The 72089-nt window shown below is 34.9% G+C and overlaps 4 protein-coding genes and 2 non-coding genes across 7 annotated transcripts; 3 read left to right on the top strand and 3 right to left on the bottom strand.

Moving 5' to 3' along the window:
* The first annotated feature begins 16723 nt into the window (after positions 1–16723).
* Positions 16724–16830, top strand: LOC128283092 (small nucleolar RNA R71). The gene has a single exon (XR_008273434.1). It is a non-coding gene; the product is annotated as a small nucleolar RNA R71 (small nucleolar RNA).
* A 4599-nt stretch (positions 16831–21429) lies between these two features.
* On the bottom strand, positions 21430–21536 carry LOC128283391 (small nucleolar RNA R71). Its single transcript, XR_008273732.1, has one exon. It is a non-coding gene; the product is annotated as a small nucleolar RNA R71 (small nucleolar RNA).
* Positions 21537–37246: 15710 nt separating this feature from the next.
* On the top strand, positions 37247–42331 carry LOC108489275 (U1 small nuclear ribonucleoprotein 70 kDa). The gene is made up of 10 exons (XM_017793691.2): positions 37247–37457; positions 37730–37844; positions 37921–38000; positions 38894–38969; positions 39083–39147; positions 39236–39298; positions 40549–40630; positions 40715–40865; positions 41097–41165; positions 41376–42331. The coding sequence occupies exons 1-10, from the start codon at positions 37350–37352 to the stop codon at positions 41992–41994; spliced, it is 1428 nt and encodes a 475-aa protein (XP_017649180.1). The 5' UTR covers positions 37247–37349; the 3' UTR covers positions 41995–42331.
* Positions 42332–46888: 4557 nt separating this feature from the next.
* Positions 46889–49096, bottom strand: LOC108488000 (protein LIKE COV 3). Its single transcript, XM_053019727.1, is given in 7 exon segments — positions 46889–47274; positions 47475–47642; positions 47731–47775; positions 47778–47839; positions 48423–48475; positions 48622–48693; positions 48892–49096. Coding segments are annotated over 7 exon segments (828 nt in total). The 5' UTR covers positions 49012–49096; the 3' UTR covers positions 46889–46966.
* A 15981-nt stretch (positions 49097–65077) lies between these two features.
* On the top strand, positions 65078–65976 carry LOC108488503 (uncharacterized). The gene is made up of 3 exons (XM_017792779.2): positions 65078–65301; positions 65397–65530; positions 65623–65976. Exons 1-3 carry the CDS (start codon positions 65126–65128, stop codon positions 65694–65696), a joined length of 384 nt encoding a protein of 127 aa, XP_017648268.1. The 5' UTR covers positions 65078–65125; the 3' UTR covers positions 65697–65976.
* Positions 65977–66989: 1013 nt separating this feature from the next.
* LOC108487181 (uncharacterized) lies at positions 66990–69990 on the bottom strand. Of its 2 annotated transcripts, XM_017791449.2 has the most exons (9): positions 69644–69990; positions 69513–69561; positions 69301–69389; positions 69155–69211; positions 68996–69058; positions 68834–68899; positions 68121–68207; positions 67861–67954; positions 66990–67755 (listed from the first exon to the last, which is right to left on the bottom strand). In XM_017791449.2, the coding sequence occupies exons 1-9, from the start codon at positions 69746–69748 to the stop codon at positions 67265–67267; spliced, it is 1101 nt and encodes a 366-aa protein (XP_017646938.1). In that variant the 5' UTR covers positions 69749–69990; the 3' UTR covers positions 66990–67264. The 2 variants fall into 2 exon arrangements, with proteins under 2 accessions (XP_017646938.1, XP_052876674.1); XM_053020714.1 differs by having other exon boundaries at positions 66990–67954; positions 69644–69939.
* Between the last annotated feature and the right edge of the window lie 2099 nt (positions 69991–72089).

The following is a 72089-nucleotide window of genomic DNA, read 5'->3' as shown; positions in this document are numbered from 1 at the left end:
TTCTCCTCTGGTGGTCAAGGAAATCAAAAGCCACAAAAGCCTCAGGGTTTTCAACAGCCACCTTATCAACAAGAGAAGAAACTGAACCTTGAGGAGATGCTCTCTAAATTCATATCAGTGTTAGAAACCCGTTTCCAAAATACTGAGACAGCACTTAAAAATCAACAAGCATCGATCTAAGGACTCGAGACTCAGATAGGCCAGCTATCCAAACTAATCTCCGAATGATAACAAGGTAGCTTAACAAGTAATACTGAACCTAATTCAAGGGAACACCTCAACACAATTTGTACTCAAGATAAGTAAGGATTCATTGCGCCTGAACCATAACCGAGGCAAGAAACTGTGGTAAGCAAAGGTCAAGGTGAGGTAGATCAAAATACAAACAAATCGATAAATGTCGAATATAAACCACGTGTGCCATACCCCAACGCGACAAGGAAAGACTGCTCAGATGAACAATTTGGTAAATTCCTTAAACTCTTAAAAAAATTACATATTAACTTACCATTTATTGAAGCCCTTTCGCAGATGCCAAATGCAATGAAATTTTTAAAAGAGCTTTTAGTAAATAAGCGGAAGTTGGATGAAGCGTCACATGTCGAGCTAAATACAGTCTGCTCAGCTATTCTACAGAATAAGCTACCCCACAAATTGAAAGATCCAGGGAGTTTTACAATTCCTTGTTCAATTGGTAGTTTAGATATAAGTCATGCATTAGCTGATTTAGGGGCTAGTATTAACATCATGCCTTACAAAATGCTTAGGCAACTAGGTCTTGGGAAACCTAAACAAACTAGGATGAGCATTCAGTTGGCAAATAAAACTATAAGATTCCCTAGGGGTATTATTGAAGATGTGATCGTGAAAATAGATAAGTTCATATTCCCTATTGATTTCGTTGTTCTAGACATAGAGGAGGATAATAACACCCCTTTGATTTTAGGAATGCCCTTTTTAGCAACTGCTAAAACAATTATTGATGTTGGCACAGGTGAGCTTACACTTCGTGTAGGAGACGAAACAATTACCCTTCAAGCTCGTAATTCTGGCATCACATCGAACATTGAAGGCAATAGTCCACACCAATCTACTAAAACTAACAATATGACTTTGCAAAAATTAAGCTTCAAAGAAGTTCACAAGCCATGTTCCAAAAATGATAGAAGACATATTCATGAAGAACAAAGACTACGGATAGAGGAGCTAGACGAATGGCGAGCACACAAACCGAGAACACATGATAAACTGAAACTATTCCAAAACAAGCCCGATACCTCTCCTAATCAACTTAAGGTTGGAGATAACGTCTTACTAGATGCCGCAGATCCCCACATTGTCACTACCACACCGAATAAGGAAATCCCTCTTAAGGTACTCAGTATTTTTCCATTCGGTACGGTGGTGGTGAGATTACCCCAAGTTCGGCACTTTTAAGGTAAACAACACCCGATTAAAACCCTATTTTGATGAGATTAATAGCAGGAATAAGGAGTATAAACTCTTCGAACCATCCTGACCATTCACTAGAGAGGTAAGTCGAGCTTAAACTATAAATAAGCACTTCTCGAGAAGCAACTCGAGCACTAACATATTTTGATTTCTTTATTTTTAATTTCTAACACTATAAATCATTAACTTTATTTTTGAGTTGCAAAGTTTTTCAGCACACACGGCCAGGCACACGGGCGTGCCTAAAGCCGTGGCCAAATAGGGGAAGAGACACGACTGTGCGATATGGTTGTGTGGAAACAGGACATGATTTCCTCAAAACACAGGATGCGATAAATCTCTATGGCCGTGCGACATGGCCGTGGGTGAACTTGATAGGTGAACACGGGCGTGGGAATGGAGAAACACGGGTGTGCCAGGGGCAAGGCTTGATTCTGTTTCTTCGACACGGGCGTGAGACACGCCCATGCCGTTAAGCCGTGGACAACAATACACGAGTGTGGTACCCTAACATACGAGCGTGGGAGAAGCGAACAAAGCTAGGCACGACCGTGCGACATGGCCGTGTTCCACACACGCCCAAGACACACGGGCGTGGAATAGTAGCCAGGCACGACCTAAATCGTAAAATTCAAAAAACACGGGCTCACCTTCAGAGTACACGGGCATGGCCCTAGGCCGTGTGGCCCTCCCCTATATAAGCAAACCACTGTTTATCTTCTTCACTGTCCCTAATGAACCTCTACAACCACCGGAGTATCCTCCTTCATTCTCGAACCGATCACTCTCCAAAACTCTAAGTTCAAAGAATTCATCATACAAAAAGTTTCACTTCTCTCCCTATCTTATTTTTATACTCTAATATCTATCTTTGTACATTGAGGGCAATGTACATCTTAAGTGTTGGGAGTATTTATTTCATTATTGGAAAAATCCCTGAATAATCATCTTATTCTCTTGAAAAACTCTCATATCATATTTAGGATAAATTTTGATTGGTTTATGATTTTGATTGATATATCTTGAATTAAAACATAGGGATTTATGCATTAACTATTTAAACTTTAAGACATTAGAGAATCAAGCATGATAAGTTGATTTTTAAGAATTTAAAATTATAGGTTGTTTTCGCAAGTCTAGGTATTACTTTGAACTGGAATTCACGAGTCTAAACATCAAAAAGCCATAATTTTTGTGAGATTTTTCAACCTTTTTAGCATCTATTCATCCTTTCATGCTCACTTTTATTATTTCTTTGAGTGCGTCAGTATTGAACTATTGTTCTAGAACTTGCTTGATTATGCATGTCGAGACCACACCATTTGATTTGATATGTCAAAATGATTAAGGCACTTAGGATTAATCCACTCATGCCATGAAAAGCCTACCTCCACGATTAACCCCTAGTAAACCCCCTTGAGCCTAACAAACCATTCCTTGTATTACCCTTAATATTAACCATTAGCCCATTATTGTTGAAATCCCCCAAATTAATTTGATCCCGATTTTTGTCGAGATCTGAGTTGGAAAAGTTGCTTAGCTATGTTTTTCTTCTTTATTTAACTTGTTCTAAAAAAAATAAAAATAAAAATAAACAAGAAAAAAATAAAAAAACTATGTATACATATTAGTAATTCCATATTTTGAGAAGAAGCTCTGTTATACGCAAGTGAAGATTAACTCTTTTTCTAGTTAGGCAATCTTTCAATTCAATCTCGATTCTAACCCTTTCTTTCAGCTTACACCCCCTAACCAAGCCGCACTACAACCATCTAAAAACCTTTTGATTGATGTATCATTTTAAATTATAGTGGTAGAGATTTGATTTTCATGCAAGCCTATGGTAATGACTTTTCATTATTGACTATTGAGTGCTTCATTTATTGTCCTTAAACACCTCGGGTGATTTGAGTGAATCTTTAGTGAGGATGTGAAACTTTATGATATTCTGAATCAAAGGTAATTACTTAGATGCGGAGAGACACCTATGTTTGCATGATTAAATACTCAACTTGGAATGTTTGAAACTTTTATGTTCTTTTAGTTGAATTCTCAATCTATGATTACCTATGGATTATTTTGAGATATTATCGATAAGAATTATAAGTTGAGAAGAATTTATTTTGATTATGAGTTGAGAATTTTTCTTGAGGACAAGCAAATGCTTAAGTGTGGAGGTATTTGATAAACCGTAATTGATACATATTTTTACCCCATATTTAATGCATTTTTATGGATGATTTCCTATTAGAATTGGTGAATTTGATGCTCTTAATGCTTTAATTTCATGTTTTATACTTAAGAGAGCATAGGAGAGTGAAAGGAACGAGAATTGGGCCAAAAACGGAGAAAATGGGCCAAAGTACGAAATCAACACAGCCTGGACCTCCTCACACTGGCATACCACACGGCCGTGTCAATTTGGCAAGCTCGAACACGGCCTGAAGCAATCGAACACGGGCGTGTGCCACGGGCGTGTCCCTGCCGAGCCCAAGTTAAGTCCAATTCGGAAAAGGCTAATTTTGAGGGCTTTTAGGCATTCCAAAGCCTATAAGTACACCCTAGAGGAGGAAGAAAAGGGAGACAGAGAAGAGGGTAAAGAATTACCCCAAGAAAGCCGATTGATCCATCTCAGAAGCCAGATTCATTATCAAGACTGAAGATCTCTCCTTAATTTCCCTTCAGGAGTTTTGGGTTTTCTTTATGTTTTGTATTCTTTATTCTTCGGAGATGTTTTCTTATTTAGTTATGAACTAAATCCCCTAAATACCTAAGGGGAATAAAACCTAAGATGAATCTTGTTATTATTTTCTGAATCGTATGATAAATATTTAACTTGTTCTTAATTCTTGTTTTGATATCCCAGGATACTGATTTAAGACATGCTCTTATTCAGAGGAGAAATAGACTCTGTCTAAGAGTACTTTTGTCATAATTAAGCAGAGTTGATTGCGCGCCTAGAAATAAGGTGACAAGATTTTGCCGGATTAGGGTGAAACCTAATAAGGGGATCCATAGATCGAGTTAATGCAACCTTAGAGTGTTAATTAGAGAAAAGTCTCGGTTATTCAATTTAGGGATTAGGCGTTATTAATCTTGAATAGGGATAAAACATAACTTAGGGATCTCTACGGAACAAGTTGAATGAATAAATCGTCCGGTTCGGAGCCAGAATAACTAGTAAAGTCTAGGTGGATTTTTCCTTAGTTATTGTCTTAAGTCAATCGATTTTCCAAAAAGCAATTCCCCAATTCTTTTCTCTGTGCGTTCTTAGTTTAGATAATTAGTTAATTAAAATAAAAACCCCTTTTATTCCTAGGCTAGATAATAAAAAGACAGTCATTACTAGTACTTTTAGTTCCTTCGGGTTCGGCAATCCGGTCTTGCTAAAACTATACTACTATTCGATAGGTACACTTGCCTACATTGTGATAATAGTTAGTTCAAGAACGAGTAATTGTAAATATGTAAAATCTATCACGAAACCTCATGATTATATTATAAAATAAAAATAAACTTTATTTTCGGATCAGATTTGTGGTCCCGAAACCACTGTTCTGATTTCACTAAAAAATGGACTGTTGTAGATGCTGTGGAGATAAGAGTGCGGTGGTGATAGAGTTGCTCTAGCAAAAAAGCTTGCGGCGATAAGACTAAGGTTTTAAGACAAGGAAAAGATTTTATGGAAAAAATTTAGGATTTAGGCCAATGGCTAAAAGGAGAAAAGAATAAGTGGTTAGGGTTTAAGCTAATTGCTTGAAGGTTGTGAAAATTGTGGTGGTAAAGAGGGGTTTCATTGTGGTGAATTATGGAAAATTTGTAGAAAAATTTTAGCTACTTTAAGTTACTTCGGTGACAATGATAGATGGAGGGAAAAAATTGGTAGCAAAATTAGGGTTTTAGGGAACCCTTATGTACAACAACAATGGGTAAATTTCTCCTCTTTGCTATTTAGACCTTAAGCGCAAATGGTATTTAAAAACTAGATTTCTTGAAAATAAATAAATTGATTAGTACTTGGGCCAATATGACCCCCTTTATTAAACATAAACAAATTACATTAAAATTAAAATTAAAACGAAAGGCAAAGATAAAAATGAAAAGTAAAAATGAAACTTAAAATAAAAATAAAAATTTTAAAGTTACTTAGAAATTTTCTTCTCAAAAATTACATTAAATTAATTCCCAGTACAGGTTGGAGGGGTCACAATGATCCCGCTTAAATTCCAATATCCTTAGACAGAATTAATTAAGTGTACTAAATTATTTCTAACTTTTTTATTAAAAAGTAGGTTTATAAAAAATTAAGGGTCTACTAATTTGAACAAGGTTTTAATTCACTCAACTTCACCATCCCAATAGTGCTTGAGATGTTGACCATTAACTTTAAACGTACTTTCTTAGTTGTCGTACAATTATACAGATCTATATGGATAAACTTTGTGGATGGTAGAAGGTCATTTCTATTGGAACTTGAGTTTTCTCAAAAATAACCTTAGCCTCAAATTAAATAACAACACTTTCTGACCTACTCTAAATTCACGAGGTTGTATGCGAAAATCATGCCATCTCTTATATTTTTCTTTACACATCTTGGCATTCTCTTATGAAAATAATCTCAACTCTTCTAACTCATCAAGATGTAACATCCTTCTCTCATCAGCTTGTTTAAGATCCAAATTAAATTTCTTTAAAGCCTAATAAGCTTTATTCTCTAATTTAAGCGACAAATGACATGCCTTTCCAAAAACTAGCCAACAGGGAGTCATTCCTAACGGCGTCTTAAAAGTAATTCGACAGGCCCAGAGAGCATCATCGAGCCTTTAAGACCAATATTTTATGTTAGGGCACACCACCCTCTCAAGAATAGTTTTGATTTCTCAATTCACCATTTCAACTTGTCAATTTGACTGTGGGTGATAGGCAGTAGCAATTCTATGCTTCACATGGTACTTGTTAAGCAACCACTTAAGCCACTAATTTACAAAGTGAGATCCTTCATCACTAATTATAGCTCCAAGTGTCCCAAACCACGTAAACACATGCTTATGTAGGAATCGTATGACTACCTTGGCATTATTGATTGGGTAGGCCTCAGCTTTAACCCACTTGGATACATAGTCCACAGCTACCAAAATAAACTTGTTCCTATAGGAAGAAGGAAATAGGCCTAGGAAATCAATGCCCCATACGTCAAATAACTCAACCTCTAGAATGTTTGTTAAAAGCATCTCATTCATCTTTGATATATTTCTGGTTCTTTCGCATTGCTCGCAGTTTTATACATATGCATAAGCATCCTTTAACACTGTAGGCCAAAAGAATCCAACTTGTAAAATCTTTGCTGCTGTTTGGGAACCACTAAAGTGTCCACCACTAGGAGATGAATGGTAGTGGTACAGAATCTCATCAACCTTACTTCCAACTACACACTTCCTAATTATGTTATCTGCACAGTTTTTAAACAAAAATGGATCCTCCCAGAAATAGTACCGACTATCATAAAAGAATTTCTTCCTTTGTTTGTATGTCATTTTTCGAGGAATTGTTCCACATGCTAAATAATTGGAAAAATTAGCAAACCAAAATATTTCATAGATTCGACTTACCTCGAAGATACACTCATCAAGAAAATTCGCATTAATTGGAACAAGTGAAGAAGTTACCTCATTTTGTTCCAACCTCGACAGATGATTGGCTACTTGATTTTCAACACATTTTCTATCTTGGATCTCAAGGTCAAATTCTTGGAGTAAAAGTATCTATCGAATTAGCCTCAGTTTATCATCTTTCTTTGTGAGTAAGTATATAATGGCAACATGATCAGAAAACACTATAACTTTAGTACCTATAAGATATGAACAGAACTTCTCAAAAGCAAAAACTATAGCAAAGAGCTCTTTTTCAGTTACTGTATAATTGATTTGGGCTTCTGTCAAATTTTTGCTTGCATAGTAGATAGGATGAAAGACTTTGTTCCTTCTTTGACCAATCACAGCTTGTAACGCTGGGGTTTGTACAAGTGTACACAGTCATTATCAAGTAATAAGTAAGTATCGAGTTATCATCTCCATAGGGATTGTATTTGTGCTAAGTCACTTAATTTGTAAAATTATATTAACAATTTGGTTAATAAAAACACAATTTATTTAAGAAGTGATGATTAAAATATATTAGACTAAATGCAATGATCCCTAATGCAAATTAACCTAAGTATGAAAACTATATGAATGAAATAAACTTTAGCAAAATTAAACACTATTTGCAACAAATATAACATAAATAAACTAGGACAATTACTTTAACTAAACTCAATTTATTATCAACATGATTAATAATATTCGAAAAAACATTCTATGGCAACTCGATCTTTCATGAGTTTGGAAATCACGTTAGGTCCTTTCAGAATCCTTTACTTAGTAAATACACATTTTACTGATCCTTATTTACTAAGGGTTTCTTAGTATTCGTGAGAGGTAACAGGGACATGTTAGGTTTGAAATAGTTTAATCACACAAATCTAAAAACTATACAGATAACAGAGCTTGGTTAGGGTTGTTATGCAACCAGCAATTTAATCGGGTTAGGATCTAAATTGAGCATGCACATTTCAATTATGCATCCACTAGTTGTTGTCTGGTTAGGATCACTCAACTAATTCAGGTGCATTTCAATCACATATGAATGAAATACAGACTTGATTTTAATTGAAAACATGATCGATTGAGGCACAAACATTATAAGTATGAATCTAATAAATATTATTTAATCAAAGAAATCATCCTAGCTTAAATAAAATTAAGCTAACATTGTTGTAAACAAGAAAAAGAACACATAGCAAACATTTTTAAATTAAAATAAAGAAAAGAAAGATTAAACCCAATTCAAAGTGGCTGTCACCTAAGACTCTGACTGACAAGGCTCCTTCATTCCTTTGCTTCACTCCTTTGCTGATTGCTGTCCAAGGTGGCCGACCAAGGGTTCTTTAAAAGGCTCAAATGATAAAATCTTTATGAAAAGATGATGATAGGCGTGGGGAGAAAAGAAGAATGTTAAGAGAATTTAGAGAGGAAAAAATGATAAATGATGAGGGATGAGTAGAAATGTGAGAATGAGGTCTTATTTATAGGTGAGGAGAGGGGGATAGTTTACTAAAAATAGGAGTTTTCATCTTTTGAAGCATCTTCCATGGGTGGTCGGCCATAAATGAAGGAAGATGAGCTGATTTTTACTTGATTTTTGGTCAATTTGAGTGCCACAACAACTCAGGGCTGAGATTCGGTCAAGTGCAAATCTTCAGGTAAATATCTAATTTCTTCAACTCTTCAAGGACCTTGTGCAATAAAACCAAAGAGTGGTTTATGGACAGCCATGTGCAGCCAAATTTTGGGTTGACTTGGTCCCCAATTTGGACAGTTTTGTAATCCAGCAAAGCTATCAGACCTATCCAGAATAAATCAACAAGTTAGAGGACTAAAGAATAAAATTTATCCAATGTAATTAATTAATTTAAAACCCAAATAATTAATGAAATATTTTAAAATGAATTATTAAATATAATTTTATATTTTATTATTTAACTTAATCATGTATGGCCCACTTTATGTCTTAAAAATATAATTTATTCAAATTAATATAAAATAACCCATTTATTGCATGAAACCTATATAATAAAGTATAAAATCACATTTTAATAATTTCTATGTCATAATTTCATAATTTCACATATTTCATTAATTTATTAAATAATTACTTAGTTTTAACAATAATTTTAAGTAAAAGGTGATAAATGACATAGGAAAAATCCTATATATTTTTCCATTTATACACCCCCAAACTTAAATCATTGCTGGTCCCGAGTAATGTTCATGCACAGCAAAATGTCTTGCTAAGGCAAAATTGCTAATTGTGTAAGTAGCATCAATCTTTGCCTCATAATCATGCATTAATAACTTCATGCTCATCAATCTTCTTTATTAACAAGTAATTCATATGCAAACATTCTTTAAGATTATACTAAGCTTCAAAATATGCCAAAATGAATTATAGTTTGCGTGTATGTCACAGTCTTAGTTAACATTCTTCATTCAACATAATTTCCTATTAATCAAGCAAACAATCACAAGGCTTATTTATGATCTTCATATGTTGAACTTAGGACTTCCTCTCCACTAATGTAGGTGACATAATCATCAAATCAATAGGTCTTTTATAAGGTTGTAATGGGGCTCGATTAAAGGTAGGGATTTTAAGAGATGGGACATTTCAATTTTAAAAATCTCAACCTTTAACTTTGTCTTGGTTTTCTCGTAATACAACCTTTTTCTTTAAGTGAACCTTTGGAACACCCCCAAACTTATTTTGAACTCAAGCTCATACATTTTTCCTTTTTGGAAACTGAGCAAACTTTTCTTTGCTTTTTTTTTTCTAAAGCATGAGCATATACATCTTTATGAAAACTTCCTCAAATGTTGCTTACCAAGACAACTTTAGTTAAGATAGGTGCACAAAATTAGGATAACTTTAAAAGATGGTAATGTGGCTTATAATGTAGGTTCATTGCAATAAACAGGCTTTTAAGCTCAAAATTTTAGTTTCAAGGGTCAAATATCATAGGGTTGGCTTGAAAAGGCTCAAACGACCTAAAGAAATAGTGCCTATATCATTTTAGTTTTTTATGTCCCCTAGGATTTCACCTCAAGAAAGTTACTAAGTCAATTCTAAAGATATAAACCTTCATGCATGTCTAATCTCAAAAGGAACTAAGTTTTCATGACAAACATTACTAAGGCTAAGATCATACAAGTATTCCATTCTTCATGATAACATACTTCCACTCAGATAAAATCATCATTCGTACTTGCATACAAACTATCTTATTAACAAAAAAAAATATCTCTAAACATTCATTTATTAAAACATACTTATGAAAAAAAATGATTGAAACATACTTGAAAAAAAATTTAAAATTTAAAAGTTTGAGCAATTTATTTGCCTTACCCTCCTTTAAAAAGAAGCAATGTCCTCATTGCAAGAACAAAGTAATGAACGAAAACTGAACACCAGGTAGGGTTGTAAAGAAAGAGAAGTGAGTCATTAAAACTGCTTAAATACCAAGTCTTTCCTAATAACCCAATCCTAGACATGTTCATTCCCATTACCACATCACTTAGTCTTTTTCTTTCTAAAGAAGTGTTAAGTTTATTCATGCTTGCTATGTTTTATTCTACAGAAATTAAATCCTAATTACGAAAGAAAGAAATTCCTAAGGACCTAAAAATAAATAAATAATAAGACAAGAGTCCCCCCTTTTATTTTCATGACTCATTCCCCTTGTCTTTTTCAGCTCCATCTCCGCTTCCATCGTCAGTATCTTCGGTCCATGTCTTAAAGATAGCATCTGGGACCTCAGGAACAAAAGTATTAGAGATATTCTTTAAGGATTTTGAATTGAGTCACCTCTAATTTTTACATATTTCTAGTAAGTTTGTTGTTGATTGTGCATAAACTTGCACATATCCATCAAAATTGACAACTCCGATTTCTTTAAAACACTGGCAGAAGTTGACTAGAAGTTGCAGATCCAGGTCCAACACTTAGCTTGAGTGGTTCTTCTTCTGGCTCAACCCTTGGTTCAGGGTTTTCTGATCTTTCAACTAGTTTAGGACTGTTCAGTTCCTTATCACATTCTTCCTCTTCAGTGTCTGTAACTGAATTAGTTTTAGTCTCAGTTCCATTTATTGGCTCCTCGGTATCTGGCTCAGTTGGCTCTTCTTGCTCGCCTTGATTCAGCTCATGCACCCTCTCTACTAACCTTTCAAGATCATAAGTTGAAATGTATCCTTGAACATATCTCCTCTTTAGATTTTCTTGTGTTTTAACATGGCCCTTAAGCAAAGTGAAGTGATTAATGATGGGAAATAAGCACTTCCTGCCTTCTTTTTAGCACAATCGTGAATCTCCTTAAGGATAATTTTCCCAACATTAATGGACTTTTTTGTCAAGATTATAACAAGAGCATCCGTTCCATCGAGATGGTGGAACTATGTGAGATAGGTATAAAACTGTAGCGAACAAAAAAAAACCACATATTTGCTACTGGTTTTAGGTATTCCCTTCTGCAAGAATGGCTCCCATACTTTCTTATAATCCACTGGGATCCTAGATTTGTCACAACATCAAGCACTTGTTGAAGAAAATCCCAATTGATATTGTTCATCATAGGGTAGAACTCATTTTCTTCAACATCGGGTAAGTTAAACAAATCATTGATGGACTTAAATGTAAGAGGTACCTTTTTCTTTCGAACTATGACCTCAGTAGCATCTTGTGTTGTCAAACTTGCATAGAATTCTCGAACTAGTTCATCATCAGGAAGTGAACGAGCATCACGAAATCGTTCCCAATTGAGAGCATTGATTATCTTTCTAATTGGCACAGGAATAACCATCAAATCATTACTCTTCAAGTTAAAGCATTTTTTTGGCATTATAGGCTGATGCTTGAAAATTGAATCAAATCTCTTTTTCACTTCTTCATCGATCAAAATCGGGTTTTCAGGAGTAGTCTTTGATGATCTAGTTCTTTTGCAAGACATGGTATCTTTTCCCAAAGATTCGGCAAAGTTTTTGCTTACTTGAAAAAAGAGAAATCGGCAAGTAGGTAAAACTTGCTACGGTAAAAATCGAGTGACGGTAAGGATGGTGCGGTGACAACGACAGTATACAATAGCAATGGTGGTGTACAGCGGTGACAACAGCGATGTACGGTAGCAAATTTGGTGCTTCGGTAATTTTCTTATGACGATAATAGGTGATTTCAGTAAAAAGGGAAAAAAACTAGAGTTTCTTTCAAGATTTGAGGTTGATGGTACAAAAGGAAGATTTAGGGATTTTTAGGGTGTAAACAAATTGCTTTTAGGGATATGAAAATTAGTGGAATGGAAAGGGGTTTATATATGGAAAAATTAGGGCAACATTTAGCAAAAAATTAGCTACATTAGGGTTTCTTAGGCAGCAAGTAATGGGAGAGGCAGCAATAGGTATGGATTTTTCCCTCTTTTATGTTGTCTTGGGCCTCAAACTCAAATTATCTTGTCTTAAGAAAAAAAATTTAAATCTCAATTAGAAAATTTCTTCTCAATAAATTACATTAAATTAATTCTCAGGAAAGGTTAAAGGGGTCACAGTGGTCCCGCTTAAGTTCCAATCTCCTTAGACAAAATTAATTAAATGTAATAAGCTAAGAAAATAAGTTCTAATTATTTATTTATTTACAAAACGAGTTCATGAAAAATCAAGGGTCTGTTAATTTGAACGAGGATTCAACTCGCTCAACTTCACCATCCCAATAATGTTTGAGACGTTGACCATTAACTTTAAATATACCTCCATAATTTTCGTATAATTCAACAGCTCCATAAGGATAAACTCGGTATATGGTACAGGGTCCTTTCCATCAAGATTTAAGCTTCCCAAGAAATAACTTCATCCTTAGATTAAGCAACAAAACCTTCTGACCTTCTTTAAACTCGCGAGGTTGTATATGACTATCATGCAATCTCTTTGATCTTTCTTTACACATTTTGGCATTTTCATAAGAAAACAACCTCAGCTCTTCCAACTCATCAAGTTGTAACATCCTTCTCTCATCGGCTTGCTTAAGATCAAAGTTCAACTGCTTCAAAGCCCAGTAAGCTCTATTTTCCAACTCTAATGGCAAAGGACATGCTTTCCCAAAAACTAACCGATAAGGAGTCATTCCTAGCAGTGTCTTAAATGTTGTTCGATAGGCCCATAACGCATCATCAAGCCTTTGAGACCAATCTTTTCTGCTAGGGCATACTACCTTTTCAAGGATACCTTTGATTTCACGGTTCACTCTCTCAGCTTGCCCATTGGACTGGGGTTGATAGGCAGTAGCAATCTTGTACTTCACATCATATTTGTCAAGCAACCACTTAAGCCATTTGTCCATAAAGTGAGAACCTTCATCACTAATAATAGCTCTTAGTGTCCCAAATCGTGTAAACACATGATTATGTAGGAATTGCATGACTACCTTAACATCATTTGTAGGGTATGCTTCAGCTTCAACCCATTTGGATACATAGTCCACAGTAACTAAGATGTATTTGTTCCCATACGAAAAAGGAAACGGGCATAAGAAGTCAATGCCCCATTCGTCAAATAATTCAATCTCCAAAATGTTTGTCAACGGCATCTCATTCCTCCTTGATATATTCCCGGTCCTTTGGCATTTATCACAGTTTTTCACATAAGCATAAGCATCTTTAAATAGCGTAGGCCAAAAGAAACTTGCTTGCAAAATCTTTGCTACAGTACGTGAACTACCAAAGTGTCCCCCACTTGGAGATGAATGGGAATGATACAAGATCTCAGCAATCTCACTTTTAGCTACACACTTTCAGATTATATTATCTACACATTATTTAAACAAAAACATATCCTCCCAAAAATAATATTGACTATCATGAAGGAATTTTTTCCTTTGTTGGTATGTCATTTCTTAAGGAATTATTCCACATGCAAGATAATTGGCAAAATCAGCAAACCAAGGTGTTTCATGAATTCAACTTACTTCTAATAAGTGCTCATCTGGGAAATTCTCATTAATAGGCACACATGATCGAGCTACCTCATTTTGTTTCAACCTCGATAGATGATCAGCTATTTGATTTTTGACACCTTTTTTGTCTTGGATCTCAAGGTCAAATTCTTGAAGTAATAGTATCCAATGAATTAGCCTCGATTTCACATCTTTTTTCATGAGCAAGCATTTAATGGTTGCATGGTCAGTAAATACTATAACTTTGGTACCTGCCAGTCGATCTAACATCTGATCCATAAAAGGCAATAGAAAATGGTCCTTCCGAGTGGCTTTGTTCAATTTTTTGTAATCAATACAGATTCTCCAACCAGTAACAGTTCTCGTTAGAATTAACTCGTTACACTCATTTTCGACAATCATAGTCCCACCTTTCTTCGGCACACACTGTATCGGACTTACCCACGAACTATCTGAAATAGGATAGATGATTCCTGCATCTAACCATTTGATCACTTCCTTTCTCACAACTTCTTTCATAATCAGATTGAGCCTCCTTTGCCCATCAATTCGAGCTCTTTCACCTTCTTCTAAAATAATTTTATACATGCAAAAAGAATGGCTTATACCTCAAATATCAGCTATGGTCCAGCCAATTGCTTTTTTAAATTACTTTAGAACAGCAATTAGTTGCTCCTCTTTATCTTTCTTTAGTTCTGCTGAAATAATCACAGGCAAAGTAGAACAGTCACATAAATAAATGTATTTCAAATGGAAAGAAAGTACCTTTAGTTCGAGTTTAGGTGGTTCTTCGATTGACAACTTTTGTTGCACAAATTCTCTAACTTTCAACTCCAACAGTTCAAACCGTATGGATTGAATAAAATTTCTCGGATTGGCTTCCATCAAAGCCATGTTTTCGTCACCTTCTTCATCCTCCAAAGGGTCAAGATCTAAGGCTTTCTCTAATGGATCTTCTTCAAAATTGCTTGCCATAGAAACTAAGGATTCTATTTCTTCCATAACTGAACACTCTTCTACTGGATCGAGAAATTTTATCGCTTTAAGAATGTTAAAGGTTACCTGATCGTCTTGAACTCGTATGGTGAGTTCACCTTTCTGCAGATCAATTAACGTTCTTCCCGTGGCTAAGAAAGGTCTCCCAAGGATGATCAACACTTCCTTATCTCCTTTAAAATCTAAGACAATGAAATCAACAGGAAAAATAAATTTATCGACTCTTACCAAAACAACCTCGATCTTTCCCTCGGGATATACTAAAGATCGATCTGCTAGCTAAAGTGTCACAGTTGTAGGTCATACTTTATCTATCCCTAACATCTTGAAAATAGACTTAGGCATCAAGTTGATACTTGCTCCTAAATCATACAAAGCTTTACCACAGTAAGATTCACCAATGTTACAGGGTATAGTAAAGTTTCCTGGGTCTTTCAATTTCTGTGGCAGTTTATTCTGCAGGAACGCACTGCACTCCTTTGTCAAGGCAACAGTCTCATACTCACTCAGTCATTTCTTCTTGAATAGTATATCCTTCATAAACTTCACATAATTTGGCATTTGTTCTAAAGCCTCCACAAACAGAATAGTGATGTGTAACTGCTTCAGAACATCCAAAAACTTCTTGAATTGCATCTCATGTTTCTGCTTGTGTTGCTGCAATCTTTGTGGATATGGAGGTGATGAAAATTTTGATTGAACCGGACAACTTTTCTGAGTAGGTAAATCTATATCCAAAGAAGATGTTAAAGTATCTGAATTCACTAAATTAGAATTTACCTTGTCAGTCTTTGTAGATTCTGATTCCTTCGGTGTAGGAATTTCAACAGCTGGTTAATTCTTCTCAACAGGCTTATCTTCGACATCAATCAATCGGGGTTCCAGAATTTTATCACTTCACAATGCCACTGCCTTGATATGTTCTTAACCCAAATTTCTTGGATTCTCAATATCGCTCAGCAAGGTTCCTTGCGGTCTATTACGAAGCTCTGTAGGTTATTGACCCATTTGGTTTTCCAAATTTTTCAATGTTGCTGCTTGGCTTCGGATCAAAGAGTTATTCTTTGCCATGTATGCTTTCAACAAGTTCTCCGAACTATTTTATGCCTCAGCTTGAGGTGGTTTTGGAGCTTGCTGATTAAACTTTTGAGATTGGTTGGGTCTATGCTGCAGAAAGTTGTTGTTTGGTCCATTTCCTTAGTTGCTCCAAGAAAAGTTAGGATGATTATACCATGAAGGATTATAAAAGTTGGACTGGGGTCCTTGCCCTCTTCTATTTTAATGTTGGTTCCCCACATAGTACACCGACTCGGAATTTGATGGACAATTCTCAAAAGCATGACCTTTCCCAGAATACACACAGGAAACTACTTCGTATGGGCTTAGTGGCTGAGCTGCAAAATTATTTATACTATTAGCTGTAAACTGTTTTAACATAAAGGAAATAGATGATACCTGAGCTGATAACGAAGTGAGGGTGTCAACTTCATGAACTCCGGCTATACATCTTCCTAAAACTATTCGATTTGTTGGCCATTGATAGTTATTACTCGCGATCCTCTTAATGATCTCATAAGCCTCATTATAAGACTTAGATAAAATTGCACCATTCGCAAAAGCATCTACCATCAATCTTGTATGTTCATTGAGATCATTATAGAATGTCTCCAATTGGATACAATAAGGAATCTCATGACGAGGACACTTACATAGTAACTCCTTGAATCACTCCCAAGCCTCATATAAAGACTTGTCATCTAATTTTTGGAAGGTTGTGATCTCGTTCCTCAACTTTGCATTTCTGCTACGTGGGAAATACTTAACCAAAAATCTCTCAGCTAATTCTTGCCATGTAGATATGGAACTTGGTGGCAATGAATTGAGCCATGCTCGTGCTCGATCTCGCAATGAGTACGGAAACAACTTCAACCTCAGTGCGTCTTCAGTCACACACGCTATCTTGAATGAATCACTTACCTCCATAAACAATCGAAAGCGAAGATGTGGATCTTCTGTGGGCATGCCACTAAATTGGCCCACTGTTTGGAGCATTTGAAACATCACTGGTTTCAATTCAAATTGGGTTGCCTCAATATCTAGCCTTCTAATTCTTGGATTTAACTCACTGAAAAGTGGCACATCATATTGTTTGATGCATCAATCCCTATAATCGGCAATGAGGATAGGATTTCGTACATGATCAGCTTCATTACCTTGGTCTTCATTCTGATTTCCAAGGTCCATCTCGACTTGTCTTTGAGCTGTTCGTTCACGTCTTCTTTGTTTGAAAGTTCACTCAATTTCAGGGTCTACATAGAGTAAATCGATAATCCGATCTATGCACATAAACACTTGAAAAGAAAATCACAAAATTAAAAAGAATAAGTTAGTAATGTTAGAAATAAATCAAATTGAAAATAAATAATTTCACGAAAGAATCCCTAGCAACAGTGCCAAAAACTTGTAACGTAGGGGTTTGTGCAAGTGTACACAGTCGTTATCAAGTAATAAGTAAGTATCAGGTTATCGTCTCCAAAGGGATTGTATTTGTGCTAAGTCACTTAATTAGTAAAATTATATTAACAATTTGGTAAAACAATTTAGTTGAGAAGTGATTATTAAAATATATTAGACTAAATGCAATGATCCCTAATGCAAATTAACCTAAGGTGCAAACTATATGAATGAAATAGATTTTAGCAAAATTAAACACAAATTGCAACAAGTATAACATAAATAAACTAGAACAATTACTTTCATTAAACTCGATTTATTATCAACATGCTTAATAATATTCGGAAAAACATTCCATGGCAACTCGATCTTTCATGAGTTTGGAAACCACATTAGGTCCTTTCAAAATCCTTTACCTAGTAAATACGCATTTTACTGATCCTTATTTACTAAGTGTTTCTTAGTATTCATGCGAGGTCAGAGGGACGTGTTAGGTTTGAAATAGTTTCATCACACAAATCTAAAAACTATGCAGATAACAGAGCCTGATTAGGGTTGTTATGCAACCAGCAATTTAATCAAGTTAGGATCTAAATTGAGCATACACATTTCAATTATGCGTCCATTAGCCATCGTCTTGTTAGGATCGCTCAGCTAATTCAAGTGCATTTCAATCACGTATGAATGAAATAGAGACTTGATTTTAATTGAAAACATGATTGATTCATGCACATATATTATAAGCATGAATCTAATAAATATTATTTAATCAAAGCAATCATCCTAGCTTAAATAAAATTAAGCTAACATTGTTGTAAACAAGAACAAAGAACACATAGTAAACATCTTTAAATTAAATTAAAGAAAAGAAAGATTAGACCCAATTCAGAGTGGCTATCACCCAAGACTCTGACTGACGAGGCTCCTTTGTTCCTTTACTTCGCTCCTTTGCTAATGGCTCTCTAAGGTGGCCGACCAAAGGTTCTTTAAGAGGCTCAAATGCTAAAATTTTTACTAAAAGATGATGATAGGCGTGGGGAGAAAAGAAGAATGCTAAGAGAACTTAGAGAGGAGAAAATGATGAATGATGAGGGATGAGTAGAAATGTGAGAATGAGGTCTTATTTATAGGTGAGGAGAAGGGGATAGTTTACTAAAAATAGGAAGGGGATAGTTTACTAAAAATAGGAGTTTTCATCTTTTGAAGCATCTTACAGGGGTGGTCGGCCATAAATGGAGAAAGTTGAGCTGATTTTTGCATGATTTTTGGTCAATTTAAGTGCCACAACAACTCAGGACTGAGACTCGGTCAAGTGCAAATCTTCAGGTAAATCTCTAATTTCTTCAACTCTTCAAGGACCTTGTGCAACTAAACCAAAAAGTGGTTTATGGATAGCCATGTATAGCCGAATTTTGGGTTGACTTGGTCCCCAATTTGGACGGTTTTGTAATCCAGCAAAGCTATCAAACCTGTCCAGAATAAATCAACAAGCTAGAGGACCAAAGAATAAAATGTATCCAATGTAATTAATTAATTTAAAACCCAAATTATTAATGAAATATTTTAAAATGAATTATTAAATATAATTTTATATTTTATTATTTAATTTAATCATGCATGGCCCACTTTATGTCTTAAAAATATAATTTATTCAAATTAATATAAAATAAGCCATTTATTGCATGAAAACTATATAATAAAGCATAAAATCACATTTTAATAATTTTATGTCCTAATTCCATAGTTTCACATATTTCATTAATTTATTAAGCAATTACTTAGTTTTAACAACAATTTTAAGCAAAAAAGGTGATAAATGACATAGGAAAAATCTTATATATTTTTCTGATAAACCGTAATTTATACATATTTTTATCCCATGCTCAGCACATTTATGGATGGTTTCTCCTTAGATTTGTGGAATTCGATGCTCCTAATCCTTTAATTTCATGTTTTATACGTAGGTGAGCACAGGAGAGTAAAAAGAGCGAGAAACGAGCTGAAAACGGAGAAAATAGACCCACATGGAAAATCAACACGGCCTGGACGTCCTTACACGGGCGTGTCACATTGTCGTGTCTCTTTGGCAGGATTGAAGCACGACTCACACGGGTAAACTACATGCCCGTGCCTATTCAATGGCCTTGACCATGGGCTGGAGTAATCACACACGAGCGTGTCCTATGGGCGTGTCCCTACCGAGCCTAAGTATAACCCTATTCGAAAAAGGCCAATTTTGAGGGCTCTTAGGCATTCTAAAGCCTATTTAAACTCCTACTGAGGCATTTAGGAAGAGGGACGCGGAGTAGGAGGTAAGGAATTACTCAAGGGAAGCCAATTGGTCCATCTCAGAAGCCAAATTCATCATCAAGACTGAAGATCTCCCTTCAATTTCCATTCAGGGGTTTTGGGTTTTCTTTATGTTTTGTATTCATTATTCTTCTGAGATGTTTTCTTCTATAATTATGAACTAAACCCCCTAAATACCTAAGGGGAATGAAACCTAAGAAAGATCTTGTTATTATTATCTGAATTATATGATAAATATTTGACTTGTTCTTAATTATGTGTTCTTAATTCTTGTTTTAATATTCCAGGATATTGATTCAAGTTAATGCTCTTATTCAGAGGAGGAGTAGACCCTGTCTAAGAGTAAATTTGTCATAACTAAGCAGAGTTGATTGCACACCTAGAGATAGGGTGATAAGATTTTGTTGGATTAGGGTGAAACCTAATAAGGGGATCCATAGATCGAGTTAATGCAACACTAGGTGTTAATTAGAAAGAGATTTCAATTAATCAACCTAGGGTTAGACGTTATTAGTCTCGAGAGAGATAATAATATAACTTAGGGATTTCTACGGATCAAGTCAAATGAACAAATTGTCTAATTCAGAGTCAAATAACAAGTGAAGTCTAGGTAGATTTTTCCTTGGGTATTGTCTTAATCAATCGAATTTTCCCAAAAGCTTTTCGCCAATTTCTCTCTGTGCACTCTTAGTTTAGTTAATTAATTTAGATAAACAAATCGCTTAATTTTTAGGCTAGATAATAAAAAGAAAGTAATTACTAGTACTCTTGGTTCCTTTGGGTTTGACAATCCAGTCTTGCTAAAGCTATACTACTATTCGATAGGTACACTTGCCTTCATCGTGATAATAGTTAGTTTCAAGAACCATTAATTATAAATTTTTAAAACCTGTCGCGAATATTACGTATCAAGTTTTTGGCGCTGTTGCCGGCGAACTAGGGTATTAGAAACACTTGATTTTTATTACTTTAGCCATTTTACTTCTATTGCAATTTAAATTTTTATTTTCTTTTCTAATTCTTCATTTATTCTCTTCTGACAGGTTTTTCTAGTTTATGACCAGAAGAAACCCGTCAGGACCATTACTGTTTGATAGTGAGATCGATCACACAGTTTACATAAACCGAAGAGAAATAAGGCGAAGCTTAAGATACACAGAAGAAGAGCAAAAGGACGATACTTCAACTACAACCGAGGAGATGGCTGAAAACCAAGAAAATCTGCTACTTCCTATGATTGCTGCTAATCAGAATCCTGCTCCACGTACTATGTATGATTATGCTAAACCTTCTTTGACAGGAACTGAATCAAGCATAGTTAGGCCTGCTGTTGCTGCAAATACTTTTGAACTGAAACCTAACACAATTCAAATGATACAGCAATTTGTTCAATTTGATGGTTTGCAGGACGAAGATCCCAACACTCACTTGGAAAACTTTTTGGAACTATGTGATACATTTAAAATTAATGTCATTTCTGATGACGCCATTCGCCTTCGGTTATTCCCTTTTTCGTTGAGGAATAAGGCTAAAAAACGGTTGAACTCGTTACCACGAGGGTCAATCACTACATGGGAACAAATGACTGAAAAGTTTTTATTAAAATATTTTCCATCAGCTAAAACAGCCAAATTACGAAATGATATCTCCTCTTTTGTGCAAATGGATTTAGAAACACTCTAAGATACATGGGAGAGATACAAGGACCTTTTGAGAAGGTGCCCTCACCATGGGTTACCACTTTGGCTACAGGTTCAAACGTTTTATAATGGCCTAAATCCTTTGACTCGACAAATTATCGACACAGCCGCTGGCGGAACCATCAATAATAAGACACCTGAAGATGCTTATGAATTTATAGAAGAGATGTCACTGAATAATTATCAGTGGCAAGTCATGAGGACAAAGCCAACGAAAAAAGCTGACGTTTTTAACGTTGATTCGGTCACCATGCTCTCTAATCAGGTAGAACTTTTAAATAGAAAAATTGACGGTTTTTTTGGTTCTTCACAGGTTCACCGAGTAATGCAATGTAAAGCAAGTGGAGGTGGATCAAGCAATTCAGATTACCCACCCTATTGCTACAACATGGAGAACTAGCAGTTAAATTACATGGGTAATAATCCTTGATCTCAAAATAATCCTTATAGTAATACTTACAATGCAGGTTGGAGGAACCACCCAAATTTCTCATAGGGAGACCAAGGGAACCAGCGACCACCACCACCTCCAGGCTCCCAACAACCACCCTACCAACAAGAGAAAAAGCTGAACCTTGAGGAGATGCTAACAAGATTCATCTTTGTGTCAGAAACTCATTTTCAAAATACCGAGACAACACTTAAAAACCAACAACCATCGATCCAAGGGCTCGAAACTCAAATAGGTCAACTTGCTAAATTAATATCTGAACGACCACAAGGTAGCCTAACGAGTAATACTGAATTTAACCCAAGGGAGAAAATTAATGCAATTACCATTCAAGATGAGGAAAGGTTAGTTGCACCTGAACCAGAACCGGTACAAGAAACAGTGGTAAGTAAAAGTAAGGGTAAGGTGGACCACAATGACCAGAAATAGGTAAGTAAAGAATACAAACCTCGTGTGCCATACCCAAATGCGACAAGGAAAGACCGTACAGAAGAACAATTCAGTAAATTCCTTAAATTATTAAAGAAGTTACAGATTAACTTACCATTTATTGAAGCTCTTTCACAGATGTCAAATGCAGTCAAATTATTAAAGGAGCTTTTAACAAATAAGTGAAAGTTGGATGAGGCGTCGCATGTGGAACTAAATGCGGTTTACTCAACCATACTACAGAATAATCTAGCTAACAAATTAAAAGATCCAGGGAGTTTTACGATTTCCTGTTTAATTGGTAGCCTAGATGTTAATAATGCTTTGGCTGATTTAGGGGCTAGTATCAATGTTATGCCTTACCAAATGTTTAAACAACTAGGTCTTGGGAAACCCAAACAAACTAGGATGAGTATTCAATTAGCCGATAAAACAATCAGATTTCCTAGGGGGATTATTGAGATGTACTCGTTAAATTTGACAAATTTATATTCCCAGTTGATTTCATTGTTCTAGACATAGAGGAGGATAGTAACGTTCTGTTAATTCTAGGGAGGCCCTTTTTAGCAACCGCAAGAACGATAATTGATGTGGGTATAGGTGAACTCACACTTCGAGTGGGTGATGAAACAATCACTCTTCAAGCTCGTAATTCAAGTAACACATTGAAAATTGAAGGTGGTTGTATTAACCATTCTACTAAAACTAACCATGTGGTGCAACCTATTTTACAGGAAATAAGTTCGAAGAACCTACATAAGCCATGTTCAAGCAATAACAAAGGACCTATCTATGAAGAATGATGGCTACAAATCGAGGAACTAGATGAGTGGCGGATACAGAAACCGAGAACACTCGATAAGCCAAAACCAAGCCAAGACAAGTTCAATACATCACCAAATCAACTTAAGGTTGGAGACAAAGTACTACTAGATGCAACAGATCCTCGCATTACCACTTCTGAACCTAATGAATAAATTTCTCTCATGGTACTCAGTATTTTCCTATATGGTACAGTCGAGGTAATTCACCCCAAATTCAAAACTTTTAAGGTAAACAATACTCGTCTTAAACCTTATATTGATAAAGTTGATAGCAGGGATGAGGAGTGTAAACTCCTCGAGCCACCATGATCACACATCAGAGAGGTAAGTCAAGCTTAGACTATAATAAGCGCTTCTCGGGAGGCAACCCGAGCACTAACAGTAATGATTTATTTAAATTCTAGTTTTTCACATATAACCTACTAACAGAGTCTTGAAAAATAGGGTTTTCCCATCCATACAGCCAGGTACACGGGCATGCCTTAGGCCGTGCTCACACCATAAGAGGAGACACGACCGTGTGATACGGCCATGTGAAAACAGGGTAAAAAGTTTTCCCCAACAAGGGATGAGCGAAACTGCCAAACCAGCACGTGCGTGCGGTACACCCGTGTTTTGAAATCGTGGGTGAACCTGTCAATTTAGCATGGACGTTTGACACGCTAGTACCCAGCCCCCGTGGTCGACACTATCAAACTAACACGGGCATGGGCTATCATACACAGGCGTGAGAGAAGTGAACGAAGCAAGACACGGCCGTGCGACACGGCCGTGTGCACCTACACACCCAAGGAACACGGGCATGGGGCGAATGTCAAACGCGCCTAAACTTAAAAATCGTGAAACTCACGGGCAAAAATTAGGGCACACAGGCGTGCCCCATGGCCGTGTGCCCCAAAATCTATATAAACCCCTCACTATTCATCATCTCCCTCCCCAAAAATCCCTAACCCTAGCTGCTGCAACTCCACACACCCTACTTGCCACTCCCTTACGCCGCCTACAACACTGTTTCCAACGACCCAAGCTTCTCCCTTTTGCATTTGTTTACTTTTTTCACTCTATTTTCTTTAAATATTTCGCCTATTTCATGATTTCTCTGATCCATTTGACTTTCTTAAGTGAATATTCATACTAGAATAATAATATTCATGCTTGTCATTAAAGAATATTGCCATTTTTCATACTACATTCATCCATTTTTCTCATTTCCATGGATTTTATACTTACCCACATGCACTCATGCATTAGATATTCCTGTAGCATTATTCTCATAGTCCTATTTTAATAACTTAATATATTTGCTTTAGTTGTTTTAGTTTTATTTACTTCACCTAGTACATAAGTCTCATGAAATATTCCTATTTAGTTTTGTTTTTTCATGCTATTCTTGGGACATATTGGTTGAACTTTGACTTTTCAATACAGATATACAATGTTATCCTCACATGGTAAGAAGACCGCTGTCCCCACCTCGAAGAAGATGAAAGGAGCAGTGTCATCCTTGGGTCCTACTGCTGAGATCCGTGACCTTTTCCTCAAGTTCCCCTTGAGACCCCAAAAGGAGCTATTTCAGATATTACGGGCCTAACCCCTAGGTGTGGGCCGCTGCATCGACTGGGCTGCACTTGAACAAATTCAAATGGCTGACACGGTCTGAGCCCTCCTGACGATGGAACCATGGGGGCCTTTCTTTGAGATAATCAAGTCGACATACCTCAAGCTCACCATGGAACTATGCTTGACCTTCTATCTCTAAGTCGTCATGACAAACTTCGACGATCATAGAAAGGTCCAGTTTTGCATTGGTGGTCTAATGCACCAGTTGATCGTACCGAAGTTTGGAATTGCACTAGGGCTGTATACGGAGGAGTTCATGGACGACAATGAACTCGACACCCTCCACCGGCACATCCACTACTCCCCTTCAAAGTGTTGGCAGGACCTCGTCCTTACCTCAGCCTCCTATGATCCTAGCCGCTCTAAGGCATCGGCCCTCGCCCCATCCCTGCGATACCTACACGCCATCTTGGCCCGCACTCTGACGGGACGACGAGAGAGCATCAGCGTCGTCAACACTCAGGATGCCTATTTCCTTTGGAGCATGGCGAACAGGCATGTCTTCGACCTTGCCTACTTCATTTCCCTCGCCATCCGCCATCAGACGGAGCGACATAGGAGATGGGTCACTCTATCGGGCCCTATGTGACTCGATTGGCATGACACTTCGGGCTCCTCAACATAGAGGCATAATTATCCTCCCCACTCTCATCGGCAAGATGTCCCCATAGGGCATCTCGAGCATGCTAAACATGAGGATTATCTAGAAACAACGTGGCACCTACCCTCCTCAGTACCGCCTCGTCCAGTCCGCCGAAGAGGAGAACCCAGAGGACATTATTGATGATGTCCCTCCACGTCATGAGGACCCACCGTCTCACCCACCATCCATCCATCCATCGTCTAGTTCATGCGGCAGCTTCATACTCTAACATCTCTGAGCACCTTACTCGATTTGAGCAGCAGTGTTTTCAGCGTTCTGATCACATTGATGCTGCACTTCATCAGATTTGTCAGCACCTTCACATCTCATCGCCACCACCACCTCGCGAACCATCCAGCGATGACAATGTTTAAAAACTTTTTATTTATTATTTTTATTCACTTTTATCTTTATTTATCTTATTTAAGTACTTTTATTTCATTTTCCTTTATTATTATTTTAATTTTAGTTTTTATAATTTTTATTGAATAATTTATAGTTTCAGCTATTTCAATACGAGTAATTATGCTTCCTTATATTTCCCAAAAAGTTTCTAATTCTATCACAGTTATAAAGAGCTCTAAAGCTCATCATCGCATAGGAACTAAAAACTCTACTGGCAAAGGTTCTCCACGACTGTCGTGTCCTGCTCGACCACGACCATAGTTACCACCAGATATAATATTCTTTTGGTGCAGGACTTATGGACTAATGAACCTCTACCACCACCGGAGTATCCTCCTCCACTCTCATCATTGCCTTAGCCGATTATTCTCCATAACTCCAAATCAAGGAGTTCATTCATCATTCAGGAAGTTTCACTTCTCTCTCTATCTTATGATTATTTATCTATAATTTTCAATATATCTATCTTTGTACATTGAGGGCAATGTACATCTTAAGTGTGGGAGGTCTTTCATATCATCATTAGAAATCCCTAAATTTTGTCTTATTCTCATGTGAATCACTCATATCACTATTAGAATGAATTTTAATTAATTTATGATTTTTATTGATATGTCTTGAATTAAAACATAGACATTTATGCATTGATTGTTAAACTTTAAGACATTAGGGAATCAAGCATGATAAGTTGATTTTTGAAGAATTATAAACTTTTAGGTTGTTTCCCTAAGTTTAGGTATTATCGTGAGTTGAAATTTACAAGTTTAAACATCAAAAAGCCATAATTTTTATGAGATCTTGAGCCTTTAGAGTATATTTTATTTCTTTCATGCTCACTTTTATTATGAGTTCGTCAGTATTGATTTGTTATTTTAAAACTTGCTTGATTATGCATGTCAAGACTACACCATTTGATTTGATATGTCAAGATGATAAAGGCACTTAGGTTTAACCCACTCACTCCACGAAAGCCTACCTTCATAATTAACCCTTAGTGAACCCTTTTGAGCCTAACAAACAGTTAATTGATTTACCCTCAATATTAACCCATAACTCATTATTGTTGAAATCCCCTAATTTGATCCCTATTTTTGTCAAGATTTGATTTGAACTAATTGCTTAGCTAGGTTTTTCTCTTCTATGTATTTGACTTGTTCTTACAAAAAAAATACGTCAACATATATTTGTAGTAATTCGTCATTTTTAGCATGAGTGTTAATTTTATATTCTGAGAAGAAGCTCACTTGTATTCAACTGATGACTGGTTATTTTTCTAGCTAGGTAATTTTTCAATTCAATCTCGATTCTAACCTTTTCTTTCAGCTTGTGACAAAACCCCAACCAAAGCCACATTACAACCCTCTAAAAACCCTTTTTGATTGATGTATCAGCTCAATTTATAGTGGTGGAGATTTGATTTTCAAGCAAGACTATGGCAATAGCTTTTCATATTGACTAATGAATGTTTTAATTGATGTTCTTAAACACCTTAAGTGATTTAAGTGAATCTTTAGTGAGGATGTTAAACTCTGTGATATTTTGATCAAAGGTAATCACTTAGATAAGGGGAGACACCTATGTTTTCATGATAAAATACTCAACTTGGAATGTTTGAAACTTTGATGTACCTTTAGTTGAATTTTCAATGTATGAATACTTATGGATTATTTTGATATATTATTGATAGGGATTATAAATTGAGAATAATTTATTTTGATTGTGAGTTGAGGATTTTGCTTGAGGACAAGCAAAGGCTTAAGTGTGGGGGTATTTGATAAACCGTAATTTATACATATTTTTATCCCATGCTCAGCACATTTATAGATGGTTTCTCCTTAGATTTGGTGAGTTCGATGCTCCTAATCCTTTAAATTCATATTTTATACTTAGGTGAGCACAAAAGAGTAAAAAGAGCGAGGAACGGGCCAAAAATGAAGAAAATGGACCCACATGGGAAATCAACACAGCCTGGACTTCCTCACACGGCCGTGTCACACGACCTTGGCTCTTTGGCAAGATCGAAGCACGACTTACACGAGTAGACTACACGCCCGTGCCTATTCAACAGCCTTGACCACGGGCTGGAGTAATACCACACGGGCGTGTCCCTGTCGAGCCTAAGTATAACCCTATTCGAAAAAGGCCAATTTTGAGGGCTTTTAGGCATTCTTTATGTTTATTCTTCGATTCAAATTTATATTATTTATTAGATTCATGAGGAACTAATTCTCCTGTGGGGGATTAGCAAGTGGAGGTATGAATAATTAACTGTTTTGTAAGGATTTCTTAACGGATTAGCTATTCAGGAAAGGAATAATCTAAACCCTAAGCCTGACAACCTTAGGAAGTCATCAAGGTGGGAATTAACCTAAATTTGGTATAGCCTATCAGTGAACATCTTAACCCTCAATCGATCTGGACTGTGAGGTAAGAAGATCGGTAGTTCTTAATGACTTAGTAACTACCAAAGCGAGCTAATCACCCATGTCCAGAGTTGAAAACTTTATTATTGAAAACAATTATGTGCATAATGAATAATGAAGAAGCCTTTATATAGGCTAGCTAAATAAATCTAAACAAATCTCTTAAGTATACTAAAACTCTAATTAACCTAAACAAGAAGTAGTTTTAAACTAGACTTTCTTGTTGATATAAAACTCCTAAATAACTTAAAATACTTAATAATTATAAAAAATTCAAAATAATAAAATAATAAGAGCTGATAAATACAATATTGGGCTCATATATAATAACAATTAAGGCTAAAACCCAAACCCAATATGATCTAAACTCGAATTAAAAGCCCGAATCTCGTAATTCTCATTATAATCCTGTCCAAAAATTCTGCTCACGTAGTCTTCACTAAAACGATCATAACTTGAGCTCCCGAACTCAAAATCAAGTGATTCAAAGTGTGTTTCGAATCTAAGAGATAGGTCTTCAAACGCCATAAGACATACTAAACAAGAAATGCCTAAATCCCATCCAAAAAGTCATTGCAAGTCTGATGATTTTCCAAACTTGAAAATTGGCGGCTTCGGTGAATGGAATTTAATAAATTTCACCCCATCCGTACATGTATCACAAATAGTGCCTTAAGTTATCTTTAGGTACCTCAATATTCACAACTTTAGTTAACCAAATAATCACAGATTCAATAATTTATCATTCATATTAGCATGCTCATTTCCTTATGTTCTCTATATCATTTGGTACATTTGATTGCTTAATACATATTTACAATGTAATATGTAGAACTTATTTGTCTAATAATCAAAAATTTTAAAATCATCTATCTTCATGCCAAATTTACTATAAATACAATCAACCTATGTACATACTCCTAACCAATCACTTGTATTTCTACAAGCTCAAACACACAAATGGCAAGAAAAATCAAAGAAAAGCATTAAAAATTAAAATAAATTTTCTATGTTATCCCCCCACACTTTAGATAACTCATTGTCCTCAATGTGTAGCCTTGTGGAAGATAAATAAAAAATTACTTGATTGATCGTGATAGTTTCGTGAGCTATTGGTGGGTACCTCCTCCTTTGATCATTGATAGCTCAAAATCATTGTGCTTCTTCCATGTGGAGTTCCTACACAGAAAATTTAAACAAAAATAAAACAACTACTAGTTTACTATTTACTCTTAGTCTTAACAATTTAAATAAATGAAAAATCATCTAAAAATCAATACAATCTTTAAAAGCAAAAACTAATATTTCAGTCATCCTCCTCAAAATCCATCTCATCATCTTCCTCCCCCTCCTCATCTCTTTCTTCTTCTTCAGTCTCCTATTCCACTTCTTCTTGCTTTGGATGTGTCGGCCCAAACATATCTAGTGTATAATTAGAAACCATAATATTATTTTGTTGTGCGAATTCCTAAAAAATCGGGCCTGACTCCTACATCCAGTGTATGATCCAGTCTAGCTTGGGATAACTGCTCTCACCAATTTCCTGTTAAGAGGTCAATTTTGTTTTTCTATGGACGAAGTCAAAGTGGCCATCATCTATTGCTGGCATTTATTCCACTCTTTAATTTGTTTAGTTCACAGCTCAGTGTACTGTGTATATAAAGTGTCGCCAATTATGCTTCGAGATGGCTTCATTGATTACTCTATAGATGCCACCGGAATGCCTACTCTCTTATATAGGGTCGTCACTAAATAAGGAAAGAAGGCTCCCACTCTCTGGCCACTAACACATCCTTCATATTTTGGTATATCTACGTTCCGATGCATAATTGTTTTTTCTACAAAAAGCGTAAAGCAAAACCACTCAAAAAGTATTAGCATTAGAAACATTCAAAGCATGATCTCTTCTAGTGCATAAAAATTGGATCCATATTTTTGCTTCAGGAAACATTATTTCTTGATTAAAGGTTGGAATATCAGTATCTGGGCGACATTTCCATTCACCTCTTTCCAATTGTTAGGAAGTTTATAATGTTATCCATATTTATGTCTCAAAAATATTCTAGATCAATTTCTTCTATAAAATCTTTTAAATAAAATGGAGCATTACAAAATTCGCAAATAACCTGAGGGGTAACTCATACATCTTTCCCTCGTACAGGTATTGTTTCTAATGTTGACCTTCAATTTTTTTCTAGACTCATCGTCCCGTAAAGATGCATAGAGACCACGGCAGGTTCTTTTAGGATCGTACAAAAATGTTCCCATCTGTGATATCTAACTAAAGGTCATATCTCCTGATAGAGAACCATCGGTGGTTCAAATCCTCTCTCTTGAATAAACATTTTTCATTGAAGTTCTACAAAATATTTTTCAACGTTTGGACTAAAAAAATTAGAGGGGTTCGAAACCATTGAAGGTTCTGGTTCATTAGTTCTTTTAACCTTTTGTGAAGGCATTTTGAATATTGTTTTAATTCAAAAACTAATGAACTAGCAAGCAAAGTTTCCAATGGAACAGTAAAAAGTAGAAATTTAGGAACCCTTAATCTTGGAAAAAGATATGTTGAATTTCTTGTAATATTTGTTTGTGGTTGCTCCTTTTAGTGCTCCATTTTCCACTGGTTGTGGTTGCATTTAACTAATAGCAAAAAAGAGTTGTAAATTTAGGGTTTTAATGCAAAAGGGATTTTGGATTTGAGAGAGTTTTGAGGTGTTTAGAATGTTAAAAACTAAGTTAAAATGTAAATTTAGGGTATTTTTAAGTTTTAAAATAATGATTTTAAGGTTTAAAACTAGGTATAATGGAGATTAACCCGCTAGGTTGTGCAAATAGATTAGGTCAACCCTGCAGAAAATTGAAGCGATGTCACAACATAGGGGTTTCGTGTCGCGACATCCCTGACAGGTTGTCGTTGTAACAACATCGGAGTTCGATGTCGTGACACATTATATAATTTTAGATTTACGAGTAAACTGGCCTTGGAATCGCGACATACAAATTTTGCGTTGTGGTGTCAAGTTAATTTTTTCAATTCTACTAATTCTGGTTGTTGCATTTCGACGCGGGGCTACCGCGTTGCAACCTTGGTTCTGTTTCTACCCAAATTTCCAATTTTCAAAGTGTCACAGTTCCTCTACAACATAAATTTAATAAAGATTAAATTCTAGACTAGTTAGTTAAATATATAATAATTTATAAATATTTAAATATTAATTAAAATAATCAAGTTTTATTGTCGAATTCATCCGACAGCACCATTAATTCATTACAATGTTTGTCGTACCACTACACCTTCTTCCTTTTATCTCTTTCCCTGAACATGTTCTTTTGACCCGTATGGATTAAAAGAAGTACGTCCCTTGATTCGGGATTATTAGGGTTAAAAGTAGATAATTCATTACAATGTTCCCCTAAGTCTTTTTTGTTTTCCCCACTCTGTTGGTAGCCACATTTAAAAACTTCCGTTTCACCATTAATCTTCATTATTAATTTATTATTTTCCAGATCAATGGTGGATCCTGAAGTGGCTAGAAAATGTCTACCTAACAGGATTGGTATCTCTCGATCTTCTACAAGGTCTAGAACTACAAAGTCTACCGGGATGATAAAGCTGCGCACTTTGACTAACACATCTTCTAATACTCTTTTCAGATGAACTGAATATCTGTCAGCCAACTGTAATGTTATTTGGGTGTTCTTGATGTCCCTTAACCCGAGTTCTTCACATATAGATAGAGGCATTAAATTGATACTAGCTCCTAAATCACATAGGGCTCTATTGAAATGAATGCTCCCTATCCCTATGGGAATTGTAAAACTTCTCGAGTCTTTCAACTTTTGAGGAGCTTGTCTAGAAATAATAGCACTACAAGAAGCACTCATGTTAACTTGTTCTTCTACGTAAATTTTCCTACACCTAGACATGATTTCCTTTAGAAATTTGACATACTCAAGAACTTTCTCAATTAATTCAATCAAAGGTAGGTTGACATTTAATGTTTTGAACAAGTTTAGAAAACTTACAAACTCGCCTTCATCCGTTTTTGCTTTTCTTCTAGCCTTGAAGGGAGCGGTATCTTTACCATGACAGGGTCTTTAATTGTCCCTTTCTCCGATTTAATTGTTAGTGTAACTACTTCCTCTAACTCTGGTTCATCATCAGCTTCTAAGGGTTCTTCTTGAAGATCATCAGTATTCTCCTTATTCATCTCTTGAGTTGGGTTCTCTGGCCTACTCAGTACTTTACTAAATCAGAGCGCTATTACTTTCACATGTTCCTTCCCTTCTTTACGAGGATTATTTTCGGTGTTACTAGGAATACTTATGCCAATTTGTCTTTTTATATCACCCATCATGCTCATCAATTGGCTCATCTAATCTTCAAGCTTAGTCAATGTTCTTGTTGTATTGGTGCACTTAAACTACACCTACTTCACGTTTGTTCTCATTGACTACATCCCCTGTCAATTCTATCCAGATGTTGACCACATATAGTATGGCCATTTGGGTTGGCCCTTTCCTAAGGTTTCTATAATTAAGGAGGTTGATAGCTATTATTTTTAACTTGGTTAAAGTTATTGCCTCCTTCTTGGTTTCCTCCCCATCTCAGATTCAGGTGATCTCTCCATTCGGAATTGTATGATTCGATTAAGGATTTCACCCCTATTTTCGATGTAATTCACATCCTCGATGAGATTATTAAGGTAGTGGAAAAGCATTTTGTCTCCTCCATAGACAACCAGTGCATTCTTATCAGCCTCTATTCGATTGATTCTATCCATTAATTGCTGATATTTGTCATCCTTCTAGACAGTTGACCGCCTCTGGACGTACTAACATCCAGAGTGTGAATACTGTAGCAAAATATATATATAAATGAAGCGGTGTCCGCAAGTGTACGAGTCAGGTTGTACTATAGTTACAATGAAGTAGATGAGTACTCCGAGGATCGTACCCAAAGGAGGCTAGTATTAGATCAATTTCAACCTAAACACCAAAAGATCTAATTAGTACTTAAAATAGGTTATATTACAAAAATATAAATAATAAGGATTTTTGGGGTTTTTATAATAATAGTAATAATCATAAGAAAAAAAATAATATTGGGAATTTGAAAAGTAGGATTGATTAGATCTGATTATGGGTGATTAGCTCACTTCGGTAATCTTGATCAACTATCACTTCAGGCTCCATGTTAATCAACTAGTTGACACCCTAGCAGGAACTTCCAATACGTTCACTAAAATAACGAGTCTGCAAAGACTACTTATCTTTTGACCTCATAGTCTAAACCGGTTTCGGGTTAAGGTGTTTACGGATAGTCCATATCAATTTTGGGTTAATTCTTACCTTAATAACTTTCTAGGGTCATCAAGCCTAGAGTTTAGGTTCTCCATTTCCCGAATAGCTGATCCATTGAGTAACCCTGCAAAATAATCATTCCATCATATCTCCACTCATTAATCCCCCATAGAGGGATTAGTTTCTCATGGTTTTAGTAAACAATATAAAATTGATGTAAAACATAAACATAATAAACAAATTGAAAGTATAAAGTTTAGGAAAAAGTCTTATTTGTATTAAGAACAAAAGTGAATCTACAAAGCCTGATCACATCCACAGACCAGATTTCCCGAGATAAAATAAAGAACAGACTAAAATAAATCTAAAACCTAAGAAAAGAGAAAAACTAAACTAAAAAATGACAGAATCTAAGCTAAAGTAATTGGTGTTCATAACATGTGCCAAATGAGCCTATTTATAGACTTGATGTGGTCATCGTCCTTAACCCTATGTTAGCTAATGTTCTCGAGCTTTAAGTTGGATTCTGCAGACCAAAACGCAAATTGGCTCATATTAATTCCCATCCAGAGCTAATGTTGTGGCACATCAGTACTTATGCCGCTACATAAAAGTCAGTATACTCTTCTTTAGGATGTCTTCAGGGGTATGTCATCACAACCTTAGGCTGTGTCACGACATCAAAGGCATTCTTGGAATTCCTCTATTCTACTCCTTATGTTGTGACATCAATTCCTCCATATTGCGACATAGTGACCAATATCAGTTTAGCACGCCTTTTAATGGCCTCCTACAAAATCACAAGGTTCATTAGCTCACCCTTAGGCCTCATTCGGCCCCTAAGGTCAATAAAAGGCTCAACTTGCACACTTTATTGAATTTAATTAAACTTACTAAAACATCAATGTTAATGTTAATTTTCAAGCTCCTAAAGTGCAAAAATTAGTTTAGTCTACTACATCAAATTACAGCAGATCAATAGCCTTTACTGTAAATGGTCTTTGGTCGTATGTATATCATTCAGTTGACCATAGGCAGGAATTTATTATCATACTTTCTATTAATTTGTACGCATCCTCGTACATTCTATTCATTAGGGCACCTCCTATTACTCCATCTAATCTTGACCTTGAATAAACACACAACCCATTGTAGAAAATCTGCAGTTGTAACAACTCAGGCAATTCGTGGTGTAGGCATTTCAAAATCAACTTTTTAAAATATTCACATGTTTCATGAAAACTTTCCCCCTCAAACTGTTTGAACATCAAAATTTTCCCTTATTAGCTAGATTGTCTTGCTAATATGGAAGAACTTTTATAGGAATTTCCCTACGAGTTCGTCCCATGTCGTGATTGATTTTAGTGTCTGCGAATCTAGCTAAGAAAATGTTTAATTGAATTAATGAAAAGGGGAACAACCAAAGAAGAATAGCGTCATCGGTGACCTCATTGCATTTGAAGGTATCACAAAGTTAAAGGAACCATTTCAGATGCTGACTCGAATCTTTTATCATTGTTCCTTGAAACTACCAATTATTCTGGATCATAGCTGGCTTAATCTTGAAATTATTGACTGTGATAACTAACCTTGTTATACTCTTTTAAACCATATCCAAATTTGGTAGCACATATTCCCTTAGAGTCCTATCGTTATGCGTCATGTTTATATTTGCAGGTAGCTGTAGTGGTGGTGGTGGATCTTCTAGATTGTTATTGTTAGCCTTGTCGAACAGGAATTCTCACGTTATGGTAAATTGCCTATAACAGGTAGTGGATTCTGTATTGGCTGTTATTGTTACTGTCGACGATTCCTTCGGATTATTCTTTCTAGATCTATGATTGGCTCTATAGGTGTTCCCCTACTCCGAGTCATACACTAAACCCAAAAAGACAATATTAGTAGAAAATAAGAAAAAAATCGTAGTTATAACCTAAAAATTTCTTAATTATTCTATTAATATGAAAAATTTAAAATCAATATAGTGATATTGCCTCCTCGGCAATGGCGCCAACAAATTGACCACCTCTGAACGTACCACCGTCCAGAGTAGAAATCTTGCACAAAAGATATAAAAGACGGTATCCACAAGTATACGAGTCAAGTTGTAATATAGTTACAGCAGAGTAGGTGAGTATTCTAACGATTGTACCCAAGGAAGGCGAACACTAAATTAATTCTAGTCTAAACATAAATAGATCTAATTAGTACTTTAATTGGATTATATTACGATAAATAAAAAGAAGGTTTTGGTGATCTATACTAATAACAATAATAAAAGAAAATAAAGAAATAAATAAAACACAATAGATCAAAGAGCAAAATATATCAAATATGGTCATGGGTTATTAGCTTGCTTCTATAATCATAACCAACTGTCGCTTTTGAGTTTTCTTGTTCAATCAACTAGTCAATACCCCAGTAAGATCTTCCGATCTTCCACTTACATATTGAGTCGACAAGAACTACTTATCTCTCGACTTTAAAGTCCAAATCGGTTCGGGGTTAAAGTGTTCACAGATAAACTATACCAAATTTGAGTTAGTTCCCACCTTAATGACTTCTTAGGGTTTCCAAGCCTAGGGTTTAGTTTCTTCCTCTCTTGAACAGTTGATCCACTTAGAAACCCCTAAAAATAGTTGATTAATCGTACCTCTACTCGCTAATCCCCCACAGGAGGATTAGTTCCTTATGGATATAATAAACAATATAAACTTGATAGAAAGAATAAATATAAAGAACAATTCAAGAGAAAACTAGTTTAATCTGCTACACCGAATTACGACAAATCAGTAGTCTCTCGAACCGTACCGGCTCGCAACCAAAGTGTGACAAAATTACTCACATAGGTTCCATAGGCATAGGGAAACCGAATTACATAAATATATCATTTGTGTTATTTGTTTTTTTGTTTGCATAGTTTTCGTAGTACCGAACCGTAATAATCATTACAGTCTAGTACGTCCGTTGCAGTTTTCATATTAAGCAAACAAACAACTTAAGGAAGCAACAAAAATTATTTCTTTAAATATGTAAAATTGAATCAAAATTAAAGCTTCAAATATACATAAATTCAAGTTTCATGTGTATAATTGCACCAAATCGAAATTTATGTATCAAATTACACTTTAGACCAAAGTTGATATATATATATATATATATTTGATAAGCATGATAAAGTAAGTCTTTATGTAGAACAAAAAAAATAGATTAGGTAAAAATATGCTTTAGGTTCCTACACTCTTTATAATTTGTAATCCAATTCCTAGTTTTATTTATAATAATTAGTATTCATATTTTAAAATTTCAAAATTCAAGTTTAATTATTAATATTATTAATAGTATTTTTTATTAAATCGTTAGTGTGACATTTTGAAACTAAAAAATTACTTATTTAGTAGTTATGTAATAAAAATATATTTTATGATGATAAATAATTTTAATTGTATTAATAATTTTAATTTTTAAAAATAAAAGTATTAAAATACTTGCAATTTAAAAATAAGGAAACTAAATAGTAACAAGAATTCAACTATTAGATAATTAATCTAAGTATCTAAAACTAATATAAATAACTTAATTTAAAACATCATTAATACCACCTTACCCTCGTTAAGCTGACCCGACCCGACCCTATGTAAGAGCTATTTAATAGATGTTTCTTTACCATTTTCTTTCATCATTAATCCCTCGATTTGTTTGGGAAAAGAAAAAAGACCCTAGCTAAGCCTCCTGTGATCCTTCTTCAACATGGGAGATTACAACGATGCCTTCATGCGCAACCAAAACGCCGCCGCCGCCGTTCAGGCTCGCGTTAAACCCCCTCAGAACCGCGCCAATATTCAGCAGCTCAAGCTGGTTCGTTGTTTTAGGGTTCTTTTTTGGTTTGAAGAGTGTGATAAGATTACTTTTAATCTCGACTCGTTAGATTAAGATTATTGTATATTCTTATTTTCTGTTCACTACTTTCTATTTTCAAAACTTTTGATGAATTTAGTTTTCTTTTTTGTTCTTCTAAATGAAGATTTGCTGGGATTTTTGGAAAATTAGATGCGACTAAAAAAATATATGGTGATTTTGATTTGTTTTTGGGTAAAAGATGGTAAAATACAAATTTGTTTACTTTGCAGATTGGCCAAAGCCATCCTACTGGTTTAACAGCTAACCTTTTGAAGCTTTTTGAACCACGACCTCCGTTGGAGTTTAAACCGCCTCCTGAGAAGAGAAAATGCCCTCCGTATACAGGTCTTTTTCGTGCATTTGGAGTTTTAATTTAAATTTGACATTTACTGACTTGTTTTGCTTCGTTTGTCTTTGTTAGGAATGGCACAATTTGTGAGTCACTTTGCTGAGCCAGGAGATCCTGAGTATGCCCCGCCTGTTCAGGAAGCAGAAACACCTGTAGGATACTTGTTCTTAAGGAGAAGTTGCTGTGTTTTTGTTTCTGTGAAATGCTTTGCATGATAAAATTTGTTTTGATGGTGTTATGTTTTCTTTTGTGCTTTTATAAAATTTGGAATTATTTTTTGAGTAGTATGATGTCATTGAGATTTGAGATGTTTATGGCACGGCCCCTATACTGAGATCACTCAGTTAATTTTCTCCTGTTTGTACCTAAACCGCCCATATGGTGAGAACACTGTAGTTATGTTCTCATGTTTGTGTGTTCCATGCGTTGTTTAAACGATGACCTTAGTTGGGCTTCGCACTATTCAGTGAAAACGGATTTAGCTTGCCTAGACCTAAACCAATTTAGTTATTCAGTTGGTTATCAGTAATGATTTTAAGATGTTTTTGGTTATTGATTAATTCAATATGTCGTTGAACAATAACTGAATTACTCGAATTACCCAAAATATATGACATATATTTTAATCTTTGTCAGATGTTCACTTATTTTTGGCATTTTAATTTTTTTGGATGATTATACTTATTTGAATTATGAAAAATTAGGATTTTAAGATGCATTACTTAACTGGCCTAGTTATGAAATATTTTGGCTGGTCAAAGTCTATTTTCTTAATAATTTGGTATGGTTAACTAAAATAAAAAAAAATGTAAATTCAGTTGATCTAATTCGGTTATAGTTTACACAAATTAACCTAATGAACATCCCTAGATTTTGTACACTATAAGCTGGTAAAATTTTGGTAGAGTGTTGTGAAAAGAATAATGCGCACTATGTTATGGCTTTGGTGTTATATGTTAATTTGGCCACCTACTTTACTTTTACGGAAGGAAAAGGTTAACTTATATGTACCTTTTGTTTTTTTTATTTTTTATTTGGGATCTAGGCACAACGGAGAGCAAGAATTCATAAGTTGCGACTAGAGAAGGGCTTGGAGAAGGCTGCTGAGGAACTGAAAAACTGTGAAGTCTCATTTCTTTATGTTGCTTATTAGTGACTGGCGAATTTGTTTAATGCACGTATTATGATTTGTATCTTGATTTTTAATCATTGTTTTTCTTTGTCTTTAATGCAGATGATCCAAATAATGACCCAAACGTTTCAGGTGATCCATACAAGACATTGTTTGTTGCTAGACTTGTAAGTGAATTTGCGTAATTTTGTATCTAATTTCATCTTTTAATTATTCCTGCTGAAGTTAGTTACTAGCTTGTATTATTTGTTGCAGAATTATGAGACATCCGAGAGTAGAATTAAAAGGGAGTTTGAGTCTTATGGACCGATTAAGCGGGTAGGTATTTTGAGCACCCTCATGCGGGTTTGGTAAGAGGTTATGCAGCTGTTTATCCTCTCTGTTTCCTTAACAAAATATTTAAGTTTGTTCGATCTAAATTTCTAGTTTTAGAGTTTGCCGTGTCCAGTATTTTCTAAACAAGCTAAATTTTTTTCGTGTAAAAACTGAGGCTTCTGACATACATACATATTTACTAAAGCTTACTAAAAAAAATTCTTAACATGTTTGTATAAACTTGGTAAGCTGTAATTCATCACTGTCACAAGATTCTATCTTTAGATGGTACTACTAAATTGCAACAAATGGTGCTACTTCTTGTTGGCATCTATGAGTATGCTGAGCTTTGGCCTTCCCTGTAGTATATCATATTTGAGTATATGTTCAAGTTGTCAAAAGTAAAACAGGTATCACTGGTAAGGGTGAATTTTTTTGTTTCACATGGCCCCTTGATAAGTTACTTGAATATGGTAGGATGTAGAACTCATCTCCAGAAATAGTTGATCTTTCCGCTCTTTAGGTTTTGTTCTACCATTAAGAAGCATCCTATAAAAGGTATCCCTGGTAAGGGGCTCATTATGTTGTTTCTCATTCCCCAATATTTTTACAATCCTATTCCAAAGATGTTACTTTATTCCTGCAAAGCAAAGCTGAAAAATTATGTTGAGCGGAGCAATTGTGCATTGTGCCTTTTCGCCTTTATTTTCGAGCATCAAAAGGTGGCTGACATCTGCTCTTTTTCGTGCTGTGGGTAAAAAAAAAATTGGGAGTATTAGCATCTCTTTCTTTTGTTATTTAAATTTTTAGCCCATGCTTTTCCTGCTAATAAAAGCTTTACTTTTGGCTTTTAAAGGCTATCAAAAACATATCAGCAGTTGAGAAGGTGTTCTGGTATTTTCTAGTCTATAACTATTTTCAATTTTTTTAAAAAAATATTTCCTGGTAAGGGGAGTTTAGTTTGTTCAACAATTGGTAAATATGCCATGATACATCGGTTTATCCGCAACTCTAGCAATGGTGGTCAGCATCTCACAATGGCAGCTCTATGATTGAAAGGTGAGCACGGCTTATGAGGCATAATGCCTGCCTGCCGTGCCATTTAGGATTTACTATTTCTAACGTTTTTCTAGTGCTAGCTCTTAGCTGTGGAGATGAAGCATCATCAATTCTAAATATCTGATTCCCACGAGAATATTTTTCTTCTATACATTATTCCAATTGTTTGTTAAATATTTTTTTTGTTGTGCCAGGTTCGGTTGGTTACTGATAAATCCACAAATAAACCAAGAGGCTATGCTTTCATCGAGTACATGCATACTCGGGATATGAAAGGTTTGCTTTGATTGATTACCTTTTTTCTTTTGAGCTAGTAAACTTTTGAGAGCAGTATTAATTATGTTTTCTAACATCTCACAGCTGCTTATAAACAAGCTGATGGGAGGAAGATTGATGGCAGAAGGGTTCTTGTGGATGTTGAGCGCGGTAGGACAGTCCCTAATTGGCGCCCTCGTAGGCTAGGTGGTGGACTTGGAACTACCAGGATTGGTGGTGAAGATGTTACTCAAAGGTATTTTGGGGGGTGGCTATGCATCATTATATTGTAATGCTGTTGCATTAATCTTGGTACTTGCTTTAACACTGGCACCTTTAATTCACCTGCTTCTAGAGAGATAAGCTGAACTCCAATATGTTTGCTTGGCTGATGTTCATATATTTTTCCACTCAAGTTATGGTGTTTGATAACTTGAAGTCCACTATTACCTTTATTGAAATCTAATGCCATCTTTTTGCTACTCAGGGAACAAATCCAGTCAGGACCGTCTCGTTCTGAGGAGCCACGGATTCGAGAGGATCGACATGGTGACCGGTAAGGTTTAGCTTTGTTGTTCTACCAATTTGTCTTCACATTATCTGGTAAATTCTTAAAAGGCTTGCTGGCTGAATACTTATTTCAGCATAAATATGAAATTATTCATTCCACCTTTTGCTGTGAAATGTTTAAGAACCATTTCCAGGCTTTTGCTATGGTGTCAATCATAATTAATTATAATTATCTAATTTACCTTGGAAATCATAGGGACAGGGAGAAGTCCCGTGAAAGAGGAAGGGAACGGGAGAGGGAGCGTGAAAAATCACGTGAGCGCTCCCATGACAGACCGAGAGATCGCGATAGGGAGGATAGACACCACAGAGATCGTGAAAGAACTAGAGACAGAGATAGGGACAGAGAGAGAGACCGCAGTGGTCGTGATCGTGACCGAGCACGTGAACGAGGCCGGGATCGTGGTCGTGATTATGAGCGCGATAGAGAAAGAGACCGTGAGAGGGACAGGGACAGGGACAGGGACAGGGATTATGATGCTGGTGACTATGACCGTGACCGTGGGCGTTCCAGGGATAGGGATAGGGAATCTGATTATGACCGTGTCGAGTCCAAACATGAGAGAGATCGGCACAGTGAGAGGGATTATGATCATGGTGAGCCAGATGAGGATCGTGGGTGGTTTGAGCAGCATGATCATGGGCATAGGCGGTCAGACCTAGATGACCAACACTATGAATACTATGATCATCATCGAGGTCGAGGAGAATATGATCTGGATGCTCATGGGGATCGTTATGATCAATATTCTGACCGTGACCGTGATCGTGATCGTGATCGTTATGATGGAATGGAAGAAGATGATTACAGGTGATTATGGTCATAAGACAAATCAAGCTCGGGAAATTGAGCAGCTACTTTCTCTGCCAGTGCTCCTGGTTTAGTTTAGATCTCAAGGAAACTGTTTTCAATCTGCTTTCTATTTTGATGTGGCTGGCTACTTCTGAGTTCAGTAGTGTTTTCTTTGGAGTTGGAACGCTATATGCTTGTTTTTATATTTTTTGAAAAAGTTTTCTTATGACTTTGCTTTGGTTTAAGCTCTATGCTACTGATCTATTGTCTGCTTCCGTTTGGTTTGAGGTGCTTGAATTTGGCAATTTATGTTTTAGTGTACTGTTGTCGATTTGATCACAGTACTCTTATGTGGGTAACTTATTGGGTCCTGCATCAGACTCTGGAAATTAGTATCCTGCTACTCTCTCTCTTTTTATTTTTATTTTTTGGGCTATCTATTTTACCTTATATTTGAAATCAAGTTTCGAGTCAACATTTTTACACATTGATCTACAATTTAGTAAAAGGTTAAAAGTAACTAAGATATTATTGGTAATATAGAATCATAGAGCATTGTATTTTGTCACTAAACAAATAATAAATTAATTTTGTATGTTAACATTGCATGACATTGATATGTCCTTATTTAATTATTTTTATATAATCTATTTTAAATTAAAAAATGTAAAATGTAGTTTGATTCTTATTACAAGTACTTTTGTAGTACATTTACCAATATTATGTACATTTATTGTTATTATAATTTATTCTATACAACTGCCCAAGAAGTAAGAGCACTGGAGCACACAAAGCGACAAAAAGATTCACTAGAAATATAGCCATTAGCTAGCCGCTGTAACTTGTGTTGTAGAATTTTCGAGTCCAGCAATCTCAATGGCTTCATTGACGCGTGCATCCAATGTGGTCAACATGCGAGGAACGGACATGCCACTTCATTGACGCGTGCATCCAATGTGGTCAACATGCGAGGAACGGACATGCCACCAGAGATGACAATTTCTGCACCAAATAAATGAAAATTCAAACCAAGATATTACTCGTTCATACACTCGGAAGAAAACTCAAAAGGGGAGATCAAAGTCAAAGTCCAGACTCGGGAAAGATGAATGTGCCTTTTGTCATGAGAAAGGCCACTGGAAGAAAAATTGGCCAAAGCTGAAGAATAAGGGAAAAGTGTTGTAGATGCTTGTGTTGTAAAACATGATACCGGTGACTCGAACTATCATGGTTGCATCATCATCGTCATTCCATTCGGATGAGTGGATATTGGATTCGGGTTGTACCTATCATATGTCCCTAACCGGAGTGGTTCTCGATTTAGTAGAACTAAATGGAGGAGTTGTTTATATGGGCAATGACAATGCTCAGAAAGCTGTTGGGATAGGTTCAATCCAATTAAAGAATCAAGATGGATCAACCGAGTTCTAAGCGATGTTGATGCGTGCCCGGTTTGAAGAAAATCTCATCTCATTGGGAGCCTTGGAATCCAATGGTTCGATTATTACTATGAGAGATGGGGTTTTGAAAGTGACATCTGGCGACTTGTGATATTGAAGGGCATTAGGAAAAATAACTTGTATTACTACCAAGGTAGTACAGTTATTGGAGCGATCATTGCGACTTCGATAACAAAGACTTGGACTCAATGCAGTTGTGGCATATGAAGTTGGGACATGCCAGCGAAAAATCCTTGCAAATTCTGGCAAAGCAAGGATTGTTGAAAGGTGCAAAGGCTTGCAAATTAAAATTTTACGAGCATTGTGTTCTGGGAAAGCAAAAGAGAGTGAAGTTCGGCACTGCTATCCATAATACAAAAGGTATTTTGGAATATATTCACTCAGATGTGTGGGGGCCTTCCAAAACACCTTCATTGGGAGGAAAACACTACTTTGTTACCTTTGTTGATGACTTTTCCAGAAGAGTTTGGGTGTATACCATGAAAACTAAGGATGAAGTGCTTGGAGTTTTTCTTAAATGGAAAACTATGATCGAAAACCAGACTGGCAAGAAAATCAAGCGGCTTAGAACGGACAATGGAGGCGAATATAGAAGTGATCCGTTCTTCGATGTGTGCCAAGAGTATGGTATTGTTTGACACTTCACAGTTAGGGATACACCGCAGCAGAATGGAGTGGCAGAGCGTATGAATCGAACATTGCTTTGGAGAAAGTTCGATGTATGTTGTCCAATCTTTGGGTTGGGCAAGCAATTTTGAAATTTGAGGTCGTGACATACTGGCCATCTTGTTAATCGCTTGCCATCATCTGCATTAGAAAGAAAAACTCCTATGGAGGTATGGTGCGGAAAATCGACTCTGATTATGATTCCTTACATGTGTTTGGATCTCGCATATTACCATGTGAAGGAGTCAAAGTTAGATCCGAGGGCAAAGAAAGCTCTCTTTATGGGAATCACTTACGGAGTGAAGGGATTTCGTCTTTGGTGCTTAGACACAAAGAAAATGATCTCATAGCAGAGATGTTACCTTTGATGAATCGCCACATTGAAAAAGGTAGCAGATAAAGATATTCAGACGAGCGATACTCCAAAGCGGTGGAGTGTACTCCAAAACAGTGGAGTTTGAGCAGATGGGGATTTTCCGGTTAATAAGTCTAATTCTCCACCACAATGGAGGAATTAGAGGTTGAAGAGGTTCGACCCAAGAACCATTAAGTACACCGAACCGATTGCGATTGCAAGGCCAAGGAGAGAAATTCGTAAACACGCTCGATTTATCGATATGGTGGCCTCGCCCTTCCGTTGTTGATAATGATATTCCTATCACTTATCAAGAAGCAATGCAAAGCTTAGAAAGTGATAAATGGAAAAGCGCCATGGATGAAGAAATGCAATCTCTCCTGAAGAACAATACTTGAGAGTTGGCGCAATTACCGAAAGGTAAAAGGGCAATCGGATGCAAGTGGGTATTCGCAAAGAAAGATGGATCTCCTAGTAAGAAAGATGTTCGCTACAAGGCAAGGTTGGTAGCTAAAGGCTACGCTCAGAAGGAGGAAATTGACTACAATGATGTATTTTCCCCTGTTGTGAAGCATTCCTCCATTAGAATTTTGTTGGCCTTGGTAGCACAGTTGAATTTGGAGCTAGCTCAACTTGATGTTAAGACGGCTTTCTTGCATGGTGAGTTAGAAGAGGAGATCTATATGACTCACCAAGGATACAAAGATCTTGGTGGTAGAAATTGGGTTTGTAAGTTGAACAAATCGCTATATGGATTGAAGCAATCCCGAGGCGATGGTACAAGCGATTTGATAGCTTTATGAAAAGCGTATACACAAAAAGCAAATATGACAATTGTGTGTATTTGCAAAAGCTACATGACGGATCTTTCATTTATCTACTCTTGTATGTTGATGATATGTTAATCGCTCAAGAGCCAAAAGAGATAGATAAGTGAAGGCTCGGTTGAATCAAGAGTTCGAGATGAAAGATCTAGGTGAGGCTAAGAAGATTCTCGGCATGGAGATAAGTAGAGATAGACAGAGAGGCAAGCTTTGCTTGAATCGAAGCAATATCTGAAAAGGTATTACAATGTTTTGGTGTAAATGAAAACACAAAACATGTAAGTACCCCACTTGCTTCTCATTTGAAACTTAGTGCTCAATTATCTCCGAAACGAAGAAGAAAGAGAATATATGGCAAAAGTCCCATATGCAAATGCAATTGGGAGTTTGATGTATGCGATGGTGTGTACGCTGACCGACATTTCACAAGCCGTTGGAGTTGTGAGCGGTATATGCATGATCCTCGAAAAGGACATTGGCAAGTGTGAAATGGATTCTACGGTATCTTGAAAACCGTAGATGTTGGTTTAATTTTGAGCAGGATGAAGCACTTGGTCGGTTTGTAGTTGGATATGTTGATTCCGACTTTGCTTGGTGATTTAGATAAACGTCGTTCAACTACGGGGTATCTGTTTACTCTTGCGAAAGCCCCAGTGAGTTGGAAGTCTACCTTACGATCTCTGATGGTGTGTCTACTACTGAGGCGAATATATGGCGATTCTGAGAAGTCATTAAGGAGGCTATTTGGCTTAATGGATTGTTGAAAGACTTGGGAGTTGATCAAAGTCACATTAGTCTATATTGTGACAGTCAGAGCGCTATTCATTTAGCGAAAAATCAAGTCTATCATTCAAGAACCAAGCATATCGACGTAAGATATCACTTTGTGCGGGAAGTCTTTGAAAAAGGAAAAATTCTACTTTAGAAGATTCCGACAGCAGATAATCCCGCAGATATGATGACCAAGGTGGTAACAACAATCAAGTTTAATCATTGTTTGAACTTGATTAACATCCTGAGAATTTGAGCACCTTCAGGTGTATGGCGCTCGAGAGCGCATTTGTAGGCACTACAAAAGATAGCTTTATCGAATTTGGGGAGTTGAAGGAAGTGTGTGAAGATGTGATTATCCTAATCAAATCTTCAAGGTGGAGATTGTTAACATTAATGGAAGACAATTAATAATGGTTAATGGGAGACAATCAAAAATGACAACCACCAACTTTGGAAAAGTGGCATGGGATAATTTTTTTTGGTCCTTGAGATAATGGGCTATTTATAGTTTGGTCCTTGAACCTCAACTATAAATAGGCCTTCTCATTTCTCATTTCATCATCCCAACCAATCTTTCTCTCTTAGTTTCTCTCTTCTCCCATTTGAGAATTCTTAAGGAATTCTATTTGTTTGTAATATTTTGAAGATAGTAAAGTTATCATCCGGTGTTAGTGCCGAGGACGTAGGTATAATTTACGAACCTCGTTAAAACTCTTGTGTTCTTTTGTCCTATTTTTCTTTCAATATTTGAGGTATAATAGTAGTATTTAATTGTGCTATTAAATTACGTTAGAAGGAATATTCTGACTAAGGAAAGACTTGGTATTTAAGAGATCCTTGTGAACTACCTCTCTTCCCTGGGAATTGAACTTTGTGTGATTTTTTAGTACAATAATTTACACGCTTCCGACCCTATTAGAACAACACATTTCTCCCATAAAAAGCAATACAAAACCATGTGTTTTTTGTTGCATATGTTGGCCTGAAAATCGTACCAATTCCTTCTCGAACAGAGAGGTTAGGCCTTACAATATCATTGGAGCTTATGAGGAACACGTCTCCAGTGTAAAGGTGGTTGGAGGGTACGTAGACACAGTTAAGTTCTTCTGAACCTGCTGAACTCCCATGAAGAATAACTGTTGAAGTGATGAAGCCAAATCCATATTCTCCAATCCGCGGATGTCTAATAATTGCCACTTCTTTGAATGCCTTCGATTTCTGATCTGGAATTCATATGTATATTTTCATACTGCTTTTAAACAATACTCACACTCCTTTTAACACCCTTGTATTTCTGGATATGAATATGCAGATGTAACCCTCAAAAACAATTAAAATAACCCATATACTAACATCAGAATCCACGTAACATAGATTAAAGAGGTTCCTGAAACTAGTGCTTGTGTTTTAGTTGCTTAATTACCCGGTGATATTGCTGTACTTATTTGTTTGGAAGCTGAGTAAATATAGCTAATGAGCGGCATTTTCTTGATTAACCATTCTCCCAAACTAAGAACAGATGCTCCCAACTATGAGGACATGAACACACCAACTATGAAGATGAATGTGATAGAGATCACAAATCCAAGACCTGTGAAAGCATTGCTTAACGTTAGAGCTGGCAAACCCCAAAATACCCAAACCAATACCAAGGAATGAAAAAGAAACAACAAACCAACCAAATATGCTGATCCCAAGATGCTTATAGACTGGGGAGAAAAATCATCGACAAAGTGAATGAACCACCAAGTTGTATAGAATGTAATTGCTATAGGGAGTAAAATGACGCTGCAAAAACAATGTCAGCTACCAATCAAAATACATTAGCAATAATGTTGGTTTAATAGGAAGACAAGATATATATATATATATATATATATATATATATATATATGGAGCTTACTCAAATCAAACATATTTATAGAATGTAATCGATAATCGCATTAGATTTCAAATTCAATTTAAACTGATCCGCTAACTCTGGTAATTTTCCCATGACTAGTAGTTTTAGGACTGTGCCCTTTTATGTTATCCATGCGAGTTTCAGACATGGGTATGTATTTGGTGTAGTTGATATATTTTTTGAGGCTGTTTTCTTTAATTTAGAAGATCCCCCACTTGAGTCCAAATTCAACACATACTAATTATTTGAGTTTAGCGGCATTACTTTAGGACTAGATTGAAATTACAGAATCTGTTATTCTGGTGTTACCAAAAGCAGTAGAAACTGGCAAAAGTTACGGATTTACTCTAACAAAATTCAAAATCATGCTTTCCTTAGCTGAAAACTTGAACAACCAACACAAAATTTGGTAAATGAGTTGGCTAAATACGCAAGTAATAGATGTTTTAAAACAAGAGAAGAACTAACCATCCAGTCATAAACTTTTTGGAAGCCCAGCTACGGATGACTCTGTAGAATGCCTGCAAAGAAGAAAATAAACCAACTTCAAACATCTTAAACTTTACTGCAAATCTGAAAATTTTTCATCAAACTTGATCTAATTTGCATCTGTTACTGTCCACATATCTTAATTAGTAGTAAAACCTAAGATAGTTAACAAAAATACCTTTATTGGCGAATCTCCTATAAGTTTCAATCGCGAATCATATCTTTGCTTCTGAACCAAGTAAAGAAGATTCTGAACCATAGAAAACTTATCCTTCAATGAAATTCAAGGAGATCGAATTTGAGACAACTTTTTATTCTTCTACACTAACTGAACTTAACCGCTAGATATTGCTGCAATTCAATATACATCGAGAACTCTCTTGATTTAAAGCATTTAAGAAAGTATGCGTATCGAATAAGTAATTTAAATAAGAAAAAGATGGAATACCTCTTTGCTAGAAGAATGAGGAATGGAAGGAAATGAAGAAGAAGATTCGGCACCATATTCACAGTTATTTACAACAGATACTGGAATCAAATTTAATTGCTGCTCTTCTCTCGTCTCCATTTTTTTCTGAGCTCCGTTAACGATTGGTTGAGGAGGTGCCCTCCCCTTTAAGCGACGATCTCTTTTTCATTTTAAATTTAGGTGGGCCACTTAGAGCCTATTAACGTCGTCTTTATGAGTAAGTCAATGTCGAAAGGAAACTGGTCCGCATCATGTTACACGTGTCTCTTTTTCATTAAATAAACACGAAAAATCACTACACAGATTTTAATGGAATTAATTCAGAGATTCTATTTGTAAATTTAAGACTATTGTAATTGTATTGATTGACTTGTTTACAATTTTGGTGACATTGTTGTGAAAGATTTTCTTCACAAGTAAACAAACTTTAACATGCTAAGTGTGATTATCTTTTCCTAAGTGTTTGACATGCCTTTTTTATTTATATATGACTTGTTGGGAATAGTAGCAAATTAATTAAGGAAGTTTTGTAGTTGATATTTAATTGGTTTGAATTGTCCATGTCCTCCACGTTTAGTAGAACTATGAGAGCACAATCCATTCATTGTGAGTAACATTAGTAACATTTGTGAGTGTGAGTAACATTAGTAACATTTGTGAGTGATTTTATGTAGTTTGGACCAAGCTTTTTTTCAGTTTATTTCATTATAGTTGTATAGTAATTTGGCTACAATGAGAATGAGTGGGGTTAGGCATAAATTATCTCTTGTATTGTGGAAATTGTTGTGAATCTCTCCAAGCAAGGTCCCAAGACATAGATTAGATTCGAACTACGTAACTGATTGGTTGTGTTATTCATTTTACTTTTTCAGTTTTAATTTGTTTCTTTAATCGCAACTCACATTACAAGTTAACTAACAACTCAACGTTTTCAATTGATATCCTAGTTAAACACTAAATTTACTTGATAGGGTCCTGCTGTTGGTTGCTGAATAATGGAAGGGAGTTCAATTTCTAGACCATCTATGCTTAATGATTGAACTATGTCTATTGGAAGGCACATATAAGAAGCTTTATAAAGTTTATTAAGGAGAAGGCTTGAAAGGTTGTTCTAACATGTTAAGTGCCACCTACTAAAGAAACTAATGGAGTTTGAACCACCACTTGGTTAGCAAATAAAGAAAAATCATTCAATTACAACTCAAAGGCCTTGAACACTATTTTCAATGTTGTAGATCCTCGCAATTTAGGTGCATCTTCGAGTATGTTTTTGTTCATGAAGCTTCGACAATTCTCAAAACAATAGATGAAGGCACCACTTTTGTGAAATAGTCGAAGCTTTATATGTTAACCACCAGGTTTGAGAATTCTCAAAACCCCTAGTACTTGTTCAATTGTCGGTAATCAATACAGATTCGCATCAACCCGTTTTTTTTTCTGACAAATAGCACTGAAGCTCCCTAAGGCGATATACTGGAATGTATAAAGCCTCAATCTAGAAGATCTTGAAATTGAACTTTTATCTCTTTTAGCTCCATTAGTGTCATACTGTATGGAGTAATAAACAATGAAGTTGTACCCGGGTAAACTTCAATTGCAAATTCAACCTCACGATCATGAGGTAATCCTGACAATTTTTCTAGAAACACATTCGAAAACTCACATACTGTTTGGATCTTATCCATTTTGCTTTCATCCGAGTTCAAGTTAATAAAATATGCAAAATATGCGTCATAATCTTGATTTAGAAGCTTCTCGAATCGATGAAATGATAAGAGTAGAATCACTTGACCTTATGCCTTTGACTTCAATGGTCTTGCCTTCATAACTTTAAACAGAGAACTTCTTTTTACAGCAGTCCAAGATCATATTATGTTCGGTCAACTATTCCATTTCTAGAATTACATCAAAAATTTCAAATGGCATAATCAATAGATCAACTGAGAATGATTTATTCTAGATTTCTAATGGACAACGCCTGCACACTTAGCTAATGAGCACAGATTATTCTAAAGGACTTGAAACAACTATTGCCACACTTGACATTTTAGATTTCAATTTTCTCGATTTCATGAAGCTAGAATTAACATATGAATGCGTAGAGCTAAGGTCAATTAAAGCATAAACGGGTATAAAACATAAAAGAAATATCCCTGCTACAAAATTGGTAACATCACCCTTCTCTTTGGTTCGGACCACATAGTCTCGTACAGGAGCTCTAGCTTTAAATTGTTGTGTTGTCGAATTAGTTTCTTTTCGTTGGCTACCCTTTGCAACTAAGTCACCATGGGTAATTCCCTGACCTCTACTTGCAGGAGTACATCTCTAAGTAACAGCAGAAACATCATTAACATTTTTTGTGCATTCTCAAGCAAAATGCTCTAGGGGTTTGTATCGAAAACATGCCCCTATGTTTTTTTAGCGTTCACTTCTATGCCTCCTTTTGCAAAGCTCACAATTCAGGATGCTTACATCTTCTATCAAATCCCTAGTACTACCTACGGATACTGATGGTTGTCTAGCCCAGTCTTTCTCTAACCTGATATTCTATGGAGTTGATCTCTAGGAACCTCGAGATCTCTAGCTTGCTTAGGTAGGGGTTGCAAACTAATGGTCCCGGCTCTTTTTTCGAATTCTCGGGAATGTTCAACTTTCTTATCCAAGCCCATGGCTTGTTCAATCATTTTTTTCTCGTTCAGTTAAATCAACAAATACTTTAAGCTTCTGTAAAACTAGCTGAACTCTAAGCTCATTTCTTATTCCCCGAAGGAATCGCTTGCAACTTTCCTTCTTGGTGGGCACTAACTCGAGGGTATACTTTCTGAGTTGCAAGAATTCTCACTCATAGTTTACTACCAGCATATCACCCTATTTTAGCATCATAAATTCTTGCTTTTTATCTTCTAGATACAATTCATCGACATATTTTTTTGAAACTTGAACTAGAAGAACATCCAAATAACTTGATCGGGTGATTGTTAACCACTATTGGTATGCTTCTTCCTTTAGAAGAGATACCACACAAGTGACACACTCAAGCGGTGAACATTCTAGCGGTTGGAAAACTCACTTGGTTGATTCCAACTAGATTTTAGCTTAGGAAAGTTCAACACCTTTCGATCCTTTGAATTCAGTTTCTCCATACTTTCACAACTCACTTATCGGGGCTCGCCAGGTTACAACTATTAGTGTAGTTTGTGGAGCAGCTCCCATTACTTTTTAGAGTACATTTGTTATTTTGCGGAGTAAATCTTAGTCGCGTCGACCCTCTCAACGAGGTCTGTCAGCTCTATTTCGTCGAGCACAGGTTTGATCAACACTATGCTCCTCAATCTCACCTCGATTCTCACCCTCAATAGAGTGGTCACTGCTTTTCATTTCTTCTTCAATATTTATCAATTTCTTAGACTTTTTCAACTATAAAACAGAAAAATCCATAATCAGCATCCAAATCTTGACTCTGACTCAACTTGACCTTGGCATCTACCTCTAGACTCAATTTTGAGCTCGACTAGTCCGAGTATCAACTAAACTTGTAACTTTAATACCACTAAATGTAACACCCTATACCCGACCCAATTGTCAGGTTTGAGCTACGGGATGCCACATTTGTTATCGGAGCAATTATGAACTAATCACAACTCAATTCAACAGTTGATACATATGTATTGTCTACTAGACATATGTTCCAAGGAATTTTAATTAAATAATTCGATATCCATGTGTATGACAGGTATATAACCAACAACTTTTCCTAAGTTGTCTCTTTTCTTTGAAAGGTTATATTAAGAACTCTTGTTTTGTTAGTTATCTTTATATCTCCACATCTAGTGGTGAGAAGAATTATTACTAGTGAGAAATCAAATATTTAAGTAATTAGTGTCATAATCCATAGAAATGATGTAATTTATACTTAATGTTTAGGTGTACGACAAGTACACAACCAAGACCTTTGATACCTCATCGATAACTTAAGTTATCTTCACTCCTTAAAGGGTTCTCTTGGTAATTATTGTTCTTCTCTTATTTATCTTCATTTTTTTCACTTCTGGTAGTGAGAAGAATTAATATGACCATTCCTTTTACGATTATTATAAAGTCACTTACTACGTCCACGTGAAAGACTATGTTTTTATATATTGTTATATTTGCTCCAGGGAAAGGAGCAAACCTAATACAATGAGCTTTATTGTTTTTTTTTTCCATTTAATGTCTCATTGTTTAATTCAACCATAAGTAAACATGACATTAATTCATAATGTATCTTAAAATATTTTTCATGGTATTATTTCTACAGTAGCACATTTAAAGTATGAAAAGTTGAAAAAGTTTTTTCTAACAAGTTCTCATTAGTACTGTTATTCCCACATAATTGAGAACTCGTCTCAAATACTGCAGATTTATAATCATTTACATATTTAAAATATTGCAACTTCAGGTGCACCCAATCATAATGAGTTTAGATAAATTTACCATATCTTGATGGTCATACATTTCTCTTAAATTAATCCACAATTCAAGTGAATCTTTTACAATCAAAACTCAATCTTTCTCAATCCTTTTCAAAATCAAAATATGTAGATACTCATAGTAAGAGTGATTCATACCAAATATAATCTTTTCTTCATTCACAATCTCAATATGGGATCCATTATAGTGAATAACTTTTAAAACCAATACAATAACCATCACAAAATTTGATACTTCAGATATTGAAATATTAGCTCTTTTAGAGCTTTCAACTAATTTTGTACTACCAAATATTGCTTATTGATTTTGTTTTAGTACTAAATAAGAAAATATTGCATTAATGTTGGTTTTGTTTAAGTACTGAACAAGATAATTTCCACTTGTAAAGATAATATTCATTGTTACAAAACATTTGGGCATACAATGGGTATATGACCAATGATATTTCATATCACATTGAAAATGTAAATTATCTCTATCCTTTGAAGGATATAATCATGTGATAAGTGACATAATCCTTTGAAGAGTTATCAAATTCATGATTATATCCTTTTAAATGTATTTTTGTTTGCATTCACTTCAAGGAATGCAACATATCTTGGAGGACGGAAGTCCTAATGAATTCTTTATTTAAAGGGAACCAATATTACAAAATCTTATATCAAGTTAATAAAATTAAAATTTTATTATAAACATAATGGTGGATCTAAAAAAATTAAAATGTTATTTAAGATAAGTCTAACTTCTTAACTACATGAATTGAAGTTTTAGACAACTTAAATAACAACTCTAATTAACTAGGTGGAATAGAACGGTTTAAAAAAAAATTGTAGTTGTATCGTAATACCTTTGATATTACTTGTAGGAAGTGAATGGCTCAAGGGATAGTCATCCAAAGCAGCAATAAAATGCACCACCATGGGACATTCAATCAATATTCCATCGAATCTATAGCATCTTTGAAATTTTGGAACACCATTTGCTTAAACTGGATCTATGACATCCAATCCTGGAACAGCCCGTTTTAGTGGTGTCGAAAATAGTGATTTTGGGACCACAATTATGAAGAGTGAGTTATTATTTTAATATTTATTTATTGTCTAAGGTATTATCTTAGAGTCTTGTTAAAGTTTCGTTAAGAAATTCTGAAGTTTAAATGGTTAATTAAGTAAAAAGGACTAAATCATCAAAAGGTGTAAAAGTTGAATTATATTAGTCAAAAGGGCTAAATGGCTATGAAATCTTAAATTAATGGACTAAGATGGTAATTTATACCAATTGAGTTTATAGTGGATGGCTTTGATGAGTAAATGCATGAAATTTTGTTAGTTTTTAAAGGACAAATTAGTAATTTAGAAAATAAATAACATAAACTAAACAAATAAAACAAAAGTAGCCATCTTTAACCTTTAATTTTTCTTGTTTCAACTGGAAACCATAGCAAAGGAGGAGCTAGGTTCGGCAAGTCATGTTGCTAATGCATGGTATGTAATTTTTGGTCATTTTTAATGATTTTTATGTTTTTGTGATCATATTAGCTTAATTTATTTAGCTCAGGGTTAATTTGCAAAACCATTAAAGGTTGAGGGACTTGCCATGGTTGTTTTTGAATAGGTTTTGGAGTTATTTGATAGATTATTAATCTTGGTTGAAAAACAAACATGTTTTATAAAGTGATTTTTGGTGAAATTGTATTTAAGGATTTATTTGTGAAAATAGTAAAATTTCATTGTAAAATTATGAAATGATGATTTAAGTGGGTTGATATGAGTCCCTAAGAAATTCGGTTAGCTTTTATGGAGGATTAAAATGGTTAAATTTCAAATTATGAACTTAATGACTAAATTGTGAAGAGTTAAAATGTTAGGGGTAATTTTGTAATTTTACACAAATATGAATTATGGATTGAATTGAATTGAATTGAATACTTGAAGTACTTAATTGAATGAAATTATCTATTTAGATCAAGATAAACAACAACCAGATTTAAATCGAGGAAAGACTAAAGTTTCGGATTCGATTGCAACTCTACTTTTACGACCAAAGTTATCGAGGTAAGTTCATATGAATTATGACCATATTAATGTTAGTTAAATTGATTATTTTCTATATTGTGTTAATATAAATGGACTTGAAATTGCATATGCATCGATGTTTGAGTAATTGATGGACAACGAATCCCATTTGAACCTTAAGTATTCTTAGGATACGAATGACATGTCATTAGGGATTTCATGTTTCGGGTGCTAATCTTGAATGTCCTACCGATGGTTGAGGTCCTGCATTTTCTACGGATTCTCCATAGCTCGAGTAGCATCGTGCAGCTATCATTCTGACTCACAACTCGTGTGAGCAAGCCCATTTCACAGCTCGCGTGAGCATTATTGAAAAGGAAAGGTTACGGTTATATGGAAAGGCACACTATGTGTGAGCATTCCCAAGTATCCGATGTAATTCTAGATGGTTCAACGGGTAAGTAAAGGAAATGGCATGGTAAGTACACAAACGGAATAGTTTATGATCATATGAAAAGGTTGATGAATTAAATGATGTGTATATGAAACTTACTTACTATATGATTGAATTCATTTGTATCATGGATAAGCATACTAACTTGTGAGTTTGATGGTGCTTGTATAATCTTTTACTAGGCTAATGGTCTTGGTAATGACATTATGCATATTTTATAGTTTATGCTAAAGAAATGGTAAGTTATGTTTGAGTTTATACAAGCTTACTAAGCACTAGTTGCTTACGTAGTTACTTTCCTTTGTTTTATAGATAATCGAAAACTCGATCGGTTGGAAGCTCGTCAAAGACTTATCACACTATCCAACAACCATTTTGGTAGTTTTTGAGTAATTTGGCCAAGGTTATATTTGGCATGTATAAGACCTTTTGTAATGGTATTTCTTGAATGTGTGATGGATGTTTTGGTATGTTTATGCTTTGAAGTTTATGTTTGGTTTGATAGATTTTAATGCCTTATCAAGTTAGGTCATTTTAGCCACTTTTAAGTGCTTGTATATAATATCCTTTTTGGCATGTTTGTGATGGCTTGTAAATGGTCATATGTGATGTCATTTGGTGGATAAAAGAACTAGGTTCTATGTTTGAAATGTGGCTATGTTGCTTTGATTTGATTAATGACGTTTTTGATACAAATATGGTGCCTTTGAATGACATATTGGTTAGATGAAATAGGATGTTTGAAATGGTATGTTTATAAGTGTTTGAATGATGCTTAGGTTTATTGAATGTGTGCACAAATGGAATGGATGGTTAGGTGTGTTTTAGCCTTGAAATGACATCTTTTTAAGGTTAAATATGGATCACATGGCTTGTAACACAAGCTATCACACAACCACGAGTCTTTTGTAAATTCCTAGTGCATTAAGTCAGTAAGTTATATGGTGTAATACCCCGAAAATTTTTACAGTAAGATATTATCCTTGATATAGTAAAATAAGAAAATAAAGTGACAAAAAGGGAAATTTTGAGTTATGTCAATATTGGGAGTATATTATGATATATTAATTCAAGAAAGGACTAAATTATAAAAGTAAGAAAAGTTTTGTTGCACAAGAGTAAATACTCAAAATTTGAGGAGTTAAAGTGTAAATATGAAAAAGTTGAAGGACCAATAATGTAAATATTTTAAGGGTGGAATGATCTAGAAACTAAGGAAAATGGATGAATTAGGACCAAATTGAATAGGTGAAGAACTATGAGGGACTAAATTATAATTTTACCAAATTAAATGATGACTCAAGGATAGAATTTTAAAAGATACTAAAGGGCAAAATGGTCAATTGAAAGAGAGAGAAATCTAGAAAGTAATGATAATGTTGATGATATTTTAAAATTATTTAATTAGATAAATATTATTTTAATGAGATATTTTATTATTTTATTTTTATTATTTTATTATTATTTATTTAGTATAAAAGGGAGAAAAAATGAAGAATTTTCATCATCTTTCCCATGCACTAATTTGAGAGGAAGAGATAAAGAAAGAAAATTTTGCTTTCTTTACAATTTGGTCCTTCTACCAAAAATTTACCATTTTCACCAAAAAATCAAAAGAATTTCCATAGCTACCAAGAGAGAAAAATGTTAAGGAAACTATGGGAAGTTAGAATATCAAGTTGGATTCAAGAAATGGAAGCTGAAGGAGAGAGAAAATCAAGATGAAGATTGAAATCAATAGAACAAGGTAAGAACATCATGATTTCAATATATTTTTAAGTTTGATATTATTTAAAAAGCATGAGATTGATGTTAATGTAGAGTTTCCTTACATATGGTCCTATGTTCTTGATATGTTAGTGAAGAGAAAATAAGAGAAAGTGAAGAGAAATAGTGTAGAGAAAGAAAATAAGGGTGTTATAAACATGGTAATTAATATCTTGCACTAAAATAGTTTTAGGCAGCAACAGTGGTCTAACTTTGAAAAATCACAAAAATTTCAAAAATCGAATTATAAGTTTAATAAAATATGAAATTAAATTTTATCGAGTCTAGTTTTTCATAGAAGAAACAATGTAAGCAATGAAATTGTAAATTGTGAGATATAACAAATTTAGTTAGACAAGGTCAGAATGATTTCGGGTTCCCTTGTTCTGAATTTGGAAAATCATAAAAAATTGGATAAAAATAATTAGGGGCTTAAATTTATATGCTTAGAATTATGAATGATCCTATTTTCAATAGAAATAAACGGGAATATCATTTGAATCTTGTACAAGGAGATAATTAATTTTTAGTGAAGAAGGGTCGGAACTGTCAGACAGCAGAATAGGGGTGACTTTAAAGAATAAACTGTACTTATTGGATAAATCAAAAATTTTAAAAATTTTATGGTAAGAATATATATGAGTCTAGTTTCAGGGAAAATTAGCGGATCTAAATTTGAAGTTATGTAGATCAAGATAAAAATAATTAAGTGACTATGACACAGATGGACAGCTTTGAATAAATTTATAAGTAAATAGTGAAATCATAGATAATGTTACTTATAAGAATGATATATACATTAAGGATGTGGAATGGAGAGGAGGAGGAGGAGGAGGAAAATAAGTATATGAATTTTCAGCTAGCAAGGGTTTACATTTAAAATGGATAATTTGTATGTTTTAGACTCAGGGACTAAATTGAATAAAAGAATAACTGTAGGGGCAATTTTGTAAAAATGTCAAAAAAGACCAAAATGAAGGAAATGAATTTTTTTATTGATTAAATTAATAAATTGAATGAAATTATTAATTTGGATCAAGATTGGGTAAAAATTGAGGAAAATGAAAAATTTACCAAAATGCCCCTAAATCTTGATATTTCTGCATTTTTGCCAGGTAAGTTCGTGTAACTTGAATTATATTCTTAAATGCTTGAAATGTATGTTATTGATGTGAATATCATTTGAATGTTCATTATATGAAAATTGATGAAACATTGATATATTTGATAAAAAAAGGGAAGAAATCCTGGTTGAATGAAAGGAAAATTCGATGAATCTCTGAAAAGGAATTGACGGTAAAAAGGATCTAGCCCGGACGGGTGACCTATCCTGATATAGCCCCCCGAAAGAATACGTGTAAAATGGATTTAGCTCGGACGGGTAATCTGAATTAGGGACTGAATTTAGCCTGGACTGCTAATTCAGATCCAAACTCATTAGAGTAATTGTTGTTGCAGGGGATTTAGCCTGGACTGGTAATCCCGCTGTAAGGATGAAGCTTGCGGGAGTGTGTTTTCTGAAATGAAATATGTAAGACCATGGTTGAAAGATATCATGGCAACATGATATGAAATGTGTAAGACTATGGTTGAAAGATACCATGGCAACATGATATGAAATGTGTAAAACCATGGTAACATGATGGGAAATGAAAAAGACCATGGTTGAAAGATACCATGGCAACGTGACATGAAATGAATAAGACCATGGTTGAAAGATACCATGGCAACGTGACATGAAATGAGTAAGACTATAGTTGAAAGACACTATGGCATCATGTCAAAGATAAATAAGACCATGGATGGGAGACGATATGACATCTATTGAACAATTGATATTCAGATAATATGTATCAGATGACGAATGATTATATGAAATAGTTGTATGAAATGTTTACAAGAACTGATCATATGGAAATATATGTTCAAAATAGTTGTATGAAATAATTATGAAGATAGATAAACGAAATAAGTATAAGTGCATGGAATATAATTTATGTTAAGTTTGATATAAACTATTACCGAATAAATATACATAAAATATATGGAAATGATGGAGCATGAAATATTGATATAATAAAATGAATGATATATACTTATGAAGAAACGGTAAGAGAATGATATGTTTTATGACATGTATATATATGATTATCTTTGATATGTTGATACAAGGAAATTATGTAAGTAAAGACAATTATTAAACTCAAGTGTGACATGTCGAGAAAATAAGTATATCAATGTTGAATTTATATGATATATGTACTAGTATACTAACAATGTTGTTGTTTGATGCTTAGACAAGTGCCAAGCTATTGATTGAATGGTAATATATTTATTTATATGATGCATTGAATCGGTAAGTATTTAATTAAAATTTTTTTTAAGTGATCTACAAATTCTAGTAATGCTCCGAAACCCTGTTTCGACGGTGGATATGGGTTAGGGGTGTTACATATGGCCTAACACACGACCTGCGACATGGCCGTGTGTTGCAAGTTAGAGAGTTACACGGTCTGACACACGGCTTGTGATACGGCCATGTGACTCAACTCAGTGAGTTACACAGGTAGAGATACGGGCTGGGACACGACCGTGTGTCCCTTTATTCAATTTTTACAAGGATGTGTGACCCCTGTTTTCAAAATTTTCAACTTTTTCTCAAATTTTTTGTTTTGTTTCAAATTAGTCCTGAATTGCTTCTAAGCTATTTTTAGGGCCTTGAAGGCTCGATTAAGGGACAAAATGCATATAATTAATTGATTTTTAATTAAGATTAATTTATTTAATAATATGATGTTAAATGTTTTTCAATTGTTTGGTAATACTCTATAACACTAATCAGGTGACGGAGACAGGTTAAGGATTTTACAAATGCTGAATAAATTTAAGATAAAAAATCAAAATTCATACTAAGATTAGTTTTTCACCTTCCTTGAAAAGATAAAAATAAAATAAATCAATCGACCAAAAAAAAATATATATATATATTTATAAAAGAACTTGCTGTAAATCTCTGTATATAAATTTGATATCATATAGATAAACAGATTTTTATAAAACTTTTGACGCATAAATTATAAAATTCTCATGGTGGTCGAATTACTAAAGATATTAAAGTCATTGAATGTCATAGATTTGATTTTTTTCTTTTCTTTTCTGACGATAATAATATTCATAAATTTTTGATGTAAACTAGTTGTGGTGCGAGTTCAATTCCTAATAAATACATGTAAAAGAAAAAGCAAATAATATTTTTCCAAAATCATAATTCATAACAAATTTATATTTATAAATATGGAAAGGGATAGTAGTAATGCAAAAACGACCGAGTTGAAAAAGACCAATCAGTTTGGGCACCCGGTGGCTCCATTGTGGATGTATTGTAGTCGGAATCAGGAGGTGCGGATCCTCTCGAACCCGAATCAGTGAAAAATCAGTTACTCTTCCGCACCCGAAATGAGCCAAAATTCACTGTAAACAAAAGCCAACCTAAAAGTTCACTACTTGCTTCGACTCTTTTCTTCCTTCTTTCCTGCGTTTGATTCATTTAATCATACACTCCGATCGCAACTAAACTCTTCCAATTCAAATTCCGCCAAAAATCAACACAATTCGAGCTTTTACTGTCCTAAATTCATTAGCAGAGAGCCCAAAGAGAGATCGGAGTAGAAAGACATCCGGTTTTGCGACATGATAACTCGGTCTAAACTCGTAGAGCAACTCAGAGATTACCAGATCCGATCTCAAAACACCTACCCTCGTCTTATCTTTTTCTCTCCCAAACCCCATATCGCTTCCCGGTACGTTTGCTTTTTATCTTCTTTTTCATTGTTGTTTGTTTATTTACTTTGTTTTTAGAAAAAAGTATATTTTAACGTGTCAATTTTGCATTTTTTATTGTATGATTTTTACATGATTGCTTGTTTGATTGATTTGCAATCAGTATGATTGATTTTTTTTTCTTATTTTTGTCTTGATAAGAAGAATAATTTGATGAAAACTATTTGCCTTTTCTGTAATGTTCGAGAATAATTGAATTTTTAATATTAGGAATTTGGTATTGTTCCAACTTCCATGATCATTTTTCTGGTTAGTGGCTAATATTAAGTTGAAGAGATGATAAATTGGATAGGATTAAGATGTTCTTCAAATGCATTGTTCTCGCTTTTAGCTTGAACCAGACTATTGAATCCTGTTCAAAGTTTACGGTTTTATTTCAAGAATGGTATTTGAAGTGGATGTACTGAACTGGTGGAAGTAAGATCATTTTTTAGCCACCGCTGAAATTGTAATGGTTAAGTCGTAAAGTGACCAAAGAACGGCTTTTAAGTTAAATACCTTGATGTTTTTGGGAGAGATTTAACTTTGGGAATTTAGGCTTGTCAAGTTAGGTTGACTAAGAATTTCCTCAAATACTGAAATAAACTATCCAGAGTTACTGTTTTGTGAAGTAGTAAGATGATCAATGCATATATTTTCTTCAAGCTTTTAACTTTGTTAAAGAATCATTGGTTTGTCACTTTCCGTTGATGGATTCCATATTGAAGACTCAAAGAGTATTGGGTCATTTCTTGTTATCGTGTTTTTAGCTCCTGAATCAGAGTCAAAATAGTAAGGTCAATGATAGTTCTAGTGTTGGAGATGGAAGATTGTTATCTTTGTTAAGCATATTGGTTTTTTGGCTGGTAATAAGAGTTTGTATTCATTGATAAGAGATATATCTTGATAAGGAATGACTATAGCGATTTGTTAATTCTAGATGTAGGGAAACAATTAGTTTGATGACCGTCGAAGCAGAGGTTCATAATTGAGATGGCTAAGACTTAGATTTCTGTTGAAACACAGATCTTTCTTGATGATTTCTATAGTGTTTTTCAGTATTAGGCTACTGATCCATCTTTCAATGTGCCAAAACATACAATTCATTCTTAATCTTTCCCATTCTCAGGTTTCGTCATAGATATAAAAGCATTGTGGCCTATACTCTGAGAAATATTCATTCTACTCGTCCCTATAAAAAATACTTGTTCATTTTATTCACAGAAAATTTCCTTATGTGAACTTTGTAACATATTATGTCTCCTTCTAGCATTTCTCCGGCATGCTTTGGTTGTAAATTAAACTTCTACATGTTCTTGACGAGATTCTGTTCACTTCATGCAGGGCTGATGTAGCTGTGGCTACTTTTTGGGCCTTCACATTTAGTATGTTAGTCATACTATCCTACTTGTCCCTTTATTTTAGTAACTACTGGCTTTCATGTATCCCAATATGCCTTGGTATTTTCCTTCCCATACGCTTGAGAGGTTGTAGGCAGGCTGTGGTCAAGAAGAGAGAGAGAAAGTTTCTATTACCCTTGTCCATGTGATCCGTTTTAAGCGCTAAAAGTAGTTTGATTCATTATTTGAGCTGCCCGTGGATGGCTTATTACTTGTTTTAACAAATGGGGCGAATTCAGACATTGACAAAATTGATCTTGGTCGGTGAAGACTGTTGCCTACCTTCTTTTAAAGTAGATGGTACAACTTATTGTTCATTTTTCTTCACAAAACCATACTTGAAGCCCATGGTCATTTGCCATACACTTTGAACCTGTAACATTTGACAGTTCTGTATACAACAAAAAGAACGATATGCCTATAAAATGAAAGCAAGAGAGAGAGGGAACATTGAAGAAGAAAAGAAACCATTTTCGGATTGAATTGGCAAGGGAGGTTGAAAGAAAATTTGCCATTCTTTTAAGTGGTTGTATGAAGCAATATGCTTCAATTTTCTTGAGGGTTGTCCTTGTTACCGAGTATTAATTAGTATAATTTCATAACCTTGTTGATTTTTCTTCTACTATCCTCTCATTTGAATACACTGTTTTAGTTTATAAACTTGTGGATTTCAGTCTTTTTTTGCTTCATAGTTGAGATTCAAATATGAGAACTAGATGGAATATTAGGACCAATATTGCTCCACAAATTGAACGGGAAATGGATTAATGGCCCTCTTTTATCATCATGTGGCTGAGGCTCCAGACATATCCTTTTTTCTGGCATTTTATTGTCGCAGATGTCTTTTAATTGCACCAGACTTGTTTTTTCTCCACTGGAGTTTCACAACATTGTTTGTATTTCTTTACCATTTATTAACTTAATATATAATATCTTATTATCAAAATTTTCAAATTAAATTTTTTAATTATTTTGATTTAATTTTTTAATATAATAAATAAATTTACATATTTATATATTAATTAATCAAAATATTTAAATAAATATATAAATAATGTACCTATATTTTTGTAATTTTAACATTTTAGTTATTTATTAAATTTTCAAATATGTTATAAGTTGCATTACCCGTAAATATTACTCTAATATCTTTAATGGTTATTTTAATTTATTATATTTCATTTTGTTACCACTGCAATGATTAAATCTAAACACATGTCTCACTTTTGACTTTAATTTTATTGCTGTAATACCCTAAGTTTGTAGGAATTGATACTAAGGAATTGCTAGTATTAGAGATTAGAGCCCATGCTTGACGGTAAAGCCTGGAAGGCGTCAACCACTAGTATCAACCCTCTAGTGCATTTACAATGACAGTGGCTTGTCTCTAACGAAGGAAGAATTCCTAGTATCAATTTTGATTTACAAGGTTAAAATATAATACAAAAGAAGCAAAGCAAAGGAGTTGCCGATCAATGAAAGTGAACACAGAGTCAAGCACTCAAGAACAGAGGTCACGCTTAAAGGCAAAGCCTAAAAAGGCACCAACCACCAATATCAACCCTCTAGTGCATTTACAATGACAGTGGCTTGTCTCTAATGAAGGAAGAATTCCTAGTATCAATTTTGATTTACAAGAGCAAAGGCCTCCATTAACGGTAACAAATGTAAGTCCAAACTTGTAGGGGTTAGGAGGCCCTCCCTCCTTGTCCTTCGCCATTTCCTCATTGTCACATTTTCCTTTCCACGGCGGTGTAGCTCCGTGCACGAGACCAAGTTTTGTGAATGTTTTGTTTAATTCGGGCAATAAGTTCCATCCAGCTAAACCATGTATATTGGGCCTTCTTTTTCGAGCACCAATGAGTCACTTTAATTTCTTCTCAATTTCCAATGGGCCTTGTCGTTTTTGTTTCCGTCAACAGACAGAAACTCACCTTTCCTTTACCCTTAATTTTTTATTTCGTTTATCATAATCCTTTTTCCCTTTAATTAATGTCCGAGATTGCCTACTTCATCCATCAGGCTTGGTTCACACCGTTCCTTGTCGAAATATTAGAGGCCTAAGTGTCGGCAACTAGTGGTTTCTGTAGAACCCGTATATTTCATTGGCCCTCCTCGAGTGCCATCTGGGTCATGGACATTCATCAGAAGCTACATTTCCTACACTCCACACCTGTCCATTAACATTTTCTACGTGTCTTAACATAACAAGAAAGAAGGTTTCTAGTATTGTCCTTTTAAGTAAACAATGTTCAATAATTTCACAACCCGAAAGAAGATAGGCGGAAATGAAAGCCATCCGATCGGTTCGAGCTCAGCCACCAGCAGTTTTCACTCCATCTCTGCGAGCTTCTTTAAGTCATCATAAAAGTTCAGTGATCAGCTTCAGGCCAATCATCACAAGTTGTTCCAAGCAACCAGAAAGCATGGAGCAGAAAGACGAAAAGCCTGAACAAAAACCTGGGTTAGAATATATTAATGAAGATGTTGCTTCTCTTTTTCTTCCCATGTCTACTACTACTACTAGTGGTTTTGAAACTGTTTGTTTCATGTGTTAAGGGATGTCATGTCTGAGTCATTCGGAGAGGGATATGCTACGAGATCAGATGAAGAAGGATTTGGAGGAATTTATGGAGAGAACGAGAGTATATCTGACATAAAAAAAAACAAGGAGATTCATGGAAGTCACCCAGGTTAGTAGTAGAGTAGAATGGTTAGGTAGTAGTAAGTAAAACTTGTTTTAATTGAACTGTATTTGATTTGTGGGTGGGTGCAATGCATGAAGCTTATGACAAGACGCAGGGGAGTGAAGTGAAGGAGAAGGAGAAAGCCAGGAATCAAACTCACGCTTCCTCTTAACTCATGGATGGAAAACCCAACTATGTTCACAAGTACCCTCCTCCATTTTGTTTCATGTGCGCCTTACCTTGCATTAGTTTATTATCTTCAGTTTTTTACTGCAGTTCTATATATGTAAGGGTTATTACACGGCTTAAGCTGTTACCAAACTTTCTCCTAAACAAACATCTTTAGCTGTATCTGTGAAAGCCCTAAAGCCTTCCTCCATCACCCGTCTATTGTTTTTTTTGCTCTTTTTACGTTATAAATTAATGGTTAAATTTCAGCTCTATCCTTCTAATTTCCATGTTCCGCTCAAATTTTAGATTTTATTTTTATATTTTAATTTTGATATAATTTCACATACTAACTTCTAAATGAGCCCAGCTTTTCGATTTGATCGAGTTGAATTTTTTTCAAACTCAGACGTGGTTTTTCATTTTTTTAGAAAATGCTCCAATTTTAATTTTTTGATTTAAATATTTAAATCAAAATATTAATATAAACTTTTTAATAATACTATTCTAATAGAAAATTATATATTTCAATGATGATTTCGAATGGTTTTTACTAAAAATTAATTATTATTTTCACATTATTTTTATTACTATATAATTAATTGTTTTTATGTTTTAAAATACCATATCAAAGAATTTAATCGAAAATTTTAATAGTGTTGATTTTGTCATCTTATTTTTATTTTTAAATTTAATTTTTGATAACTCAACTTTTAATATAAACATTTCGTTTTAATTAAAATGTTTATGTACATGTATTTAAATACACAAGCTTTTACTTTTTATTGAAATTTTACAATAATGAGATCTTTATATTATTCTTACATTATATTTTATATAATGGAATAGTTAACCTAGATATGTTATTATAATTAAAATGCTGACATGTATGTATTTTTATTTTTATTAATATTATATAATAATAATGAAATTTCAATTTTCTTTGGGAATTAATTTTTCATATAATTTAGTACTTTAATTTTTAATGTATTTAACTTATTTTATTTTAACTGTGAATTTTTAAGAATAGTTAATATTACTACAAGTATTTATTAAATTTAAGATCATAGCAATATTATTTTTTATTACATGATTATTAAGTAATTATTACTCGATGATAAATTTAATAAAAGAATTTTAAATGTATTAACATTTAAATTTAAATGGAGAAAGTAAAAAGGAAACCTTGCAAACGAAAGTACTGAAATTAAATAAAAAAATGAAAAATATGAGAATCTAGAGTATATTTTGACTCTTAAATGTTTACTCTAATTTACGTGAAGCATGGCAGAAACCATAAAAGAATTAAAGGATACTTGATTGAACTCAAATTACATATGTACGTTATTTTACACATTGAAAGAAGAAAAAGCTTTGATCTGCAATGAAACGATCATGCTTTGGTGAACAAAAAATGTTTACCAATCATTGAACGAACGATTAAATTTAGGAGTCTAATTTTCGGATATTAATACATCAATAGAGTACGATCCACATTTATCATTTCTATTACCGCTAGAAATAAAAATGCACTGCATGTGCTGAACGAAGAAAAACAGTAGTTGGGATAATTCAACTTGCAGAAGGTGGTGGGGGAGGGGGTGGCATTGACATTTGGGACATAGGAGGCCTTCCACCCATTTGCTGTTGCGGCCAACCATGTGGTGCTCCCATTCCCATTGGTGGCGGAGGCCTTGAAAGACCAGATACTGATTGTGGGGGTGGTGGTGGTGGCATGTTTGGCAGAGGTGGCCTGTACTGCATTGCAGGAGGAGGCATGACTGGAGGTGGAATTTGTTGTCCAAGATGCTGTGGCTGACCCTGCCAAGGTGATTGTCCGGCAAGCTGCATTTGTGGGTAGGGAACATTTTGAGGGGGTGGAGGCCGTGCTACTGGCATAGGGCCAGGAGGAACAGTGCCATTTGGAAAAGGTCGTGGCGGCACCGGTGCTCCTATACCACCATTGGCCTGGGGACCAGAAGGAAGTGTTGGAGGTCCACTCGCAAACAAAGTATGGGGCCTGCTCTTCTGGGAACTTGGATTGCTTGCTGCCAAAACCCTCTCTGTGTTACAAGGAAAAAGTTTCAGTCTAAATACCAAACCAATAATAGTAATAGAAATGGAACTACAAGGTAAGATCAGGTGTGGTAAAAAAGGAAAAAATGAACCTGCTGGGGTGCCATGACGCTCCCCTTTGGTGTCTTTCTTATATGCGTAAGAAACTGTTATTTGACGGTTACAGAGGTACTGGCCGTTCATTGCCTGTAGTCGAAGAGAAAGTAAACATATTTTGCAAGATATATGAAACAAGTCAATCATGTAGACTGTGATCACATCACATATTCACATTCCATTGAAGCAGTGATAACAACAATAAAAAATGCTATTCTGAGTAGCAAATAGCATGCAAGTGGCATTGCAAACATACCTCAATAGCAGCATCAGATGCCTCAAATGAATCATAGCTGATGAATCCAAAACCGCGTGAATTTCCAGTCTCAGGATCTCTCATTATCTGATATCAGAAAGTGATCATCAGAACTCACTGACAAAAAGAGTGCATAATAACCCAAATGATGGGAAACATTGAAATATTTTAAATATCTAGTTAACTTCTTATTCACTTTCTGAGCACACTATCGACGACTTTCAAGAGATAAGCAGAACGAGACTAGGATTCAGTATTAGTTTTAGTATCATTCAGTTCTCCGGAAAACAAAAAATAAAAAAAAAATGAAAAAGAAAAGATATGCCAGTCCATCTAGTAGATTATGCCATCACATGACCATGCAGATATATTCAAAGCTGATACTAACTTAGAAAATGTGGCTGCTCAGAACAAAAACACGCCACCCTACTCTGTCAATATCACAGGTCCGTTCAACTTCATCTCATCATTAATCATGAATAAAGTTATGATGGAAAACACTTTAGTTCAACCCACAAACTTCATATTCTTTAACTGGTGCAATAGTTGATTAATTATATTTGAAGTCAAAAAGCAGCAAAGCATCAATAACTAAACAAGCAAATGAAGACATGTAGGCATGCACTTCCACATATGGAGAAAGCTGAGCTAATTTATCTATGGTTTACCATGAGATAGAATGAAATAGTAAAAAGAAATCAGCAAGCAAGTACCTTGGGATTTGTAACAATGACTCCAAATGCACTAAAAGTATCGTACAAAAGTTTCTCTTCCACGTCCTGCAAGTAAAACCCAAGAATCATTAAGTTAAAACAGGAAATCTAGGACTTCATGTCATTGCATCTCTATGCTTCTAATAGTATACTAATACTTACAGGGTCAAGGTTCCCTATGAAAAGGTTTGCTCCAACATCTAAGCTCTTTTTATCTTGAGACGCCTGAAATCAATCAAAATAGAAAACCATAAGAGTCAATGAAAATAACGTTTCTTTTAGCTAAAAGAAATGCAACATTGCTCCTGTCGAGTTCCATACCTTATTTACACGTATGGGCTTGCCATAAAGCTTAATCATGTTGAGTACCTTAATAGCCTATAAATCCAAACAAATAAATCAAATTATTTAAAATAGTAAAAAAAAAGAACCGAAAGGCTGAAAATTCATTAAGGACTAAGGCATACATAATCAGCATCTTCTTCGCTTCGGAATTCGACAAATCCATATCCTTGATGCAAGTTAGTCACTCTATCTTTCGGCACATAAACATTAACTGAAATGATAGAAAGAATCCCATGCGTTTTCAATCAATTCAAAAGAAATGTTCGAACTAAACTTAAACCTCAGAAGCTTTAACAGTAAAGCAAATTCAAAAACTTATGATTATTAAACGTACCAACAGGACCAGCTTGAACAAATAACTCCCATAATAACTCCTCAGATACCTAAAAAAAGCAAGTAAAAGATTTCAAAGAGTACAACAAAAAGGCATGAGGTAAAAGAGAGAGGAAGGAAAATAATGAGAACCTGAGGATCGAGATTGCCGACATAAGCAGTGGCGTCTTGGTTCCTCTCGGCGGAGTGTTGACCAAGCAAGTTCGCTCCAACTCCTGGAGCGATTCGCGTTGTCATTTGCTTTGCTTTTCCCTCCTTTTTCTCTCTTGATTCTTCTTCCGCTAAAACCCCGATTAGACCGTTTTTTCGAGTTTTCTGGAGATCTCTGCCCTAAGGGATTACAAGAGTGTCTCAAGTGAAGAAGGGCGGCGTTCGTCGATGGCCTACCTTGGCCCAGTTTTCAGCAATGGGCTTCTCAAGTTTCCAGTGTCGGCCTTGTGATTTTGAACACCTCGTATGAGGATTGAAATTTGAGGCCCAATTTGAATTTTTTATTATTTTCTGCTAATTAAATATAACAATGTTCATATATTCTTATTTTATTCGCATATTTAATCTATAAACTTAAGAAAAAATAGAAATATATATTATACAGATGATCTGTTAAGATAAACCTTAACATAATAATGGGACGGTTATGTACTGAAAGAGGTTCTCATGGAAAAATAAGTGGCTTGCAACACAAAAGGTTAATTATGGGTTTTGTAATACTTTATGGCTAAGTAAAAAATAAGGAGGTTTTATGAGGATGATTAAACAAGATGTAAGCTTAACATGAGTTTTTACCTCAGTCTAAATTATATGAGAATGTTGAGTGTATCTCAATTGTTTAAGAGTACATAAAGGTATTTATGTCACGGTCGTGGATCAAAGTTCGTGATCATTGTACACAAAATGTCTCATAAAGGTCAATTAATTAAATAAGACTCATTTAACCCACCTGAACTGGCTTGATACGTGAAATACATAAAGAAACCTATCTACTTGAAGCATTGGTAGCCAGTGAAACAATCTAGTAAAACTAGAGTTACTAAGGTAATTATTATAAACCTTAAATGATAAAATGTACAGAGTTTAGAACCCTTAGGGCTCTCATATTATAGATAGATACTAATCTCAATCGTTGATGTAATTCAATCTGTATCGTTGGATGTGGGGGGAACTCAACTATAAATAAAGGCATTCCCCCTCATTTCTAATCATCCCGTTGTATCTTTATTCATAGTAATTGAATATTGTTGAGAGCATTTACTCAAACACCTTGTGAGCTGATTTATTATGGCTTTTTTCTATTTTTTTTCTTCTTTGTCTTTGAGTTTCTTCCGTTTTATTTTTGGTGCAGTAAAGAATTTCTATCGAGAATTCTCACTTTTCGAGAGCAAAGCTGACTTAGGCGAATTTGAACCTAATAAATAGCCTAAGGTTGCATGGATTGCGAGACTAAATTTCTAGCCCCATGACACCTACAACTTCTTGTTGGTAATTGGTTGAAGCTAATGTCCTTATTTAGTAAAGGTTATCTTGTCATTTTACACATTGGCAAGTATTATTGTTGCCCTTGATGGAGATTTGGCTAATTTCATCCATGCGACATTTGTCTCTTGGACTGGTTCAAATTTTTGGGTTTTAGTGATTTTTTTTTGTTGGGCTTACACTTTATGGTACAATTATCCCTCCTTATAATAGCCACCTACGATATTAGAATTTTAAACCTTAACTTCGAAGTGAGAAAGGTGCAAGAAATAATTGTGAAGTTTCAAAACCCGCTTACTATAGAGCATGTTATGGAAGCGAAGTTGAAAGCTAACCTACAAGTGGTGCGGACTCTTAGTGAGGACCTAATGTCATACATTTGATAAAAAGACCATTCTATATCATGAGAGCGTAATATTTGAAGCCCAACTTTGTGTTTGCCCTACTGATTTTACAAAGACTCTTTTTTATCAATTATGGATGCTCAATAGGAAAGGTTCAATCGCTTACACCTGGTTATGTTTGATTTGCAAGCTGAAACATGGTATCACATTTATTAGGATGCTATTGAAACCACTACCTATGCTAAGCAACTTGACCTTCTACAATTATTGTATTGGATCTAGTGCCCTAAGCGTAGTATTTTTGTCTATATATACTTGTAATTTTTTTCGAACAGATTAGTTAATAAAATTATTCATGAATTACATTAATACCCTTTATATATTGTCATCATGTGGTTTTTGCATGTAAAGCAAATATTAGCTCAATTGTTGTCTAATGTTTAACTAATACTAAGTGGTATTATGTAGTCGGATCGTAATACGAAAAGAAACTTATATTAGTAGAAAAACCTAAATATATTCTTATCATAATCGAAAATGAGCAAATTGTTTTAGGGGCAGACTACTCTCAAAAGATAGAGGCATAGATGTGATTGACTAAACCAACAGTACATTGGAGTGGACCTAAAAAGAATAGATTCTGAATCCGTTTATAGATTTATTCACTTGTAACATTCAACGTGTGACATACCTTAATCTTAAGTGGATGACAGACTATTTATGCGTGATTCGTATACTTTGATGTAAGTAAAAGCTTGAGT

The sequence above is a fragment of the Gossypium arboreum genome, chromosome 10 (genome assembly GCF_025698485.1).
Source record: "Gossypium arboreum isolate Shixiya-1 chromosome 10, ASM2569848v2, whole genome shotgun sequence".
NCBI lineage: Eukaryota > Viridiplantae > Streptophyta > Magnoliopsida > Malvales > Malvaceae > Gossypium > Gossypium arboreum.
The sequence above is the reverse complement of the archived record's forward strand: the minus strand, read 5'-3'. Positions and strand labels throughout refer to the sequence as shown.

What these genes read in the sequence shown, in the direction of transcription:
- LOC108489275 (XM_017793691.2), top strand. Translation starts at nt 37,350, where the DNA reads ATGGGAGATTACAACGATGCCTTCATGCGCAACCAAAACGCCGCCGCC. An exon ending in TTCAGGAAGCAGAAACACCT is followed by an intron (nt 38,001 to 38,893) that starts GTAGGATACTTG and finishes TTTGGGATCTAG; the next exon opens with GCACAACGGAGAGCAAGAAT. An exon ending in GCATACTCGGGATATGAAAG is followed by an intron (nt 40,631 to 40,714) that starts GTTTGCTTTGAT and finishes AACATCTCACAG; the next exon opens with CTGCTTATAAACAAGCTGAT.
- LOC108488503 (XM_017792779.2), top strand. Translation starts at nt 65,126, where the DNA reads ATGAAAGCCATCCGATCGGTTCGAGCTCAGCCACCAGCAGTTTTCACT. An exon ending in AAGCCTGAACAAAAACCTGG is followed by an intron (nt 65,302 to 65,396) that starts GTTAGAATATAT and finishes TCATGTGTTAAG; the next exon opens with GGATGTCATGTCTGAGTCAT. An exon ending in GATTCATGGAAGTCACCCAG is followed by an intron (nt 65,531 to 65,622) that starts GTTAGTAGTAGA and finishes CAATGCATGAAG; the next exon opens with CTTATGACAAGACGCAGGGG.
- LOC108487181 (XM_053020714.1), bottom strand. Translation starts at nt 69,748, where the DNA reads ATGACAACGCGAATCGCTCCAGGAGTTGGAGCGAACTTGCTTGGTCAA. An exon ending in TCGGCAATCTCGATCCTCAG is followed by an intron (nt 69,562 to 69,643) that starts GTTCTCATTATT and finishes TGCTTTTTTTAG; the next exon opens with GTATCTGAGGAGTTATTATG. An exon ending in TCATTGTTACAAATCCCAAG is followed by an intron (nt 68,208 to 68,833) that starts GTACTTGCTTGC and finishes TTCTGATATCAG; the next exon opens with ATAATGAGAGATCCTGAGAC.